The sequence below is a fragment of the Acanthisitta chloris genome, unplaced genomic scaffold, assembly GCF_000695815.1.
Source record: "Acanthisitta chloris isolate BGI_N310 unplaced genomic scaffold, ASM69581v1 scaffold17810, whole genome shotgun sequence".
Lineage (NCBI taxonomy): Eukaryota > Metazoa > Chordata > Aves > Passeriformes > Acanthisittidae > Acanthisitta > Acanthisitta chloris.
This window is the reverse complement of record NW_008650630.1, coordinates 9,504-74,295: the sequence shown is the minus strand read 5'-3', so window position 1 is coordinate 74,295 and position 64,792 is coordinate 9,504. Positions and strand designations below refer to the sequence as shown.

Genomic DNA, 64,792 nt, shown 5'->3' with positions numbered 1-64,792 from the left:
TTTATATATAGGGGAATACATATATACACACACACACCACATCTGCATATATATTCCCATATATATATGTCTATATATACATTCCTAAAATACATAAACCATTTTCTCTGGAAATAAGAAAAATGAAGAGTATGAACTGCTCAAAGAAGGCCTGAAAGGAAATAGATAATTTCCTTTGGGGTTAACAGATATGTTTGGATATTTATTTAAATACATCCTTTATATTTTATAATCTACATTCGGAGTTTATGGTGGGATTTTTAAATTTTATTTATTTACATAGACTACTAAAATAATACATATTGTGCACTAATTTAGGGACTGATTCATTAGGAATATATGCAGACGCAGCTAAATGTGCCAGCTGCAACAAATCCTGCATTTGCTGTGTTATATCTGATACTCCTGAGATTTGGTATGGAGAAAATAAGGCTGAAGCCTGCACTGAAGCCACACCACATCACATCATATGTTTGATAAAGCTCTTTGATAGGTATTTTTATGTTGGCTTCAGTGGACTTTGTACTAGGTCCAAGAAGGCAAGAATGGTTTGAAGAATATCTTTGAAGTTACAATCATCTCTAGTTTTTTAAAGAGCATGTGAAGAACAATCATTATTCCTTGGCCCCAACCCAATATTTTGTGACCATCTCCCTCAACTGCCCCACAAAAGGAAAAGCAAGGTAAAATTTTGCATTATTTCTGAACCTAAAAAGGCTTATTTTTTCAGGGATGGAAAATGCAGTGTCCTGTAATACTTTTTAAACCTGCCTGGGTGCATTAACTGTTAATTCTACTAACTCAGAAACCATAAGAAAACAAACAAAAAATGGGCCAGCATCTCACAGAAAGGTTGGTAGGCTTTGGCACACTGAGTTTTTATACCAGATCAACATTGACACATTGAGTTTTTATATCAGATCAGTGATGCAAAAACTTCACCATAGTGGCTTAAGCCTTCAGACTTAATAAAGCTATGCCAATTGATACAAATAACTTGGTCATAGATATGCACTACCTCAAAAATAGAACCATAAGCAGCTTCAGATATTTGGGAGACTTTCTAATAGTCTGTATGGGTTTTATCATTATGCAATTTCTTAACTTTATTCTTCCAGAGTTGTGCAAATCTCCGAACTTCAATTGAGAGGTAGATGACATGAGAAATTTGAACTGCAAAACTACAACACGCAAATTATGTTGAAATCACATAGCAATCCTTATGCAAACTGTGATCAAAAAGGTGACAGTACATGCAAGCACTTCTATATGTATATATGCACAAATATCAGAAGTGCATATATACCCCCCAAAAAATCCAGATATCCTTATCAAAAGTAAAAGGTCATCTCTGAAAATAATTATTTTAAAATTCCCTTTGTAGTCCTCTCTGTGAGTACAAAAATAGTCATCTCTAGAGAAACTAAAAGTTGTCTGATTCAGTTTTATTATAGGCAGAATTGTCAGTGTCAGTTACAGCATGTTCATGTATAAAAGTGGTCACTAGCTTTGTTTAGTGAAATCCTGTTCACTGCCCTAAATCTGGCTGAATGTGGTATTTGTAGCTTATTATGCATTTCAGTAATACCTGTCCACTAATACCCAGAATGAGACCTGAAAGTAGCAAGTGAAAAATGTTGCATTTGGCAATATGGCAAATGTGGCATTTCAGGAAAGACAAGCACAAGGAAGCATTAAAGATAAGTCACTACATTCCAGGTCCAAATTCTTTGTTTTACACCGAAGTGAAAAAGGGAGCAGGGTGGTGGAGGTGTGGAACTTACAAAAGGAACAGAATTCTCTGGGAGAAACAATCATGTACACATTGCCAAATGTTTTTTAAGCACACTGGATGCTGATAAGCAAAACGACTATTGAAATTCATGTAAATTTTGAACCACCATGTCAGTGAAATTGCTGCTATTCACTTCAGCAGTAAGTAAAGTTGAACTTGTTCTCATAAGGACAGCACCACTGAAATAAAAAAAATAAAAATCTATTTGAAGATGAAATAAGATTTTCCCTAGCTCTGTCAAAACAGTCCACAAATCACACTCCTGAAATAAAAAAAGTACTGTAGTCTGACTACTTATGCTACAGGATTTCATATAAAAAGATGCTTTTTTGAACTTCATGGGAATACAGAACTGGCAACAGGTGCAACCACAGTTCAGTGGGGAGAGGTGTGTGGGGTGAAATTTTGATACATTCCTGAAGCAGCACTGAGAATTATTAGTGAGACATTTTTCTCTGGAGTTGGAAAGGGCTATACAGAAGAGTCCTCCAGCTACTAGAGTATGATGCCAAAAAATACTAAAGAGAGAAAAGTATCTGGATGTGTACTCTAAAATTATTTGAAATTTAACCTCTCTGTTAAATAGGAAGAAATATTATTGATGTTATCCACTTGCATACTAATTTTAAAAATTAGGCATTATTTTTTCTAGATTGATTAAATATGAGCAAGGGAATAATTTGGTTTCGTGATATTGTGGCAGAGAAATTAAAAGAATGAAGTATACATGAGTATAAATAAGACCAATTTAGGATTTGCTTGCACTGACTGACAGACTACAGACTTACAGTATATAAGAGATGCACATGGTATGTCTTGAAGTTTGAGAACATTTCTTCATCCTTGGGCAGGGGAATCTCTTAGTCATGACCCTGCAGTGGTTCAGACTGGGGGTCAGCTAATTAAAAGAAACCAGGGTAATTTAGAGAGATGGAGTATATAGCTAGGTCTAATCATGACAGCAGAAATGCAATGATGAAATTATTTACAGCACAAATTACAGGTCAGCACAAGCAAGAATGATATTCAGGGGTTTGAAGGAAAGTTATACTAATTTTGCTACTTTGCTGCTCAGTATAGAGTTGAATCAAGGCAATTTATTATTATTATCACTTTTAGAAGTAAGAGCTACCTATACCAGGCAATTACCCCTTTAGGACCTGTTATTTGGAAGACACAGGTTTTTAATTCCAGGCAGTTTTTGCATAGATATGGTTCCAATTTTCTTCATCTCTGGATTTTAACTTCTTTAATATTCAGTAATATCAAGAGTATGCTGATGGTTTTTATTTTGTTGCTAGTACTAAGAGGAAAAGTAATGAAACAGGTGCAAGGAAATGTTTCACTTGCCTCTCCCTGCTCTATACTGCTCCAGCTGCCTGCTACATCATTTTGCCTTGTGGGATTCAAAATTGCATATGGGTTAGTAATGGTAAAGCAGCTCTTTCATTCCTATTATTTTTTAACATAATTCACCAGATATGAAAGAGTAGCATCTCTGTAGAGGGTTTACAGAAATTTTTATTTCCTCCATAACATAATTTTTGTTACTGGTGGTCAGGTGTGTCTATGGCTCGAGGAACTTTGTTTTTCCCTTATTACCTATGCCATGTTGTATTGTATTCTGAGATCCTGCATAGGACAGGTAAGTTGCCTGCATATTTCCTGAGAGACTTTGAATATCATCATTTTTCTGAGTCTTTTATTTACTCAACAGCAACTTTTAACAGCCTTCAGTCAAAAGTTGATCGTTCTCCTCTACCCTGTATTCTTAATCATGCTGGTTTTTGCAAAGAGATAATAAGCACCTACATTTTTTCCCCAGACATTTTAATTCAGCCTCTATATTAGTCTCTTTTCAAATAATCTCTGCCATTCTATCAGTTGCTGTCAAGAGCAGAGTGATGCTCCTGATGACTACTCTTCAGCTAAAATTTCAGTTCATCTTTCACAATCCAGTATTTCTGACTGATACTCCTCACTGTATGAAAGCTTAGTGTCTGTGAAACTCCCTGTTTTTTTCTGACTCTGGGCATGTAGGGTCTTCACAGATACTGGAATTCACTCTGTATGTTTGTAGAGCCAAAACCAGAGCAATGCTCTTATCTCATAGGGTGCTGGCAGGCCTAAGGTTTGGAGGGAGGTGCAATGTATTTCTGTCCTCTCTGAAGCTGAGGGCTGGGAGAAGAACTGTCATTTTACTGGGACTATGTCATTCTCCTTTACACAGTTCACTGCTCAATCTTTACATGCAACTCATATTTTCTCCCAAAACTCTGAAATGCATATATTTTATTGCTGATGATCTTATAAAATTACAGGACTTCTTGAAGATGTTTGGTTTTCCTAAATATAATCAGGTAAAAAGTAGGTATTAAATTCTGTACCATGTTGCAAATAGACTTATGATGCTTATTCCCCAAAACAATGGTGATATAATGAAAAAGTTCAGCATTATTCTGGAAATTCATAGCATAAAAAATGGTAACCCAGCAAAACAGAAGTAAGCACTACCAAAAGTCTTAGAAGAAAAATTAAAATAATAATATTGAACACTATTATCAAGAAATAACTTTCTCAAAAGCACTCTCATATCTGCTAGATGTTATTTTTAATTTAATTTTTTTTCTTTTGTTATTGGCACTTCAAAGTGTGTCTATCACAGCTGTCTGTCCAATATATTTCCAACTACTTGAGATTTAGAAGAGGGACAAAATGAATGATACTCTTTTCCTGGAATTGAGTGTAGATGTATCCTGTATAAACAGGGCATAAATGCTTTATGAATCAGACCCTTAATTTTCACAATTTCTGAAGCATTCAAATGCATATCTCCAAAATGAATAGCACTTTTCCTTACCTAGAAACAGAATGTAAATATTTTCACTTATTACCCTCAGAAACTTGTACATTTATCTTTCAAATACAATGCTAAATGATTTCCATAAAGTGAAATTGTAGACTTCTGCTTTCTTTTGTCTAAAGGAAGAGGAAAAATTGTGTACATTTTAATTTATATGAGTGTCTGTGTCAAATTGTAGACACAAGCCTAAATATCCTGCACAAAACTGATAAGTCAATACAAAGCTTCACACTGGCACTGTCAAGTTGCCTTGCAGCATTTTTGCTCAAAGCAGCATTACAAAGTAAGAAGTAGCTTTTCACTAAATACATGGGAAAGGGAGGTGAGAATTGATATGAAGTCACCTATCTGCAAAGACCTGAAGTTAGACCTTAAATCTCCTCTCAGGAGACCATCAAACAACTAATGACTTGCCAATAAAGCCAAGCATCTACTTTGAAGTCATTGCCATGAAACTGATTCAGGCCACAGAAGCCAAGGGTAAGCATCCTTCTAACATCAGCAGATTGTGAATCTAGTCCCTTTAGGATAAAGGCTTCACAGTGTGATCCAGATCCTTCAGCCACACAGGAATACATAATCAAATGAACTAATTGTCACTCTTGTTAACAATGTAAATCTTGGGTTTAAATCTTCTATGTACAGGCAAATTTTACCTTAGTTTGAAATCAGTGAGGTCTGAACATACTTTGTGCTCAAATGTGTATTTTGAAGCACAATGTAGTCAGTTATCACAGGAGGAAACAACTTCTGGAGTATATTATAAATCAGCTGTTTATTGTATTTTAGAGATGGTGCCCACCAACTGTTCATCTTCTACCCTTAACTTTTACATCTATATAATAACTGCAGTTTCAGTGTGCTTCAGTCTCTCTTTTGAAACAAATCTTTGAGGTTATATTCTTTTATATTAGTGGCATGAGTAGTTTGGGCAGATTATTTCAACAGACTTTAACCATACTCTAAAGATGAACAAAGGTATCTTCCCAAGTAAGAGTAGGAGATACTTCTGCATTACATATACCTTTGAAACCATATTTTTTTGTCATTGGAAGGCTTTATAGTCTGGTTTAAATGACACTTGTTTGTCCAGAGTCAGATTTTGAGGGACTCATTTGCACGAAGACACTACCTCTGTCATCTTAATTTAGTATTGCTGAAATAAATAAACTGTAGATAGTAATTTAACTTCGAGTCTTGCCATGGGGCAAAAATCTCTTCCAATCCAATACTGGGACTGATCATTATTACCACAATACCTGGCCGGTGTCTTGAAGATCTATTTCTCATGGAAGTCATAAATGAGCTATATTGCAGATTAAATATTGGTTTCTCTTTCTGAGGGATCTTCAAGAGCTTTATCAGCTCTGCTGGAAGCATCTTCATTCTCATTGTTTGTCAATGGTTCTGATTCCTTTGAGTCAGCATTCTTCTGTGCATTCTGCTTCTCATCTTCTAACTTCTTTTCTTTTGCCAAAAGCCTGTAGTTGATGGCATTGCCAATGAACAACCAGATACTGGCCACAGTCACAATCACTCCGCAGACAAAATACATGTACTGATATTCACCAGTAACATCTACTAACCAACCTGAAATACAAAGACAAGAGGAGAGAAAAAGAGAATGTAGAATAGGATATGAAATAAAATCCACATCTTTCCCTTGGAGAAATATATATTGCTTGATTTTGAAGTAGGAGCAGAAAAGCATTTTGAGCATGTAAAAAATTGTCTAACTCTAACAAAACCTGTATTAATCAAGCTGGCAATTGTCATTGGAGTCACTGACAATGATAAAATATTGAAGAACAAGGTAAGTAAAGCTTAATGAATAATGACAGACAGCTTTCTTTAGTTCTTTCATTTTAATTCTTTCATTGCCTTACTATTTTATTCACCTCCTAATTGTGTTTCCTATTGTTTTGGAGTGACTGTCTGACACTCAGAGGCTGCATACAGACAGTATGTTAAAGAGGTATGTGCCTTTTTAGGCTGCTGTCTCTCTGCATAAGTTGCCTGCTTTTCATGTTTCCTTTCCTGTGACTGGTGAAAGAGACAGAAAGGCTTGTCCCTTCAGCTATCATGTTCAACTGCTTAGTTTTAAACTATGAGGCCTTAACCTATGAATTGCATCCACACCTCTGAGATAAATTTGGTCATAGCAAAGAAAATAAAATATAACATAACAGTTCTTCCAATTTATGAGACATTCCTTTTACATTTTCCCAAATCCCAAATCAAGATTTGTGCATATCCAAGTATTTAGCCCTGAACTCTGCTCCATTGTAATTAAAATTCATGGGATAACCTGCACACTTCAATTTAGCTTGTATTTGGATACTTTTACTGGGTTGAAGCCATAGTGGCAGCTTATCCACCTGATACACTTTTAAAAGCCATCAAACTACTTTAGAATTTTCTTTATTTCACAAACCCAGTGTTAGGAAAAACTCAAACAGCACTGCAAATGTACAATTCTCCTGTTAGTGTAAATAGTACAATATGCTGATTTTTATTGATGAGTAGTTCATAAAACTGATGTTTAAAAATGAAATCCTGATTTAGCATTATTTCAGCATAATATTTTATAAGGTATGAACTAGTCAAAAACAGAGTTTAGCTTTTCCATGTGTTCATCCCCTTTGTTGTCTCTATTTAACTAGTTAAATTAATTATTCAAACAGCTATAACACACAAGGAACTCCTGCAAAGCTAATATATTGAAAAATAAATAGTTGTATAAGCTACTGCTCCATAAATATTAGATTTAATATCTTTAGAGCTAATACTGATTTCAGAACCTGACTGAAAAAGCTGGACTCCAGCTGTCACAGACCTCCCACTAGGTGGCATAAGAAGAGTCTGTGTGAGAAGAAAATATTTAGTTCTTCCATTCCCAAAATGAATTTATATGTTAGAAAATGAGAAAAATATGGAAATCCTTAGGAAGTATTAAAAATTTACTTCTATAAATATTATTGTACTGAAGTGAATGGAATCGTTTTGGCATATTTAAAATTGCACTTGACAGTGCTATTCTCATAGAAATCCTGACAGTATTCTAAAGCACTTTGCTATGCATAAATGGCTTTAGGCACATGTAATCTTCCTGACTTCTCAGGCACTGGTTATGTGGGTATCATATATGTTCACAAGGCTGGCAATCTCACTGTCTTTATAGTCTCATATTACTGAGCTTACAATGCAACACGCACACACACCAAGATATACACAAATGCTTCTTGAGATCTGAGCATCTATTGTTTTAGTCTCTTCTATCATCAAAAACCTTAATATTGTAAAGCTTACTAGCAGCATTACTAATATAATACTGACTAAAAAGCTGGCAAACAGAAAATACTTGATATAAGACTCTTCATCATTTTTGCTTCTAAGAGCCTAGCAGTTATGAATAGTCTAAGCTCTACACCTAGGCTCCCTTTAAGCTCCCTTTACACTCATAAGAGAGAAGCTGGCCACACTGCCAACCTTCAGTCAGTTCACATTCTGAATGGCATTACATATTTTGATCAGCTGTAGAAACAAGCTAAAGGACTGGCTGCAAGCAGAGCTGTGGTGTGAAATCATGCCAGGGTGCAATGCTCCATGGCACCATGATAGAATGCCATCATGCATGCACCCTGCCTAGGCTGCTGAGCATGGCCCTGTTTCTTCTGACACTTCCTATTAGTTTCTTCTCTCCAGAAATGCCAATCCTCTCTGCTTAAACAAACTAAAAAGTTGTTTAAAATTTAAGTGAGCACTCCCTAAGTTGCTCCTATGTTAGAGGCTTTAACACCACAAAAGTGGACCAGTGGATTCAAACAATTCAAGAGATTAAGAATTGTGTTGGCAAGGAGCAAATTGGAGATGAACACATGCAAATCAAGGTTGCAAAGTTAGCCTTATGTGCTATCAGGAAAGCATACATTTATCACATGGATTTATGGGCCAGTAGAGATATGCTCTTAATCTATCTTTTGCACATGCACACAATGACTTTAGAGTCTCACATGAACCAGCAGCTGCAAAGCCCAAAGGTAACTGATGCAGCATACTGCAGCTACAGTACATTTCTAGTCACAGTGAAAACATTAAAGAATATTTGGAACAATGTTTATATTAGTTCAATGTTAAATTGCAAGATTATGCTGTAATGTCTGAAAAAATGGAAAGAAATAGATTCTTACCTCCTAGAGGAGGGCCTATGAGTACAGGGCAACATTCCACAATGGTGACAAGTCCAACGGCACTGGAAAATCTGGCAGCTCCAACGAGGTCCATCAATGTCTCAAAAAGAACGCTGCTAACCATTCCAAATGCAAACCCAAAAAATACAGCATATATCACCAAGCCAGTGTAATTTGTTGCCAGAGGGCACAAGATATGACAGACGCCATTATACAAAACAGCAAAACTAAAAAAATACTGAATCTTTGGCCGGATAAACCTGGAGTTTGCTACGAGTCCCATTGAAGGCCTAGCAAACATGTCAACAAAGGCTAAGATAGATAGCAAAAAAGCAGCAGAGTATTCATCAATTCCCTTGTGCTTGGCATAAGGAGCCAAGAATACTATTGGAGCAAAGAAACCAATAAACATAATGACATTTCCTGACAAATAGATCAGGAACCCTCTGTGTTTGAAGAGGGACAGATCTAGATACTTATTCATAGTTTGCCAACAAGACTTCTTGTTGTTTTTGTGCAAGGCAGAATCTCCTGTGCCTTTTTCAACATCTTTTTTCCCAGGAGGGACTGTTTTCGGTCCAACAGGTCTCATAAGTGACCCAGCCACACAGCAGTTCAAAAGAAGTCCTCCCAGAATAAGAAAGCTTCCTTTCCAGCCAAAAGCATTAAAGAGGAATTGATTGAGAGGTGCCAATGTGCTCAGAAACACTGGACTTCCAGCCATGGCCAATCCATTAGCAATGGGACGCTTCTTGTAAAAATACTTGCCAATCATGGTCAAGGCAGGCTGTAAGTTGAATGCTAAACCCAGACCTAAACAACACATAAAAGACAATATTATTGAAGGTCATGCAATGAAAAACATTTCCCCCTCTTTCAAGTTATTTTTAAAATTACCAGTATCTAATTCAGTGGTTCTCAATAAAGACAGAAACCAACTAGCATCAGAGAATGAAACACAGCTTCATTGCTATCTATGTGTGGTGATGCCAAGACTGTGTCATGATGGCATTCTGTCATTTCAGCCTGTAGCACTGCATTAAAAGTCAAAACCCTATGTTGTGTTTCAGGAATGATAGATACAGGGCAATCAGATAGAGAGAAATGATCAGTGCCTTGACTTGCTGTTTTTATATTTACTAAGTTACAATGCAATTCTCTCTTGGCTCATTTCACAAAAGTTATTAAATGTCACCTCAGCTACAATGAATGCAGTGTATTTAAATGCATAAATCTTCTAATTTCTCCTTTCCAGCCCTAATTAAGATCCAACTTGTCTACAAAACCAGAGCTTAAAATGGCAAATTATTTTAGAGCATATTCAGGTCCCCTTCCCCAAGTCACTGCTAAAGGTGGAGTTGTAGAGGACCTGCATGGGAGCAGACCAGCCACCCACATAGAAGATGAACCCTAAGGTGAACCTCTAGGCCTTCTTTCTGTATTAAGGCATCTAGGCAATAAGGTCTAAGTAGCTGTGCATCTGCTTGCTGGCACAGGAGAGAATTTTTCTTCTCTGATACGCCCATTCCTGGACTCTGACTTTATTCTTTCAGTAGGTCTCAAGTTTACAACATCAAAAATAAGAGATTTAAGACTCACTGAATAAAGAAGGACTCCTTTAGTCCCAATGTAAAGAAAGCTGAGCTTGAATATACAAGTATTATCTCATTCATTTATTACTTGCCAATATTTCACCTCACCTTCTTTATTCTGGGAAGGTAGTTTTAAAAAAAAACTAAAACCTTTTGATAAGGAGGTTATTTTCTTTACTGGCATTATGATCACTTTCGTTCATTGCTTTAGGTCTTCGATAGATGATTATGAATCATTTTATTTGGAGATTGACCCTGGGAGATTTTAGCCAGGAAACTACTGAACTGGAAGTTGTTATACTCTTCTGTGTGAGTATATATATCACAAACCTACAGACAGCTGGTACAAGCTTTCACAATTTTACTTGACTTCTGCTAGCCTCTGCCACTCCATTGCAGTGTAACATGATTGAAAGCTGAAAGAATTAATGCCAAATTACATACAAATGACTGTAATAAGTGCTGTCATGAGCCAATCACTTTTTATATCATAATTACAGTGCAGTGTGCAACACTACATACATACAGCATTTGTTGAATAAATTCATCAGTTGTTCCTCAAATATCCTAAGAAATAATTTAATATCATGCCAGCTGATTTAAAGGATTAGATAGTTCAGGTAGCTGAAATTAACTGATCTTGCTACCTTGTTGGATTGCATCTGTACACAGTGGATTCATGATCAGTAAGGCTCATTGGTAGAACCGTATTAAATATAATTTGATATAATTATAATATATAATATATACTATACTATACTATAATATAGCCTTTGAAACAGGACTCTTACCTCCAACCACACCAATACATATATACAGTTCCAGGACACTACTGCAAAAAGAGGATGCAATCATTCCAAATGAACACAGGACACCACCTGCCATCATCACAGGCCGACTACCATACTTATTCACCAAAATGCTGCTTATGGGACCTGTTGATAGAAACAAAATGCAATTACAGGCAACAAGTAACTCCATCATATATACCTTTGTGTTTACAACATGTTGGAATGCTTTATTCTTCCATCTGGGAAAATGCTAAGCTGTTTCTATATCAGTCTTACAAACACACGAGTCTGGATGTCAATATATTGCCTCCATGACAATATAAAGATTGACTAGTTATGGAGATGGGCAAAAAGATTAAAGACATCAGACAAGCAAGAGGGATTGTTACAGTTCACGGACACTCAATACTGAGATCAGTCAATGGAAGTTTTGAAAGTGCAAAGACTGAAGAATTTCAAGTATGAGCCAGGCATCAAAACTACATCTCACAGAGCTGGAAGAATCTCCAGGCAAGCAAACTAATAACTGACCTTAATACTGCAGAATGTCCTGCACCCCTACTTAAAACCACCCATTGGCTTAAAAAAATTTGTCATATCAGAATGTAAATCTCTCTGGCCACTGAGGCTTGTTTTCCCTTCACTCACCAAGAGGGTAGTGTTAATTGGCAGTGAGATGACTATAGGATGTCTGGAAAAATCTAAAATGTGGTTTAGCATACAGAACTATAAACATGGAAAATATTGCTACAGGTCCATTTTTCAGTTTCAATTGCTATTCAGTTTATGGTGTAATTACATCCATACTAAACAAACAGCTGGTGTGCAATTTAGTGTGACATGCATTATATGTTTTTTAAATGACCGTGACTAGAATAGATGGTGTGCTACATATCAAGATTAAGAGGTTGTCAAAGCTCTTTAGGTAAACCTGCAGAGCATCTGACTGCACTATATTTGGCCCAAACCATTACAAATACACTTGGTTTTGTAATAACTAAACTTATCCAATTCAAAAATTAAAAAAAAAATCCCCAACGTCATAAAAAGAAATGCATTTCAAACTCAAGATAAAACAGGCATGTGGCATAAAGAGAATGCCTTGCTTTGCATCTGATTTCATTAAATAGCCTGGGGCCCAAGATGCTCCTGCAGGCTTCCTGTCCAGGCAGCAGTCACTGGCCAGTATACTCAGCTCGTCACCAGTAAAAGCTCTAGTGTTCCTGCCCAGGTGGCTGCATCATTCAAGGTAGATGAGGCACAGAGGATAAACAGGCTGTCTATAAGAAGGTAAAGGATGCTCAGACTGCAGGCATTAGGGCTCATCTCACCCTTCCAATCTGATTAGTAGTTAAATAGTTTCCTGTGACATCTGTGCATATACTTTTTGGAGTCTCATAAAATAATGCATATTCATACCTTAACATCAATGAGGTTACATGAATTCCAGCTGTTTGCCTGCCATCATATGTTTTATAACCATGTACAAATTTCATTTAGTATCTAACAGCATCTACAATTATTTAGGCAATGCTTACATGCCAGCATGGGTCTATAATCCTTGCGTATTTTTTTCTTTTTAGCAGAAGGAAGATTAAGCAGTTTAAGTGCTATAACTGGCAAAGTCTTGCCATACATTAATGCACATTAATGCACTAAAGGACTGCTGAATCTCCGAGTCTACTTTTCTGAAGCCTGAAGTAACTGCATAACAGATGTTAAATCAGAAACTCACAAGAATATTTACTCTGATCTCTCCCTTAACACCTACAAACCATCAGCCACAAAAGGTTATACACTCCCTAAACCAAATTTAAGGCCATTATCATAATATGCTAACACTCTCCCAGCTATATTTTTGGTTTGTATCTTTCTGTTTGAGGCAAATGACCAGACTGTGAGAAGGAATAAGACAGCAACTGCAACCAGTGCCACTGAAGAACAGTTTCACGAAGGGCTGTGCAGCAGGACACAAATGCTTTAGAAGCCAAGTAAAAATTGTAGCTTTTCACATTGTTCATCATATGTCAAGGGAAAGATGGCAAAACCAATTTCAGCTATGTGAGCAGAGACTGGCTCACGCGTTTCATAGCTGTTTATGATGTTTCACACAAGGTCTATAATAATGTGACACCTATGTTCTGTTTTGATGGCTCAGCAGAGCATTCACTTGCACATCTGTATTGTGCAAAATGTGAGGATGAAGCTGCTGTTGCTGGTCTTCAACGAATACCAAGACCTTCCAGAAGAAATGCAATGCTTACAAATTATACTAATTATTGCATATTCAAAGGCAGCAAAAATCCATATTTTCCTCTTACTTCCAAGTTCAGCTTTTCAATCACCATTTAAATTTTCCTTCTTCTGCTAAGCCATATTGTTGTAAATGAAAAGCAATAAAAAAGCCTACACAACTGAATAAAAAATAGATTTATAAAGAAAATATTTAAAGGAATAATCGCTTTTTTCCCCTTAAAAGATTTTTATTGTGCTAATACGGTTTAAACATAATTTGAACATTAAACTTTCTTTTGAAAGAAATTTACTGCTTTCTATTTTGTGGAAATGAATAGAGGGCTCAAACTATGCACTATAAATTTAATATTCTTTCTGATATAGTTACATTCTAAGAGATACACACACACTCACATACATATAGCTAGCCACTTATTTGCTTTTTTCAGGGCTAAGAAAATATATGCTTCAAAAAATGATGCAACTCCGGATATTTTATGTCTAGTAACTCTAAAAACTTAAAGGATGTAAACAAGATGACAATTATTCAATTTCATAATACCTTGAGGCAATAGTACAAAGAGATCAGTTCTAAGGCCATGAAAAAGAACATAGGAAAATTTATTTGGCATAAAATTTCTATCTTCCTCAGCTCACAGGTAGAATAATACTTGTAAGTCTAAATGTATGTGGTACAGTCAATTACTTTGTAAGAGGAATAAAATCTAGGACACTTGAATTTTTTCTGCCTTCTTTAGTCATTATTTTTTCTTACCAATAAAATACACAAATAAATAAATAATTACTTTAGACAGTTCTCCCATGAATAGACAACACTTTCTCTGAGGGATGAAAAAATATTCTGCAACTCAAACGTATAATAACTTGTCAGAATGGTTACAATAGTAGGGACTGGTTTCTAGCAGTACCAACCTGACATCATTGTCTTTTATGTCCATAATGAGGCCATCTTTGGATCTAACCTACATGTGCATTCACTGTAGGAATGAATGTTTCTTTGGAAGTATTTAATCTAATATGCAATTTATTTTGTAGAATCATTTACCTTTTTCAGGATGAATAATACCAATTCTCTTAGCCTTTCCTCATAGGAGAGGTGCTCCAACCCTCTAATCAACTTGGTGGCCCTTCTCTTGACTTGTTCCAAAGGGTCGATGTCCTTCCTCTGCTGGGGATGCCCAGCAACTGAACACAATACTCTAGGTGAGGTCTCACCAGAGTGGAGTAGAGTGGCAGAATCACCTCCCTCAACCATGCTGCCGAGTCATGTCCAGTCTCTCACCACCAGCACCCTCAAGTCCTTTTTGGCAGGGCTGCTCTCAATCTGTTCACCTACCAGCCTGTATTCATACCAGGGGTTGTCTTGACCCAGCACCTTGCACTTTTTCTTCCTAAACCTCATGAGATTCCCTTGGGCTCACTTCTCAAGCTTGTCCAGGTCCCTCTGGAAGGCATCCCATCTTTCAGGTGTGTCAACCACACTACTCATATTGGTGTCATCTGCAAATTTCCTCAGGGTGCACTCAATCCCTTCATCTATGTCATTAATGAAGATATTAAAGAACACTGGTCCCAGTATGGATCCCTGAGGGACACCACTTGTCACTGATGTCCATCATGACTCTGAGACGTTGACCACTATGTTCTGGATGTGTCCATCTAACCACTTTCTTATCCATCTGGAACAGACCACTCATCAAGTCTCTCTCTCTCCAATTTAGACAGAAGGATGTTGTGGGGAACTGTGTGGAAGCCTTTACAGAAGACCAGATAAATGACATCTGTAACCCTTTCCTTGTCCACTGATGTAGTCATTCCATCATAAAAGCCCAGTAGGTTGGTCAGGCAGGACTTTCCCATGGCAAAGCTGTGCTTGCTGTCTCAAAATACCTCCTTGTCCTCCACATGCCTTAGCATGGCTTTGTCCTGGTTTGATTTCTCACTGCTGTAATGCACTAATATAATTGCAGATCATTCTGTAATTTATTCAGCATATTAGCAGTGCATTTATCCTTTTTATTTTGCTACCTGCATTAATTTAAGTATGGACTGGAGGTGAACTTTCCTGATATAAAGGTAATTTTTTAACATATATTGATAATGTCATAGAGTGTTCATAGTGTTATCGTCCCAAAGCAATGTGAAATGACTCAGCCTGAAAAATATGACATTTATTTAAATGAAGTGAATTGCTGAAAGAAGTTGAAAATAAATGCAATAATAATATTTCAGGTTTCACTAATGCTACATTGTAGATTGCATCCTGTCAAGTCAAGTGATTTAAACACATTTTCAACCACCTGCTCTGCAGAATCAATGCAGCTATCTTTCAAGTACAGCTTTATATTTTATTTATGTTTCCTATAAGGATGGAAAAGCTCAAGGAGTTCCAAGAATTAATATTAGGATAAACTACTTGCTGAGATCAGTCCAATTTTCTCTTTCTTTTTATCTTCATTTTCCCTTTTCCTTTTTTTTTTTTATAAGATATAAAATCCACTTGCAAATACTAATTCAACCACAAAGGCTTTAAGGAAGTACTTAGTTGCTGCTATTGGAATGCCATCTCTGTAATTCAGAGGAAAAGCAACTAAAAATTGATTCTGATCATGTTTAAAACCTATTCATTAAGTTGGAAAATACTTACAAATAGGAAGCTTTTCTCAAGCAGGACTAAGTCAAAATACTAAGCATCCTGTGACAGTTTTATCTCTAGTTCAAAAACCTTTGGCTAAATTCTTTCAGCACTCTTGGGTAAGCTTTAGAGAAGGCAGACAGAAAAAAAATCAAAAAAGAGTATCGATGAATTTGAATATATCAAAATGTCATGCAACTATTTTTGTTTGATTCTTTCTCATGTTCGTGTGAACGGTAACCTGTTTCTGATATATCCTTTGTGTTTGTGTTTGAGCATTGAAGGTAATATAGTCCAATTATCATGAGAAAGTTTTCTCTGTAGTTTCTCTCTGTATTTCATACAACATTTACAACTGGCTGCAGAGATTCCAAAACCCTATATAATATAGTAACCTTGATGGAAAGCAAAGAGGTAAAAATGCTCTTGTAAGAAATGCCACCAAACAGAAATGGGTAACACTGAGTTAGGGTTAATAGACTACGAGTTAATAGAGCTCAGCAGCTGAAAGCACAACCTGCCAGGGAGGACACAGTCAGTCATACAACTATCCATCACACTTGATCACCACTTCCCCTCCTCTAACTACATTTCCTCAATGTCATTACCCTGAATGCTCACATTCTCACTTGTGTCCTGAAGGAGCCTTGAATTCTATTATGCTTTTATGTTTTGATCTCTAATGAAGTTTTAATTTGACCTTCAGATATTCCTTAGGATTCTTATAAGAAATACAGTAATTGTGGGTGGTAACACATAGGAGCCTGGCTGATGGTACAGTGCCTCAACACTCTGGCTGCTTCTTCATGGTTCCTCCTCCCAAAAAAGGTCATATATGATAATTTTGAACTGGTGTGCTCTAGTCAGAAACACATATGTTTGACTGCAAATATAAACTACGTTTTTTCTGAAGCGTTCAGAAGAAATACAATAAGTGATCAGTGATGCTGGTAGCTGCTCTAAATGCATTGCTTTTATGCAGGAATTACAGATCCTACATCTGCTTTGGTATTTTGTGTCTGTTTCCAGTGATACATCAGAGACATGAACCAAGGGCTTTATGTATTTTGATTAAAGCTGTTGTTTGGCTTACAGGATTTTTTTCTTGTTTGCTAGGGAGTGAATGTGTATGGTGCTATGGACCATGTAATTTAGAAAGCACCTTCAAGTTAGCAAATTGCTCTATATCTATGAACTTTAAAAAGCTGGAAAAATGCCCAGCTTATAATCAAGGAGTAGCCATGTTGATTATTATTTACATGGACACATATCAATGCTTTATATTAATTATGTTTTGCATGCTCTGCTGCAGTTTTTTTTTCATGAAAGCCTAAAACACTTGAGCACAATGCTGAAGACTTTGAGATAAATTATGACATTTCTTTTGAAATAAGCAATATGAAACCTCATTATATTCAATATGAAATCAATGTAATTCTACAAGCTGCTGAATGCACAGAAGATTTCAGAATCTTATATGGTCACCAACTACAAAAGCAATTCTGACCCAAATTAATTCCCCACGTTTCATGTTGACACATTTATTGTGAATAGAAATCAGATGCAGCGAAACATTTCAGCATTTTTTCAATCTTTCCTTATATTTGTTTTCCTGTTACCTTCAGAATCACTGAGTAAAGTGAAGCCCATGCATTGATATTTGCATAACCGAGTCTTTCAACTTAGAAAAAGGTGAGAATCAAGAAAGAAGAAAGGAGGGAACAAGCTAATGATGAAATGGAACTAAAGCACCTGTAAGAGAGCTGCATATAAATAGAGGCATTGTAACTCCAGGCACATATTTTTCAAAAAAATGGTCTGCATGCCTCTATAATGGAGATTGCTGGAAATAGCATATCAGTGCATGAAAAATGTTCTGCACAGAAAACCAAAGCAATCAGCTTGTAACTTAAGCATGTAGTGTATCAACATGAGCATTAGAAAATTCAGTGGTACTCGGAAGAATTAATGAAAGCCTTTTGCAGAAAAAAAAAGACAATGAATTTTAAAGCTTAGTATTTAACAGCAATTAACTCCTCAGGACTTCATAGGCTTGCGTGAATCTGAATTTAAAACAGCTTTTCTGACTCTAAAAATGTGTTGGGGATTACACATATATTATGCCTGTTGAACACACAATAAAACTGTGCCATTAAAAGCTAATTCTCCTTCAAATGAATAACCAGACAAGGATTTCCTCACTTTTCCCCTCTGGAAATACAATAAAGATAATAATACTGATATATAAATATTAGTAAATGTAATTCCCTATAGCGTTGTATAGAAGGTATTAATAATAAACTAAATTTCCAACCCTTTCAGGGTTTCACAAGGAATTTCATTAGACATAACTCTAACTATAGAAATGCTCTCATGAAAATGTGTAGTGATTTTCTTTCAGAAGTCTCATCTATGACGTGTTATCCATTCAAAAGATTAAAATTAATCCTAATATGTCTACTTTGCAGAAATTACTACTAATCAGAAACTAGAGGTTTGTTTTAGTTATTCAGTATTTCTAACAGTTTTTCTGTCCCAAAAATCATCTTGCTAAAAAACTGCTATGCCCAGATATGGAGACTACATATTCACACAGACACATGCATAAAACCAAAACAACCCCAACACTTTTCCTTGTCTGATTGTTGGACTCCTGATGATAAAAATGAGTTAGTTTTTTCATGGGATAATAGAAGGTACTCAATCCATTACAAGTATTTTTCACCTGGAACCTTCCAAACTCACTTTTTCAGTTTCAAAGGACTTGAAAATGGAGACTTAGTGTTTAGTACTTTGTGTCTTGCCAAAGCAGATTACAATTTTTTGCTATCAAACTTTTCTTTACAGCTTGCTGTGAATCAGATTGCCAAACAAGTTTTGTATATTCTGCTGTTACAAAGGGAGGACAATTTTCTGCAGATCATAAAACTGAAAAGAAAGACAGAGGTTACAGTATACCACTGTCACAATTAAAATTATAACAACCTGAAAATAAGAGATATGTTGTTAGTCTCAAAGACAATTGTTAGGAAGAGAAAAAAAACCCAAACCACAATAAAACAACCAAAGCAAACAGTTCTTAGAAGTATTTATTTTAATTCTTCACAGGCATTTCTAAATGTTACACAGGTTTCCCTTTTTCCTTTCTTTGTCTTTGAGGAATGACTGTCTTTTCCACAAATCTGTGTATGCACACGTGAGCACAATATTTGTAAATGTAATTGCTCTCCACTTCCTATTTATTATTCTCTATTATCACTAATTGTTTTTATACCCCTACTTCAAAATCCCTGGCTACTTTTTCTGGAAGCAGAATAATACTTGCCATTTGGAAGCCTAGCAGAATTCTGAAGAGCAGAAAGTCATAGTAAATACTTTCAAAAGACATTGCACTGGCTATTTAGTAGTTTGTATGGATGTAGGGTATATTCTCTGCAACTGAAATCAGTACATTTTTTAGATAATGCATTCATTGTGAAAAATTCAGCCAACTTCAGTTAAGATTAATATTGCCATTTGGATTTCTCTGTCTTCTACAAATTGCCCATCATATTGATGTTCATACAATATTCCATTTTCATCCTCCACATCATCTTACAGTTTATTTGTTTTCTTCCACAATAACATTATAACTAACACAACTTGGAAATTATTCCTTATATATTGCTACAGGCAATAATATGTAATTTCAGAGAAAGCACAAGATACTTTCTTCTTTTTAGTTGCTCCTTTATCATATTCCTTTCTGGTTTCAATTTTGCACTGTATAATTAAACTTCAAATTGAAAATACTCAATCTAGTACCTATGATGTTTCTGTGGAGCACTTACTGTGAATTATGGATCATGAGTGGATCATTAAATCTCACCTACATATTTAGAATATATGTGATGAGAACTATAAATCTGGATGTATTTATAACTTGGAAGTGTCCTGAGAAGTCATCATACTTAGGTCATTGTCAATAACACTGTAAGATTATTTCCAAATGTATTTAGCACGTAAGTATCATTAAGCTTAAACTGTATATTATAGAAAAAATACTAAAATATTATTTCATCATTTATTTTTATAATATTCAATAAAATGCATATGGTGGCTTTTCGTGTCAACATTTAGAAACTTAAGTGTGGTCATTTCCAAAATTCCTTTAAATTCCATAAATTAGATAATTTCTAAAGAACTGTGTAAGGTAAATATATGTGAATAATATTGAGTTCACAACGTGCTGAAGGCATTGGAAGAAGAAAGGAAAGGGGAAGAAGGAAGAGTGAGGGGAAGAGAAAGGGCAAAGGAAACAGAAGGGGGAAGGGATTTTATTTGTTTTTCAATGAGATCATACAAAATGGGATCTAAGCATTCTCATTACCTTTTGACATCTATTTAGAGTGTAAGTGCAGAAAATGGTAGTATATTATGGGATCATATCAGGCACAGAATTTGCATTTTTCCCAGTATTTTGAAAACTACATTCACTCAATTAAAACTGAGAATCTTTTTGGAAGTTCATTTGTAGGTTTTTTCGTGTTTTCAGACAAGTGAAAAAATAGTATGTACTCATAAAGATAAAAATCTGCTAAATTATAGAATGATAAGCAAAGTAACACTGATTATTTGTCTTTCAGGTCAAAAAGACTAAAAGCAACATAAACTGTTACATGGATAGAAACCTGAAGAAAAAAAATCAGAACTAGAATAATGAACAGCCAAAAGTTATCAAAAGATTACCCTCTTGATCAAAAATGCTAACAAGACTTATGTGATGTCTTCCATTTTTCAATGTATTTTTTAATGCAACTGTGGCCAAATCAATAGTATTTATTACACCGTAAAATAAGTAGAAGCTTTGAAAACAACTTAGTGAACATGTATAGAATTCTTAAATTGTCCCAGGAGTTCAGACACCAGGGCCGTGAAGATGATTAGAGGGTTGGAACACTTTCCATACAGAAAAGGCTGAGAGAGTTGGGATTTTTCAGCCTGGAGAAGAGAAGGCTCCAGGGTGACCTTACTGAGGCCCTTCAGTACCTGAAGGGAGACTACAAGAAAGCTGAAAAGGGACTTTTTACACAGGCATGTAGTGAAAGAACAAAGGGGAATATTTTCAAACTAAAAGAGATTCAGTTTAGATCAGCTGTTAGGAAGAAATTATTTACTGTGAGGTTGGTGAGGCAATGGAACAGGTTGTACAAAGAAGCTGTGGATGACCCATCCCTGGAAGTGTTCAAGGCCAGATTGGATGAGGGTCTGAGTGACCTGGTCAAATGGAAGGTGCCCCTGCCTGTCTTGGAACTAGATGACCTTTAAGGTCCCTTCGAACCCAAACCATTCTGTGATTCTATGAGTCCATGATTTTCCAGTTTACTTAAAATTTAGACAATTCACACTTAACTGTTTCTTAAGAATGACAACATTCAGGAAAATATTTACTGACTAATCAATAATTTAAGAATGAGTTCTAATCAATTCTATATTCATTCTGTTTTCCTTGCTTCTCCCTATCCATTTACAACAAAACACACTCCTGAGAATAATTCTCTATCCAATAGGACTGGAAAAGAAATCAGATAGATTTTTAAAATCTATACATCTGAGGAGATGTCAGTTTACCTTTGCATATTCCCATACCCACCTCACATAATTTTTCTCATTGTTGAATCTGCCATTAAACTGACCCTTTTAGACTTCCTACTACAATAAAAAGACAGGTCTTTCAAATTTTTAGATGCTATGTATTTCAACATTTGTTTTGTGGAGTTGATGAAAATGATCATAGATTATGATCAAGGGAGGAGTGAAAGAGACATGAAAAATTAGTAGAAGCCTGGGACTTAAGCAGTGAAAAAGAAATATATTATGAGGGAACTGGGCAAAGGTTCTTATGGCATTTGTGTTTTGCCTGGGCTAGACAGGAAGTAATATTTATAATGTGTTCTACACAGTCCTTTCCCTTGTAGCAGCAGAGGATGCACCTCCATAGACAAGATCTATGTGAAAATGTGGGGGTGGGGGAAGTCTAGATTGGGTGTGCTTACAGGAACAAGGAATATTTGAGCTCTGCTGCAAAAAGCAACATGAAATGGCTTGGTGACCTAGTTCCATCTTGTACTTGATTCCTAGTGTTTGTGTGGCTTTTGAAGAAGGCACTTTTTCTTACCTGCTGTGAAGAAATAAAACGACCTGCCACTGGCAGAAACCTTATTCTCCACCTAGTAATGTCAAGCAGCTTCCTTTTAATGATTGTGATGCATCATAATTTCAAAATAAATTACTGCCTGTTAATATATAGGCTTCTCATGATTTGTATTACAGATACTGCCTAAGCATCATCCTGAAAATACCTTTCATCTAAAGAGTTATGTTGACATTCTTCAGCAAGAACATATCAAAGTGATCCAATGAAATACACCTGCTTCTGCAAGGATTGAACATGTGTGCCTGTGAGAATATTACTTAGGTTTACTGAGGGAAGTATTATTTTCTTTCTACAGGAGGAACTATGTTTCCTTAGTAAGTTTTAATACATCTTACTGGAAAGCAATTAGTTAGAAATTTGTCTGATCTAGGCAATATGTATATCTAAACATGCTGCCAGGTAATTTTTTTATCATATCAGGTGAAATAAACCTGAAGAAATTCCATGATGCAATTTTGCTCGTGTCTTAATCCCATCTGTGACCAGCTCTGTTTCTCTGAGCATAGGGTCAAGTGCTTTGCACTCAGGTTACTGTTTACATTTGAGTAAGTAAATACGAAAAGCTTCTAAATCACAGAGGCAATGGTTTGTGTAACCTTGTACACTCTTTGCACAGGTATGAATTATGGTGCTGTGTGAAAGACAAGAGAATCACTCCCACACGTATTACATGGCATGCTATTTGTTTTGTAAGAAACCATAGAGAAAATCAGAACTAGCATTGCATAGGCCACTTTTATGCTTTAATATCCATTTTATTCCCAAGCTGAAATAAAAAATTCAAATTTCAGAATTTTCAGTTGGATTAAAACTCTTGCAAAAAGTCTCTCTGAAATATCTCAAATGTTTGCTGCTGTACAAATAAACAAATTAGCAATATAACTATGTGGCATTACCTTAAACTAATTTTTCCTCTTAGATTTTCAAAATAATTACAAACACTTTGTTGAAGGTTATTAGGTACCATATTGTATTTACTTAGAAAACTGTCTTAGAGAAATTGCAGCTCTACAGTTTCTTAATTTAGTGCAAGCCCAGTTGCTGAACTGTGTTGCTCATTACTACATATATAGTCACATAATATATGTTCAACCTCACTCTGAGATGAATTGCCACACCACATTCTGGGAGATGTAGTCCTTCTGTATGTTTAGCCCATAGCAGACAGGGGTTTGTGGAGCATTTTTGTCAAATCATGTTTTGGGGTTTTTTTAGATTTTCTATACCTTTCTATGACTATAAAAATGTGTTACACCAAAGTGATTATTCACATCTCATGTTAATTATATTCTCTTCTCATATGAGAATCATACAATTTCAGGTCACTACCTGAAAATGTTTCATTACAGAGTCTGTTGCTTCAATGAGTAATCCGAACAACCCCTATGGTCACAGTGCTTTATTCACCACTCCTTAGTGCACGTTGCAGCACTGGAACTTTATGGAGTCCAATAAATTAAAACTGACGTTAGGGAACTCATACTTAAGGTCAAATTGTCCTCAGATTTTTGTTTTGTATTTATGAAGCAGAAATAAGTTTACTGACAAATATGTCAAAAGTTTCATCAAGTAATTACTTCAGTGAAGTAAATACCACCAGTTTTGCTTAAATACTGTAAATCTTCAAAGCTAGTATTCTATATTTCTATTTTATTTTGGGATAGAGACATGCATCATTTATGCATTGATGTGTTTTGGAAATTTAACTTAACAAGGGATGAATCAGAAATCCTTGTTTTTATTGCCTGTCAACGGAAGATGTCAACAACTTGATCAGATGTAGGTGCCTATGCTGAGGAAGATAAAACACATGAATCCTGTGCATATAATCTCCAGCTACTATTGCTAAAAAGCTGTAAGAATACCACTACTTCCTTCAAAGTTTAATAAAATTCAAAGCACTTACAGTGTTTCAAAGCATTACACCTAGAAAACCAAACAGGGCACATATTCCCATCATCAGTGGGAAAGTGCTGCAAGAAGTGTTGAACTATATCAGGAAATCAATGCCTTATTTCATAATACAGTCTCCTGTTTTAATCACATTCTTTCATTTGGATGTCTAGTCATAGTGGATATTCACCCAAACAAAAGTCAGGTAGAACTGCAGTGAAAATACTTAACTGTTTGTTGACAACTAAAAAAACACCCGTGAAAATCTGTGGAAAAGAAAGCTAAACTTTTCTTTTGCTGGTGTGCACCAGCAAAACATATTGCCTATAAAGCTGTATTTGTTTGTGCTCTTTGCTATACTGAATCTTAATAGACTGTCAATGTTAGATGAAAAGGTTCTGACTCCTCAAAAACTCTTTGTATGGTATACATATTTACATACTTATGTCATGTGATCTCTGCAAAAACCTTCAAAACCAGTTAATCAGAGTGCTTAACATAATTATAAAAAAAACCCAAACCCTCATTCTGTGATTTCTGTAGTTCCTCTGGCATCAGCATAAACCTGTCACTAAGTCCCTGGCCCACTTACCTCTATTAATGACAATGGAACTACATATCTTTATGAATCACAGCAAGTCTCAGCTGTTGCCATTTGATACTTGCTTAGAATATCTTCTAAATATATCAATACAACTCTGTTTCCCTTGAATATACCCTTCAAAATAAACAAGGGAACAGTTCTTAGACATTCCAAAACAATGGACCAGCAAAATTCTATAATAAGTTCTTTGTAAAGTGCAGGGTTTATTATCTCATTTGAAGTGCTGGTGTGACTACAATGGTATACACAGACTTTTCCTTCCCCACAGGTCTTCTCTGGTATCTGCTTAAATATCTCATGATTTCCAGTTGCACTAGACTATTGTTTCATTACCTTTGAATTACCCGACACACATTATGAATACAACCATTGTACAATCCAGTGAAAAACTATATGGGAACTAATCCAACATTAGTAGTACACACAAAATAAGCATTCCTTCGTCAAAGTTTTACAAGCTCAATGAACATATCAAAGGCCTAAGTTTGTCCCTTGATACCTTTCTTAAACAAACCCAAACTTTTAGCCCCTTAGAAAATGATGCATGTGATTTATTATTGTTAGACTTTGACCTATTATTTGAAACTAGGTGGGAGACAAAAAAGAATCATCTTTGCAGATAAAGAAAAGCAATCAATACTGATCAGTTTACTTATAGAAATCCCTAGCTATAAAACTAAACTAAGATCAAGACAAATACAAAGCCTTACATGAGAAAAGAGTGCATAATTAATCTTCATTATTGCCTACTTGTATGTAAATGAGAACTGCTTTAGTAAAGGGCTTGAGTTAATTAAATTTAAGTTGCCCAAATGTTTCTATAGAATTATAGAATCATAGAATTGTTAAGATTGGGAAAGACCTCTAAGATTGAGTACAACCATTAACCCAGCACTGTTCACCACTAAACCATGTCCCCAAGTGATGGTATTTAGCAAACCATTAAGAATAACCTGTGATTGGAATAATGAAAGAGGCTGGTAGAAGCACAGTGGGAACTCTAGGTCACGTAATGACTTTCTGACAATTACTAAAAATTCACATACATGTGCAATAAAAGACAAAAACCCACTTATATCTCTCAGTGGAAGCATGTCCTTAACTTTGAGACTGGCTTCCTGAGTGTCTCACAGTAGATCCCAGTAAAAGTATTGTTTCATGAAAACTTGACAAAATTGGATCCCCAAAAGGCACTCAATATCTAGCAATTAGAACTTATCTGTTCAAACAAATGTAACAAGTTGCAGAGTAAAAAAACCAGCTTGTTCCTGTACATAGTATGACAAATCTGTTTGAAAAAAATGTATAAAACTATCTACAACAGATCTGCCTTTTTTTTTCAGCTTTCTTTCCATGACCATTTTAAAAAGTGTTTTCTAAACATCTGGGAAGGCCACTGCAGGACACTGCCCTACAAGTTCCAGTTTTACTAAAACTCAAAGCCTTCCAAGAAATATTAGACATGGCTGTATTACCCTTCAGAGGCTTTACCATTCAGGTCTTATTTTTTAAAAACTGAACTACCGTAAATTTATATTTTTGTTACTCTTGATGCCTCTTTTTTTGGTACTCATCTCCATTTGCTAGTAAGGGGCAAAATACTTTGTTCTTGTGAAACCTCATTATGACTCTTTTCCTTCATCTGCAAGTCTCAAATTGACTTGTCATAGATGTTTTACATATATTTTAGGCTAAATGTGAAGTATTCCCTTATGCCCAAGAGGCATTCACAAAGTTGGAAAGCTCTGTTTTCAAGGACACTCTAAATGAGGTTATTAAAATTCAAGACTTTGCATATTCTGATGGGGGAAAACACTTGTCCCTGACAACAAAGGACATAGGTCAGTTTAAGAAAGCTTCTCAGTCTCCTTATCCATGGTGACTGAATTTCTTGTGCCAGCATTTGTAAAACTAAAATTAGAAAATGTTACCAGGTAGGAGGAAAAGTGTAGGAAACCATGTCCTGTCCAAAAGTAAAAATCCATAGCCATCTGTTGTTTGTGTTACATGGATTTCACAACTGTCATCTCCACTATGCATGCCATTTCATCTTCACAGCAATATCACCAAAACACCCACTGAGATAAAATCACAAATATTTTGAACATACCATGTGACATGTTATTTTCCAAACAAATAGTTGACAAAGTCAAAATGAGGACTTGTCTGTAGGTTACGGTTGTGTTGTCATGTGAAAAATCTTTTGAGAGTTTGCTACTGTTTGGAAATACTTAACTTCAAACTTGAGTAACTTAAGCAATACAGAAGAAGAGAGAGGAAGATTTTTAAATGCTGTATTTTTTAATTCTAAGTGTGTTTTGAAAAATTGTAATGACCACTACTTATACTTACATAGCATCTTTCTTCAAAAGAGGTCTAAAGATGCTTTCTAAATTATTTACTTAGAAATAGCATCCAGAATTTAAGTGAACTGTTTTTGTTTTCTGAACTTCAGACCAGCAAGACTGTTCCACATTTCACAGCTGGGTATGGCTTGAAGGATTTATCAGGCTAATCTTCATAACTCAATGTCATACCAAAATGTTCTTTTGGGGAAATTAAAAAACAACATGAGAAACAAAAATCCCAAACTCAAATTGTCCTTGGAAAAATGACAGAAAAAGAGTTAAAGACCAGTGAGTAAACAAACTGCTTTTTCCTTGTGGAAATCTCAAACTCAAGGTCAGCTCTGTCTGAAATCGCGGGACCTGTCACATGGCTTTCATAGCAGCCACTATGGCTCCTATCAAACCCAACTGAAAGCAATGAAAACACTTTTAAGGAAAAGAGATCCAGCTCTGATAAGAAGCACTCTAATCACCTTTGGCTGTTAACACTGCATAAAGTGAGAGGTGAAGTTTTGAAAAAGGAAAGAATGAACTGAGAGAACTGGAGAGCAAATGTATTCGATCTTTTACTTTAATTCCTTAATGTTTGTGCATGTTAGAGCAGAAACACGATTCTATAAGCATATAGATACATATATTGTTTATGCTATAAGAATACATACATTGACACACATTTTAAACACATAGGTGTTTGTACACATACAGAAACGTGGACTGTCCTGTTAGCATATCTCAACTAGTTCCATTTTATCGCAGCTTCCGTCCTCCAGTAACAAAAGTCTGGTGGTCTCAATCTCAGTCCCTTAGGAGTAGGAATCTATCACAGAACCATCACCTTTAATTTAATGCAATTGACACTCCCTGCTCAAGAGAGGCAGAAGATGGAGTTGCCATGGAGACTGAACTACTGCTCTTCTCCAGATGATGCTTTTATCAAACACAGACTGAACTGTAGAGGCTATGCAATACTAGTAACCTTGATCACATCACTGCATCTTGTTTTTGGGATGGCTTTTTAGGAGTCTCTAACAAACATCCAGGACGAGTTGAGGGGATGGGGGAAGGAGGAAGATAGAGCTTAAGAAAACAAACAAACAACCCTCCCATCATAAAATCCCCCACCAAAAACCAACAAAAAAACCCAGCATGACAGTGCATATTGTGCCAGATTGAGAGAGAAAAGGAGTTTCATATCGATTTGATTTATCAGATTTGTCACCTCTGCCTAGTGCTTTCCTAACACGGTGAATGCTGTGCTTGACCTATTTACTGGAATTAACCAGGACTGCAGGAGACCATATGGATTGCCAGATGGTCTGCTATAATTTAATGTCATTTATTCTAAGTATGAATTAAGTGATAAACATAATTAACATTCTTTTAGCTGCTTACTGGATGCCTTTTATTAGTTTCTTTTTTTTTCTCAGGCACTGAAAGCTAAGTTAATACCTTGTTGCTGAAACACAGATGCCAGCTAATTACTGCAAGAGGCTGCAGCCTCCAAAGCAAGTGTCTGCATAGATGAACGTATTCACTGACCCCACTGTAATGATTAATAGGTTGAATGCTAAGCTCTAATGAGGATGACAGAACTTAGATGTTTTCAGGTTACCTTAATTAGTAGTATCATAAACAGCATTCAATGTAGATGTATGTATCATACTTCATAGTAAACAATACACCTTGTACTTATGGCTGAATATGTATTTCACATTACAGCACATCAAATGTGAAAGAAGAATCAAACCACCTTCAGACAGTAAAAACAATGAAGTGATTTCCTTCAGAAATGTTTTTCCTGGTTGCTATTTCATATTCTGCCAGTGATTGTCTAAATGGCCTATTTTTTAGGAAGTGGTTCTAGAGAAGCTGTGGCTTCAAAGAGTGTTTATATCATGCAGGATCGTCATTCTCAGCGTTTTAAAACCACCGGTCTGTAACAAGCTATCCAAACAACTTTGCCTACTGTTTCTGTACTGATAATCTTCATAGTGACTGGGGTAGGTGTTAGCAGAATGAATAGCAAACCACTTTGTAAGTTTTACTGTCAATGTACAGGTGATGTATGTAGGAAAGAAGTATTTTCCCTATTTTACATGAAAAGTAGCACACATGGAATCTTGCAGATAAAAATGACCACAGCTAATTGTCCTGTGATATGCATCTGTACTGTTAATGAAACTTGGGTAAACTTTGACGTGACAGAAACAGCATAAATCAAACATTATTCAACAGAATAGCACCTGTACTATAAAGCAAATCTGCTGTACATGGTAAAAAGAGCCCAGGTCAGCAAGTCACAGCATAGGGAAAGCAGAAAAAACTCCAGCTTTTTATCACCTGTGTTCTTCCCTTGTTCTAGATGGGTTCAGAGCTTGCTCAGGGGCCTCCATGGTTACACAGCTGCATTTTGCAGTGCAAGTGCTGATGCACCCTTAAGAAACAGCTACAGCAGAGGGGACCTGAATGTGATGGAACATACCTGCTCTTTTACTCCACCCCTGATTGCATCAAGTTACTCCTTCACCTGGTGAATTTTGGTGAATCACTTGACTATTGTTACTGATCCTATAAAATCCTGTATTTCTCTACTAGCATATGAATAATTTATGATTCTCTATTGGTATATGAATAAAAATAGGATAAAAATATCTGAACAGCAAGCTTTTGCTTATATTTATACCACTTGTCAAGATGTCTTTACAAGGTCTCTGACTGCCAACACTTGAAAAAAATATCCATTTTTCTATTCCATCAACTGAAAAATATTTACCTGAGGTAAATAAGCGCCTGAAATGCTCATGCTAATGCTATGCTGGCTCCAGTTTCATTACTATAATCTGAGGGGAAAAAGAAGTACTTAGAGCAACTCAGGTAGCTTGAATTCCTCTCTGTAGGCATGTTCCTCTCCTCCCTGACTGCTAAATGTGCTCGGGCCATTCAGGCATCAAACCTTAGGTAAGCTGAAATCAGAGATAAAAAATCACCATGCTAAAAACGAGACCTTCAACAGACCATTAGCTGGACCTGATCACTTTTGAAAAATACCAGAGCAATACTCTTGGTGATTAAAAAGTTTTAATCTCAATATGCCATTGGCACAATGTTTTTGGTTTCTATGTATATACATTTATACATTTGTATATGTACATAAAACACACGTTTATAAATGTATGCATTTAATTGCTCCATCAATGCAAATAGTTTGCATTGTTCCAGATGTTCTCATAACACCAAAAGAAATGGAAATGCTGGATCTGTTGCCTGAATTAAGCTCTTGCTCAGAGCTCTAGACCACCTGAATAAGTGTTTTGTCTAAGAAGCACCTAGCTCCCACCAACACTTAAAAAAAATAAATTCTGAAAGAATGAAGAAACCAAGCAGAATTTAACAGTCTTTGGGGTTGATAGACACAAAACCTGTCAAAACATGTTTGAAGATTAGCTCTTAAACATAGCTTTAGACTTCAAAATCCTTTTTCACCTGTCTTGTTCTTTACTGCTTGCTCACAAGAAAAAAATCTATCAGAGAATTTATGTTCACTGTTCAGTCCCAAGAATAAGATTGTCTGTATCTTAGCTGTCTTACAGATGGCATGTTTGAAACAATGCTCTTGGTCTAAATTCAAAGTAGAATTTTAGGACAAATAAGGGCAAGATATAAAACCCCTATCTACAGAGGAATACCTATGCCTGACTAATGAACCCTCATTGCCATAATAACTTTCTGTGATTAAGCTCTATCATCAGATATACTGAGCAATCTCACCAAGGCAGCAAAACCTGACCCAATATACCCACAGGCCCAGAAGTTACTTGGGTAATGATTTGTTGGAAAATTATACTCTCAGAAATTATGAATTTAGGGAAAATTGCAAAATAAAATTAGGTAGAGGAACAATGAAAATTCCCTAAGAGCAAAAATGTTTTAAGTCCATAGGACAAACACCCAATGTTATTTACAAATTCCACAAATGTCTTACCTCCTGCATACATGACAGCCAACATTATCGATGATATCCAAGCTATCTCACTGTACGATGTGTGGAAGATTTCTTGTATTTCTTTGAAGAATACTGTGATGGCTTTGGGGAATGCATAGGAAAATCCAATGGAGATAAAAGCCCCAAAGACTACAACCCATCCCCAGCCTCCATCAGGAGGTGGGTAATCCGGTGCTCCTGCTGCTGGTGGCATTTTTGTGTCTCTGTTTCCTTTTCAACTAGGCTGAAAAAGAAAAAAAGAAACGGTTTCAAACAGTTTTCCTTTTTGTTTTTCCATATCAAACTACAGTATTCAATCATCATCTGCAGGGATTATAAAGAATCCTCAGAACAAAGACCAATTTCCAGCTTTCATGGGACCACAGAAAGTGAGTACCTGTTTTTAGAAGCAAAAGTTGTTCTGCAAAAAAACTTGTGGCAAGAATATTTCCAATATCCTATTCAATATTTGACAACTGTTACAAATCACTGATCTCAGTCACTGAAGTTGCATTTGCAGTTAGACACTTACTGGAAAGTGAAAAATTTGTGTGGGTTAATTTAAATTGCTCTACCATCTACAGTGTGGATATAGCACGGAAATGAAATAGAAAAAAATCCCACTGGATTTATAGAAAACAGTGGCAAAAAGTTACACTAGGTTGTAACTAAATGCCATTGTGTTAGTGAGACTTAATGGTACCTAAGGAAAATCACTGATGACAACAGAAAGGAACAAATTGAGAATATCCAAAAAAAGCAGGTTCTAAGCGGAAATTTAAAATTCCCTGAGTATCCATAAAATAAATACAAAATATTAAAATTCCATATTGTACTCTTATTTTTAAGATGTTAATGTTCATATTAGTTGATGTTGATATTACTTGCAGGAACAAGGCAAACCTTGATAGTATTAACTTTGCTGCTCCCACATGTCACAAGACATCAGGAATCATTTCACTAATAACCTCACAAACTTTTCACAGCTATTCTCTAATTTAGAATTGACCATAAGAGATGCCAGCAGAGTGATATCTTACAGAGTTTCTGAGAGGCATAGCCAATGCACTCAGCTCAAGAAATCATAGGTAACCCACATAAAACTCCAAAGGCCTGAAATAAATTTCATCCTGTTATTGTCATCCTGATATCTAAACCCTTGAGTTTTCTACATTCTGTATAACCTTCTTAGAAAACATGTGGCAGTGAAAATCCATTTTTAATTCCGAGATTTTTCCACTATCAAATCCCTTTCTTATTAAATACTTAAATTATTAATAACTGGAGTCCACTGTGTTTTCTTCTGTGTAATCCAGCCTACACAGGCTGCACAAACTCCAAATTCCTCCTTCCTCCCTGTTTCTTTCTTGGGCATTTAGGCGACTTATTACTCTAGATTGGCCTCCTGCCATACCAGCATTGAAATCTATGGATGATAACAATGTGTAGGTTGCTGTTATGGTTACAATTACCAGGAAACCTCTATGTGATTTTTTTTCTGTGCCACTTATGGTGTATTCCAATTTTGCACAGCAAACTGCATCAGCAGTGGGAATGGTATGATTACCCTAATAAAAACTAAAAACCTAACTGTGTTACTGTATATTGACCTCTTGGGATGGTGCCTGGAGTATTTTCAGGGTAAATGCCATGCAGCACTGCATGCAATATATGCTACAAAACAAGCAAAGTGTTGCTTTTAAGGCTACCTATCACTAGGCTAGCCCTGTGATAGGAACCCAGTGTACTTCTGATTCCTCACTTTACTGAAGCTGAATGTAAACATCAGCTACAATCTGATGTAGCTGGCAAACCTCTGGGGAGAAGTCAAATCAATGAGTAAAACTCCTGGCTTTTATGGAAGATTTAAAAAGTCCAGTTTGTTTGGCTTCTGCACTATATAATTGAGATTTGCTGCTGGCAGTAACAGGTATCTACTGCTCTGTACACAGCGTATATAAATCTTTTTATAAGCATGTCCAGAAAGAACCTCTGGTATGTACTTTGTTTCTGCTAATCCTAGTCTCAGTTTAATATCAGATCAGTGACATACGTCAGAAAGGAAAACCTGGGCCTGCCACTAGAAGAAGTTGGACAAGTAGAAACAATTCTGGTTGCTGCGATTTTGGCAAAGCAGTTAAATACCAGTTTGTTTTTGTTAATCAGGAGCCATTAGAAGGAAGAGTATCTCAGAAAGCCCATTGTAAATTAGAGCATACATAACAATTTATTGCATTCAAAAGCACAAAACCTCAAACTGGCATAAAAAGCTGAACTCTATTTCTGTGAGTTAAGCGACAGTAAACAAGAGAGTTTTGCTATCTATCCCAGAAAGCTTTTGTTCTGCTCATCTGAGAAAACTTTAGGTCATTTCATAAAAAAATGTTAACTATTGTTTTCTTACACTTCAAAGGCTAGAGCATATTTGTTTTTATATTTAATATTGACATAACAACACTTCTATCGCTATTACAAATTTTTGTAATGGCACAAAACAACAATGCATTGCTCTTCATAAAAATGGAAAGGGTTTATCAATTTATTAAAGAAGCACTCCTTTTCCTAAAAATACGACACAACCACTTTGAAAAATCACAGCCAGCACATTAGTCAGAATAATGCTGAAGGTTCATGAATGCCACTAATGAATTGATGCTTTGGAAAGATCCCATTATATCCAGCCCTTTAGGGCAGCAGAATGAGCTCTGACTGTTCTGTGCTTTCCTCCCTTCAAAAGCTTCACAGTAAACTAAGGGGACATTAAGGAGATGAGCAAAGGGACATTGGAAGCTCCTGTGCCTCAGCCTACAGACAAACTGCTGCAAACCCCATGGTGTGGCCCTGTCTGCCAACCTCACACAGTCATGAGGAGCCTGGATCACTGTAGCTCACACCTCCCATTTATCCCCTAAAGTAGAGTTAATAATAGTTTCCCTGGTATTCCTTTATGATCATGATGGCCAATTTTAGCTCCAGTTAATAAAAGGTGAAGAGTGAAAAAATAAAAAATATATGTCTGTACCAAGAGGAAAAAAGAATTCACTTTGTTAGAAACATTAAATCCAACATCTAGAACGTTCCATACCTGCTTAGGAGCTAAAGAAATGTTCTCCTGTAAAATCTGCACTTAATATTCCTGAAAGTGAATCCCTTGTAAAGAAGTGTAACCATTAATATACTTAGCACTAACCTAACTAGTAAGGTTCGGATAGTGTAGGTATAGAAGGAAATGTAAAATCCGTTAGCAACCAAAACAAAAGAGGATTTTCCAGGAGTAGATATAAATGTTGACAAAGGGAGAGGCAGAAGATGGACAAATGAAGCAGGGACAAGCAAAATGCCTTTTCAGAACTCTTAGAGCTTATTATGGGCTGTGAAGCATAAAAAGAAATATTCTAGAAAGCATAAAAACAGGGATGTGTGATGATGTTCACATGAAGGACACAGTACAAGACCACGAGAAGAAAAAAAGCAGCATGTGAGTAAATAAAGGTCACCAGCAGTGTTTTTAGTCAGTCATATGAATTCCATCATGAGGTTAAAGCTAGCAATGAGCACTGCTCATACCTATGCTTTCATTGGCAAGCAGTGGGGGAGGAACACTGCCTGCCCTCTGCCCAGGGGGGTAGTGACTGAAGTGTGTCCTGAGTGAAGCCATCAATCTCCCTTCCCTCTGTCAGATACACACAGACTGCTCAGCCTTTACACACCCTCAGGCAGACTAAGCATCTTCTCTTAAGCTCCTTCTAGTTCCCCTGTATAAATTCCATTTCTGTTAGTGAACAAGAACATGGCTTAGTGTATTAAGAACTGCATGTGCCTACTAACAAATAATAGGAGAGAAAAAAGGCAAGAGGGCACTTAAAAATCCTCTGATATGCAGCATTTTTGTTGCAGCTTCCAGTGCATTTGAACTTAATTAGGCATAAAGGAAGGAAGGAAGGAAGGAAGGAAGGAAGGAAGGAAGGAAGGAAGGAAGGAAGGAAGGAAAATAAAGGGGAAAAGAAAAAAAGACAAAATGCAGCAAGCAAGCAACAAGGTCAAACTAAGAGCAAATGGTACAGACAAATAATGTATCTCGATATCATGCACTGTCCTCTTCAGTCAGTTACAATCAACCTGTTCAAACTGTTTTTGTACCAATGCTTCATTAATATTCTGCAGTTGCCAGCTGCTAGAATCAGCTATCAATACAACAGTTTGTCAAAGACCCTTCTGAGAAGGGGATGTGTCATTCTCTTGTTTACAGAGACTCTGATTTTATTGGGTGTTCAGGTTTTGTTTTTCTGCAACATTAGTGTAACTGTTTGCTTTCCTGCTTATATTTTGGCTGCCTTGTCCTCAATGTACCCCATCACCACTTGACTCAGCAGCCATTTGTCCCAGAGTAAAAGAGCTGGCATGTGAAAAATCTGGCCCCAGTTACATCAGGATAGTAGAAATACTTGGCATGTGTGTACTGCATTCCAGTTTCACACACTAAGCCAAGTACTGCAGAAAGCTTTGCAAACTTGAGCAAAATCAGCCTTCTAACATCCCTGTGGGGTGACTGATAAGTATCATTCACTTTTAGAAACGGGAAACAAATGTAGTAACAGGCTAACTAACCTAAGTCTTGTCCCAAATTGGTGGCAGAGCTGGGAAGTGGAGTAATGTCCAAAATAATCTGTGAGTCATACTGGGATTTTTAAGCACATGTGTGTTTTAGAATCTCATTAAATGCAGGTTAATTTTACTGCTTAATACTAGAGTTAGGAGCACATGTGGGGTACAATATTTGGTTTATAGCTTTGTACTGTCTGCTGCTCCAAATTACCCTTAAAGAATGTTAATTACACTACTGTATTTGAAATAAATGACTTTGTGGTAGCATTAGTAAAATAATGAGTTATGTAGGATTTACATACTTACAAAAGATCCTTGCTTAAAAGCTGCAAAATTTTCAATTTTCTTACTTTTATTAACAACTCTTTAACAAGCTTCAAACAGGATGGCAGAATAGCAGGTATCATCTCATCAAACTTCTACAAGCTATTGTCGTTACTTTGGGAACAACATTCAGAATTGTAAGAAAAATGTATCTTGTTAGTTTTGCAAGAAGGTTTTGCTCTTACTTGGGATTTTTTCTGAAGAATAGGAGGATGTGCAAAGATCCTGACTGTAAGGTATCAAAAGAGCCTGTTCTCTGCTCTTAGCTCTAACTACTCAGACCTGGAGGCAAAGTAGCTCCTAATGAGCTCTGGTATCTAACCTTTAAGAAATGACTAATTGTCCTGAAAGAGGAAAATAGTCTCCATTTTGTCTGTATTCAGAGACTAAGGGGTATGTGATGAAACTCAGGTATATAGGTGAAAGATACACTCAGAGTCTGACTTCTACGCCTCTCTTCCTCTAGGGTCTAACCTGCAGGACAAACACACCCTGTGTAATAGAATATTATATTAAATTACATTTATGAGGCTTATGTTAAGTTTAATACTTTTACTAGAAGTCTAAGCAAAAAACCAAACCCAAAATCACCAGTCTTACTTATTTTAAGGCCAATTTCCCTTCAGTCTTTAATGGTACGATATCCAACAATATTAAAAATATTACTACAGCTGTTTTAAGCCTAAAGCTACATCTTATCGAGAGAAACCGAACCTTTCTCTTTTTTTCTTGAAGAGGAAATGAAGGAACTAGCTCTAAATATTCACATCTATGAAACAAACATAGAGTTATTTAACCCATCCATAATTTACAGTTAAGAATAAGAATAAATATTGTAGTATACGTATCATCCCACTGAAGCACTAACAAAACAAGTAAGTGCTTGAAGACAGTGTTGGAAAGTAAAAGCCTCTCACACATCCAAAGCAGACATACTCATATCATTGTTCCAACTGTCTAGAAGGTTGGCAGAGGCAGGGCCCAGGGAGGGAAGCAGAAGGCAGGGAAAGGTACATGTAGGATAAAAATAAATGAACAAACCCAGTAACTTTCTTTCTTCTTAGGGTCTGGCATTATAATGGGCAGATTCTTAGTAACAGCATCAGCTGAGCAGATAATCAGATATAAAAGTAAAAACTGTTTGCTGAATTAAACAAGGATGATAACAGATGTGAGCTCCTGATGGCTGTGGGAATATTGGAAGGTCTAATTCACTTTTACCGAGAAGATTGGAATTAAGGCACATGTCATTTAATTCCTTCTTCCTGTTTGAGAACTCAAAATGAGATTACTGACACAGACCTGAGCCCTGTAAGATATTGCCCTATAAAAAGCAAAAATGTATAAATTATGCTGTTAGTGTAATTAAAATTCCATTTGCACCAAGGGCCTACTTCATCATGCTTTCAACAGAGGCTGAAGCCAAAAGCTATTACTAACTAAGTCAGTCAGGTTTTCACTGCCCTGGAACTCTCATCTGAAAAAATTTATACTGAAAATATATTGCAATTGTTACATCATTGAAATAAGATTTTGAGCACTGCTGAGTCACTAGTGAGATGACTAACATAATTTGTTGAAACTAATATTAATAGAGCATTTATAATTAATTTTATTTTTGTTGGGAGTTTTGTTGGGTTTGTTGGGGTTTTTTTATTTCATATGTGGTGCTGCCATGTTCTCCTGGGAAACCATTATTTGTATTCACAGTCATAGTCATGAGTAGGACTTCTATTCATCATGTCTTCTGTTATTACTTTTTCTCCATTGATTTTAAGGGAAACCTAAATTTCTGGCTTATTCTGGATGACTAAATACCTACATGACAAAAGTGAAATGAATTCCAACCAATGTGATGCAATTCTGTTTTAATTACTTCAAATAAACACCCAGTCAATAGAATATTTAGCCTAAAGAGGTTGGCACTTCACCCAAATTGAAGTCCACTGAAATGAAATGTTGATGGCTAAATTGAAAATGCCAATGATCCAGTCTCAAGACTTAATCGGTTTTAACAGTAAGTTGATTGAAGTTGATGAAAAATTCCACAGACCTGGAAAAAAATAAACCACCAAACTAATCAGCCTTTCAAAAAAACCTAAACCAAAGCTTTGTTCTGCCATTAAAGAACTAGTTTTAATAAGCTCAGCTAGACTTGTCCTTTATATGTCAAAGCCTTAGCTTTCTGCACTGCAAGAATATTGATCCACTTATTAATTAAATTTTAACCACTTGCACCATCTTTTAAACTCTAGCACGACTCCCTCATATTTAACTATGGTATTTACCAGCTTTACAACTTGCACATGTATAATATAAGCACCTACAGCTACATCTTAATTGATTTGTATAGACCAATTTTGGACTGTCTTTGCCAATATTAGCCTTTCCAGTACATCAGCACACTCAGCTTCTTTTAAATTCACATTGAATAAATTTTATACAAAAGAAAACACCCAGAATAATGGAAATCATATAAATCTGGACCTGTATGTTTGATATATATTTTGAAGAGTTCTGATGTTTGGAAGGTGGGAGTTATATATTTATGTACTTGTTATATTTTATAAATGGAAGAACTAAGGTTTCAAGTCAGTGTTAATGGAGTTGTCTGCACAGCTGCTGCACATTGCTCAAAAAATAAATAGCATAATCTTTCCAAAGCAGCAGATTTTCCATTATCAACAATAACAGATATTCATTTTAATATCATTCTCTCAATACTAAGCTGCACAAAAAAATAACAATTCTGGGAAAAGCTAGCCTATTCTTAGGCTGTGCCACAAGTTAACATTTTCGAAATGAAAATTCATATCTTTTTACATAAATATATAATTTGGAAGTGGCAATATTTGATTCATTTATTACTGAAGATGATATTCACATTCATCTATGAATATCTGAGCTGAATATTTGACATTATGAAGATGCAATAGATTCCAATTTAAATTCTGCTGACATTAATTTCTGTAAACTTTATCTAAGTTACTCTGGAGTCTTGAGATTGGAATCCAACCTCTGGCTGTCTTCTCTGCTCCAGCATTATGGCCTTGTGTATTTTTTGTATATGCCCTACCACTCATCTAAATCCTGGCCTGCAAGCATCATCTCGCACTGGGAAAATATTTGTCTGCTATTCTCATGCAACACATGACTCCCATGGGTGGAAATAGTTACTAATGCTTAAGTCTCAGTGACAACTACTTAGATTATGTAATAGGAAGTAAACTGATCTGGATTCTGTTCCTAAGAGCATATGATGGGGAATATATAACAGGCCAAGGCTGGAAAATAACTCCAGACTGCAAGAGCTTATGCAGGGTTCACATTTCATTTATTCCTGCCAGTTTGGAAATTGTTACTAGTTGAAGAATTTTTTTTCTATAATCTTAGCAAAATGGAAAAATAGGAACATTTCTGATGACATATTCTTGTAGAAGTGTGAACCGGGAAGGCTAATGAATTATAAATCATCTGCTAGCAAAGTTACAGGTAGCTTATGTACTTTATATAGAAAATTACATAAATAAGGCAAAAAGGAAAAGGAAAACTTACAACGAGGAAAATAGCTTTTAAAAGAAATTACTTGGAAACCACTATACCATGGAAAAAATGAAAGAGTTTCTGCAATTGTGGATATCCAGTCTAAAAAATTCCCCAGGGTTTAGGTCATAAATAAGAAGTTACTCAGTTAAAGTAGATTTTACAAGATGTGTGAGAATAGAGAAAGTAAGCCATCTATTTGTATGAAATAAAATTTAAAACATACAGATAATTCAAACTGAAAAGTTCAATCGATTCAGCTTTGGTCATAAAGGCTTGATGTGTGAGCTCTTTCTGGCAGTGAAAGTTAAGATGTGAGCCACTGATTCCAAGCACAATATAGCCAAAAAAATAAAGTAATTCAGAACTCCTTCTAGAATTACTAAAACATATTAGGTTATCGGAAGGAAGGAAGCAAGGGAGGGAGGGAAATTCAAACTGAAAAGTTCAATCGATTCAGCTTTGGTCATAAAGGCTTGATGTGTGAGCTCTTTCTGGCAGTGAAAGTTAAGATGTGAGCCACTGATTCCAAGCACAATATAGCCAAAAAAATAAAGTAATTCAGAACTCCTTCTAGAATTACTAAAACATATTAGGTTATCGGAAGGAAGGAAGCAAGGGAGGGAGGGAAGAGAAGAGAAAGGAAAGAAAGAAAGAGAGGAAGGAAGGAAGGAAGGAAGGAAGGAAGGAAGGAAGGAAGGAAGGAAGGAAGGAAGGAAGGAAGGAAGGAAGGAAGGAAGGAAGGAAGGAAGGAAGGAAGGAAGGAAGGAAGGAAGGAAGGAAGGAAGGAAGGAAGGAAGGAAGCTTCATCTGACTTAACAGAATTTAGTAGAGATTAAAATTTTTTATGCATTTATAAATAAGAATCAGCATGGTTTTATAAAACAGTAGAAGAACTCTAAAAATGTCAGTATTTTTCTCACACACATATCTAATGGAGAGTTTTCTCAAGCCAAAGACATTAATTTTCATTTGATTAATCTCATGACCAGTGATATCCATGGCTTTGAAAAGCCAAAACATTATAGCAAGGTATGCTCCTCTCTCCATCTAGCTCCAGTTTCAGGCAGATAGATAATCATGCAGATATGCTAACCCAGCACTCATGTTTGGGGCCATGCATGGGCTATCCTTGAAGATGCACTTGCCATTTCTGAAGTACAGAAATCAGATGTTAATAGCACCCTGAGGACTGTTCAGGGGAATGTAACATCTCTGACCACCTATCATTAAAGTTGACAGCTATGTCCAGACTACTCAACTTTCAGTCTTTCTTATGCTGATATTTATGCTGGCAAAAGGTTGTAAAAGAAGGTCTATTCCTATTTGATAACCTGTAACTTTGAGCAGGCAGCTAAACAAATGGGGAGGTGTAGATTTACACACCAGACAGTGAACAGCTTTTCAGTGCCACCATGCCAGAGCAGAAATTCAGGATTCACATACATGTTCTGGGCATTCTATAAGGATTAAGGAAAGGGAAGAGTAAAAAAGTTGCAAATGATACATATATAAACAGTGTGATTTATATTAAACTGTCTATAAATTCTAAAGCTTGTTGGAAATTGGTTGAAACTTGTTTGCTATAGCATTGCAGAACTACTCTCTGAGAGGTACAGCAGTGTGTTGTATTCTTTGGGTGTCGTGTACTTGTTGTGTTAGGAAAAAGTGTCCTCTGTAATAGTCAAGAGAGGTTTTTTGATCTCCCCATGTTCAATTTCTTACAATGGGTGGAAGAGTACGTGTCAGAATTAGATTAAACCGTCTTGGTCTTTAAAGTTGTTTTGTATCTATATCAGCAGGTCATCTCATTAACACTTGGACAAAGTACATAGTAAGTTTGTAATTAAACATCCTCTTCCTTCCCATGCAAATCAAATACAATCATAACTTCTTCCTTCCTGATATTTGTTTATGCTAGAACATTGCCAGTGCCTAAATTATGTTAGTTTTGGTACATACTTCAAATGAATTTTTTATCATCATGTTCCAGACTGGAGAAATAAACATCATACCTGGACTTATTTTATGTAGCACAATGCCATGACACTCAAATAGTGCTAAGTTGCCTCAATGGGATAAGGAGCTAACATAGCTATTCTGTTCTTACTAGCCATGTTCAGGCATCAAGAGAGGGCATGTGGATCTGTGTAGTACTACACTGTCCCATGTAAATGCACACCTCCCCATTTGTTTAGCTGTCTGACCAAAGTTAAAGCTTATCAAATAGGAATAAATCTTCTTTTACAATCTTTTACATAAGCCTTTTGAGCAGAACTTACCAGCTACCTCAGTCTGTTATGGAAGTGCTCCTTTCAAATATTGAAATAAGAGGAACTCCTCTTCTTACTATAAATGGATGATCCAAATAGGCCACTGTCTGGGTTACAGACCCAAAAAGCAGACCTGAAAAGTGAAGTCCTGAAGTGCAACAGTCTGCTAATTGAGGGATATGAACTTCCTGTTGCATTAGTTCTGTTTAAGCTGGCAAATTTCTTTTTTTTTTTTTTTTTTTTTTTGACAGGGAATATGGGGTAGCATTGCTTCATTTCTCAAAAGCAACCTGATAAATTCACTATGAAATTCATTTTTGTAGATTTATGCTGGACCTCAACAATAAAACCTCTGCCATATACCAAAGTGATTTGCTCTACATAACTCTTCCTTGCCAAAGCCATATCAATGCAAACAGACTCACAAGCATAAGCATTTACATTTCTGTCTCATCACAAGAAAAGCTTTACACTTCAGATTGTTCTTCTGCAAACTAAGACAATGTAACACTCATTATTCTCATTAGTGAGAATCTAGATCAAAAGAATTCAAATCCTCAAAATTTCACTATAATAGCTACATAGAAATTGCAGTACAGTTTACATAAATATATAGCAAATGAGACAAGAAATGTAAGGATCCCTGTGGCATTTGCATGCTTCCAATTACCAAAAGGGCACTGTAAAAATATTCACAGAAGAGACCAGTTAAATCATATTTACCTGGAAGCTTAATAAATCAAGAGCAAGCCGTATTGAATGTAGGGCAATGAGCACATCAATCAAAGAAAAGAGCCTATTGTCCCTTTTAGGACAAATGTTTAATCAGTTCAGAGGCAAAAAACTGAGTTGTGTTTTCACTTGTGAAAAACAGATAGATATATATATAGACATCTGGTTGTTCAAATTATTTCTACGGAAGCCCAATGTACTCATAAGAGTTTAGCCAAGCTTTCTATATGCAAAATTGCTTGCAATGTGTAAAAACATGTACAGCTCACACCACATACTTAGTAATTTTTTCTTGATAACAAGACAAGGAAGTGGCAGTGGAGTTTTGTAAATCTCAAGGTTTATCCTTGAGGAAGCAATACACTGCTGGGATCCATAGCCTAAACATTATAGTCCACTGAACATTACTCTTTCAGTCTTCAAGAGAGTAATATTTTTCTTTGCTTACAAAACACCAAACTCTGGAGTTTATGTGTTTTTCTAAAACCTTTAAACAAATCTCTTTTACTCTTTTGCACTGAAGTCTTATTCCATTATCCTACCTATGCATAGGTATGTATAGACTACACACGGACTTCCTATACATAGACTTTCAAAGGAAATCAGCTAGATTTGAACTCCAAATCCATGTTTCTAATTGTTACTTAGCTAGATCCTTTGTCAGTTAATAGCTGCAGATGAAACAACAATCATATTCTGGGACAAGTGGCTTAATGTTTTTTTTTAATTTGCAGATTCTTCCCCAAACATATTTTTCAATATTCCACCTCTCAAAATATTACTGGATATACTGAGAAGTGTTCCCGAGGGGAGGTTGTACTTGTTACAATCTGATTCAAGCATGAAATCTGTGTTCTGTTCAACCATAGCATTATTAAAACTTCTTCATATTTTGCATTTTGTATGTTAAACATGGAATTTGAGGTTTGGTTTGGTTTGGGTTTTTTCCCTGTAAGCTATGCATAGTGCGATTCATCAGTCAACAAAATATTTATGCTAAATGAGAAAGGTTGGGTGAAACAAATTCTGCCCTAATGAGCTCCAAATAAATCTGTACGGCTTATTACACTTAGAAGAATGTGACATAGAGATAAATTTAAATAATTGGTTGTAGATTTTTCTTTGTTCAGGATATCAATGATGAGTAGCTGAATGTGAAAAATATGCAGCCTTTCTGAAATATAATGCTTATTTTATATACAGATTGATGTACCTAGCACAGGAAACATGAAGCAGAGACATGTATTAAGTCTTTCAAGGTGTACATTAGCTCTTTCAGCCTGTAACATAATTCCATTCCAGTATGAGTTGATTGGTTTGTATCAAGCTGATAAGACACATTTAATCCCTCTTTTTTTTCAACTTCTGGTTTTTTTCATAGATTCCACTGTATTTATTCTTTCATCTTAATGATGAATTTTTCATTAGCTGTATCTGAGTGTACCAATATTATGAAGTATACACCTGATTATTTTTAACTATATGTTTGACATAGAAGCATAGTCTTCCAGTAAAGACAATTACTGGATTCAGGAGACATGGACTCAATCTCTTATTCTGCATCAAACTCTTCTTGCATTTTTAAGCAAGTCTTTTATGCCTCAATTCAACAAAGAGCTTAATAATGTGCATATATCCACTTGTATATCAAACAAACATTTAGGCTCAAGATCTTTGCAAGCTGATTGTGGGCTGCAGGTGCCTAGCATCTGTAGGGGAAATATAGTCACTTTAGGAAAACCTAAAGTCTACACATCCACCTCCAAAGCAGCAATTTCTCCTGCTCAACCTAAATTTTGTTAGCACTTGTATTTTCATCAGGCAAGGAATATGAATGTATTGCCTCCAAAATAGAGGAATTTTATCAAGATGAACTGATAGAGGCCTTCTGAATAGCCTCACAACTGAAGTACTCTCCCAAAATGGAAAAGATGCTGGCTAGAATCTTCTTCATAGAAAGCAAACTTGAACATCAGGAAATGTCCTGATGATTGTGCAAGTGCCTAAAAAGGAAGTACAAGTGTCATCCGACACAACCAACAGTGTGACACTCTACTGACTAGGTAGATGAGGGGAATTTTTAGTGATATGAGAAAACATAAAAGATTAAAGCCAATATTTCAGTCTTTGAAAAAATATTCCCCTTTGTCTTCAGTACAAACTTGGCGATGTTAATTCCAATCACATTTTTAATTGCGAGTGAACAAAGCCTAGTAGCAGTGCTAATTTGCTGATTATATGTTAGCAACAGTCTCTCTGCAGTTCCTCCCACATTATCTCGCTTCCCTAGTCAAAGAAATATATATTTTTCAATTATTCAGAATTCAACAGATTCAATCTTCAGTGGACCAAATGAAAATTCAATATCCAAGTTCTTCTACTGGAAAAATATTACATCTTGATTTTGAAAATCTGAAATCATAATGAAGCAATAACCTCATCCTTTTACTGATAGAAAATGAAAGAAGCAATCCATAAAAGACCTGGTATTCATCCCAAAATGTAAGGGTTTACTAGAAAAATTGAAATTATTGCTGGCTTTGATGTTATACATCACTTAGCTAAAGTCATATATGTAAAGCTCACACATTTGGCAGTAGTCAAGCTACTGTCTGTTTGCATTTTGCAGCATGATCAAGTCCTTGTTTAAAAGACAAACACAGAAAGAGGAGCAGATTAGCATATATTCCATGCCAAAGTAGAATTTACTCATAAAATATGAAAGGTTGCCATAAACAAAATAGGAAATCATTCTGGGGGATTAGCATTGTATACATAATACTTTTGGAAGGCTAGATTTTATTTTCCATCCACTCGGCCTTCTGTATCATCACATTTGTCTTATTTAAACGGTCTTTTATTTCTCCAATATTTTTGTATCCCTGCTCCCACTCCAGGATCTCTCAGGAGGACTCAGCTGAGATCTGGCATCACAGCAGAACAAGGTCACCTTTTAGCCTCATGACTAGAGCTTTTAGTTCACCCTCATTGACCCTGCCCGTACTAATTCTGAATTAAGTCATGCAATGAGGTGGGAAGGATTATGTAAGAAAATGTGGGCAGGCTCAGTAAAGTGTATAACCTTATGTACTTCTTAGAAAAGCATTCAGCTCTCACCTCTCAGTAGGGTTTGCTTCTCTCTGGTCTTCCAGTTGCCTCCTTCTTTCTGATCTTTTCTAGTCAAGCCAGAGAAAAATTCTGTGCTTTCACACAATAATAAAGGTATCCTTCTTTTGTACATTGGCACAGTCACAGGTAGTTTATTTGTGGCTTGCTGTCACCCTGCAGCACTTTTTCCAATAGCCATTCTCACCACAGCTGACCAGCACAGAATGCCATGGCATTTCTGCAGAAGAACTGCCATACCAAACAGCTTTCAACTGTGAAATCATTCAACAGATTTAGGAAACAATACAGCCAACTGGGCCAAACTGCTGTGTTTTATTTGATAGAATTTATCAACACAGAATTTCAGAGCTATTTAAGTTTATACTTTCTTCATCAAGTGATCTGATTAAACACTAGTTTTAGGAGAAAATATAAAATAATTTCTACTATCTGTAACTGTTCTCTTCCTCTTTAGCTTGTTTCTTGGCATCCAGCATATACCCAGTTCTCTCTTTGAAATGATCAGATTCATTATTTCCTGCAAGAAATACAGATCCATGGGCTTGATCCCAATTTCCAAAATACTGCTGGCCAATACAGTAGTATGAGCACAGCCAAAGAGCAGCTACAATGAAGAAACACAGCATCGAAGTTGCTTTTTATCTGGGAACAATCAGATCCTGAACCAAATTAGAGAGGAAGAACAGAGGAACTAGGGTCAGATGATAGGAAAATCTACCATAAACCTCTTTTCTTCCCTCAGTTTCAGAGATCTTGCACACAGGGAAGGAGGGGCAAGAGGGTTAAAAACAAGCTGTCTTTATTATTGAAACAAACTTTTCAGAGATTCCTTTAATAGCAGTTGCCTGCCAACAATTAAATCTTATTTTTTCTCCAACATGTCTCTGAAACAAAAGTAATATGAAATGTTACTGTTGATGCCAAAGTTGTTGAAGAAAAAAATAAATTGATTGAACTAGGTAAACAAACAAAATCAATATGATTTTAAAACCCTATGAATTAATTCTCCACTCATTCTCTATTTGAAGCATGCCTGTCTCACCTATGCACGCAAATTTCTAAAAACAGCTTCTGTAGAAAAAAAATTTGGTTTTAACATTTTAGCTTTCAATGAGGACTCAGAAATTATTATTTTTGAAATTCACCAGTTATTTAACGAATCACAAATGTTAAGTAATCAACTCATGTCATGACCAAGAAAAGACCTATTTTCAGAAACTGTAGAAAACATATACTCTGTAAAGTAACATGGTATATGGTGTAAGGCAATAGAAACCTAATTCCATGTATGCAAGGCAACAACCAAGTTTTTCATATAGAAAGTAACAAAATTTAATGTATTGAAAGCAAACACATCTGTTGCTGCACACCTACCACCATCCTCTGAGACCAAACATTGTAAGAACTTTAGGCTTAAAGAAAACTTTTGACTGTTTACGGGGTGAATATCCAGATGTCAGTTTAATGCTGCCTATGCCAGACATATTTATGCCTCAAATTTTCTAGGCAGAAATACAAGCATCTGTTTTATATGATACAGAAGCTGTAAAACTCAGGTACTGAGCTGCAGGAGACCATTTTGCACCCACAACAAACATATCTGAGATTTCCAGATAATTGCCATAAATCCTAAAATTCGGACTCAAAAAGATTTCCGGAAGAGAAACAAGGATCTGTACATCAAGGTACAAATATCTTCTAGATCTACTGAACTAAGCCATAATACAATTGCAATGAAATACATAGATGAACTCTTCCTCAGTCTATTCTAAGAGTTTGGATAATATTTATACATTTCATATTATCATCTGTGTTTTAATTTGCTTTTGGGAATCCTATTTCCCATCATTCATGCTTTCTTCATCACTTTGTCACATTAAAAATAAGTATCATTTAGAAAGAATTATTTTTGCACTTATATCTGTTTAAATTCCTTATGGTTTCTTTTTATGAAGAGGCAAAATAATTTTATTAAGAAATTATCTATTAAGTCAAAATTCATCAAGTAGCAATGTTGCTCATTTCACTTTCCAATTTCAAAACTAAAATTTTCTTTCTAAGGAAATATATGAAACTTCACCTTAATGCAAATGAAGAATGGGATCAGAGTATTTCATATCCAAGACATTGATTTATATGTAGCAAAACCAATTTAAGAATGTTGCACACGATATGTAGTATTTTATGAAACATGAGCAACAAGGCAACTAAACCACAGTGAGAAACATCGGCAATTACGTCAAAAGGAATAAACCCAAACCAAATCAAAACAATACCAGCCTTATTTTAGTTCTATTCCACATAAGCTTAGCAATAACCCTACATTCTATGTAACTTATTGCAGGACTTAAACTACAAAAACCTTTGCTGCTACCTGACAAGGGTAATTAATGATCCATCAAAAATGACAAGGAAGTAAATTTTATACAAGCAGAAAACATGCTGAACCACCCTCAGCTGCCTGAATCCAGATAAATGAAACAAGTCATACCATACTATGGCATGACTTTAGTACAATTTTTCTACTTGCTTGGTATGACTGTGACAAATACAGCCTGAGGTTTCCAACAACAGACATGCTGCTATTATGGCAACTGCACAGGGTAATAAAAGAAACCTTGTGAAACGCACGTGACAAAAGTTGAAATGAAAGTCACCATAAGTAATTGCTTCCCTGAAGCTGGGCCTACTGCTATTCTTTTAATTATTTCCCTGTCTGCAGATTACGCTAATTCTGCAATAAAGTGATTTTTATTAGCATTATAGGTATGCACATCATATTAAATGTTGAAATGAGAAATTTGTAAATCCAGCTTTAGGCTAGAAGAATGTATTGACATTTGATTATCCTATCATGACATCATCTTTAATGGACTTCATTCTCACAGGACATAGGAAAGAAATAAAGTTGGTTGTCAATTCATAAAGACGTTAGGATGATCAAAAACCAGAACAGGTGGATGTGTCTTAAAGATTTCCATGAAACAAGATGGTATTTTATCCCAACACCTGTTTAAATAGGTAAGGCCCTTCCGGTTAATAATATACAGATGTGCAAATCTGATGGAAGAGAAATCAAGGTGAAAATAAAGAACAGGAGATTAAAAGATTAAAATAAGCACAAAAAACTAGAGGAAATGTGCTGATATAAAAACAGGTAACTTTGAAGCAGTATTAAAGTAACGCAAAGTTGCAATGCTGTCAAGACTTTTTCCTGACATCTCCTCCCAGAAATATTGTCTATGAAGAAATGAGGATCTTCTGGAAATTGAGCACTTCTGATGTAGAACAAACCTTTACAGTTCTGAGCAGGTAGAATCATGTTTGCACTGTTCATAATGTAAGTGGCTAAATGTCAGTAGCTAGGCACTTCTGACACAGGCTACAGGCTAAGAAAAATCCTTTTGCCAGTTCATTACAGTCAACTTACTTCAGAAACTGTAGTACTCACTATGAATAAATAAACAAGCAGTGCTCTCAAAGCAAGTTCAGATGCTGTCCTCATAAGAAATATGCAAACACTGGAAGCAAGCCTTTGTGTCCAAGTACACCTCTCTCTTACCTGTTACTTTGAGATATCACACTGAGGTATCTCAGAAGGGAAGATCTAGCTCATTAGTCTAAAATCACCCCCAGACTCATCAGCAATGCTTTTTTTGTTTGAAGCCCCATACATGTGGCCATCAGGATCCAAACATCAGGATAGTCTGTATTTTATATAGTCCTCTCATGTCTCATATAAAAATCCAGTACATCTCTCTCCTCATGGCACTGGCTTCGATTACGAGGTACCCCCACATTGGAGTATGTTCTTGGTTGAATAAGGACAACCTCAACTTGTGTATTTAGATGAAGGAAGAGAAAGAAAGGGGAGAAAGAAACAAAATGTGCAAGAAAGAACAAGAGAGAGAAGGAAAGATGGATAAAGAAATACCTGAGAGAGAAGAAAATGAATTGGTTTTCATTTATACTGGCAGACAAGGAAAAACATTTTCAAGTTCTTCAATACTGTGGTTAGCAGGAAAATATGAGGAATTCACATTTAGCTAAAAAACTACATTTCCCCTAGAGTCATAAGGAAATTAATGCATACCTACTTTTCTATGAAATTAAATGCTCCTCAAGAATAGATTTCAACTGTTACCCCAGTCTTTTGAAGCAATTTGCTGACTCAGCTGATAGGACAGTTGTAATAACTAATGAAGCTGCACTTCTGTCATTGTTTTATTTCATTGTGATATGTATAGTGCTTCTATTTAGGGAAGACTTGCTTCTGTAATTCACCTTTGAATCTTCTATTTCAACCCTACAACACCCACCAAATCATCAGCCTTACAGTATGATTTGATTGCACATAGGTCTAACAGTATTTTCCTCGGTTTGTATCTACTGCTTGAATTAAAGAAACTTTTACTTTGGAACTAATTACATTTTCCCATATTTACACTATTTCTGCTTTGTCAGTCTGTTTAATCAGCATTGCACAAGAATACTGGGCCCTTGAGCCTAAAATTGTGTCTATTTGCATGCCATTTTCTTCTCTTACTGGTATTACACGACTAATTCAGCTGCACTATGTGTCCAGATGTTAGTACATACTGTTGATCTATATCACTCTTGCCAAGTCAAAAATTAATATCATGGGATCATTTTTAACAAATAAAATACTTACTGAGGGACAGAAAACAATGTGTCTTATATGAAGGGTGCCATGAATTCCACAATGCTTTATTACAGACTGTAATTAACTCTTTCATGTCTTCACACATTACAGAAAGTCTTCCTCATAAGTCAGATATGCACTATTAAGCAGAAAATGTTAATGTTTTTTCCAATGGTATGTTTCATACTGATTGATACAAATTAGTTTCCTAATAATACGTGAAGAGTTCATTACTATAGCAAAAATTCCTAGCCAATGGAATTACATTCCTATTCACCTCTTTTCTTATTTACAAGTTAAAAATTACTCATTTGGAATTTAAAATTGAGGACATATCAGTAATTTTACATATGGCAGTGACTCAATTCCTGTTCTCTAAAAAGTCGTACGAGAAAGAAAGAATGAATTCAAGCCAGTCAAGATAAAGAAAGAGACACCCAAAAGCCCAAACAACCTAAAATGGTTGTTTCATTATACCTCTATTTTAGTACAGTGATGGTCTACTTATGACTAGTGATTTAAAGTGTTTGTAAGGCCAGGTTTGGTTAAAATACTTTTTAAGATATCCCCATTTGTCATTAGGTAAGATTTCTTCTCTCTCATTTTTCTTGTTGTCATTAGGTAAGATTTCTTCTCTCTTTCTCATTTTTCTTTAATTCTTTATTCAATATCTTTTAGTAAGTGCCTGTTTTATGGGGATAAAGCTGCATAAAATGAAAAATTGCTTCCTCCTCACAGCATGCTTAGTCTTCTGATTTGCAGAAGGAGTAATTTTGCCCTCATCCAAAAAAAACTCTCAAAGTGTTGGCTTCTACTCTTAAGATCAGTGATTGTAATAAATCTATAAAGGAAGAAAGGGGATGGCTTTCCCTCTCACAGCTTGGAAGATTTCTGCATTTGAGTAGCTAAGTTCAGCTAACCATGCCTCCAAAGAGCTGATTTTCTTTCTTGTAGCCCCATCCTATTGTCCTAATTCAGAAAACACCAAAAGGAAGGGGGGTTTTGCCTGCTTCTCATGAAGCCTTCTTTATGAGATGTCATGTACATTCTCTTCATCCCAGATACCTCCTCCGTCATTTTGCCTTTCTACTGCAAGTTTCAAGTTTTCACCTCACTTCATGGTTGACATCATTCCCTTTATGTGAAAGGGCAAATCCTAAGGGGCTCAAAAAGACTTTTTGTCCCATAGATCTAGCTTTGCTTTTCCACCTTCTTCTCTTCACCTAATGTACTCTCAGCACATATTGCTCGAGTTGCACATCAGCATCAAGCTGTCAGCTGAAGTTAGAATGACCTCAGGCTGAAGTTATATCAACCTGCCATTTACAATCTAGATGAAGTTTTTCTTCTCCTGGTGCCCTAACTCAGATGTCTTCAGGCAAGGGATAGCCAGCAGCATAGATGTGTGCAAGTTACCTCCTAACTTCTAGGAGTGCTGACTGCAGTGTACAGCCTGCCATGGGCTTCCCTTCCACCAGAAACCTGGGTACCCCGGCTGCACCAGCATGTCTCCATCTCTGCATTCCCAAGGAAGTGCAGGCTGCAAAGCAAACACACAAGCCAAAAACACTGTTATCTAATGAGTATCCCTTTTTTGCAATATCAGTTTCTATCAAACTCTTCTTTCACAAATACCTGAGATTTACTGTCAACCAGGGCAAGCACTTCAGCTTTAATAAATCTGACAGCAATGAGGGAGAATGGAAAAATGAATTAACACTTAATACAGGCACCACAGACAGTCACTTGAAATAAAGTGAAATACATGAGAAGGCTCTTCACAGACAATCTAAAGATGATGTAATAGCATTAATCACATAATCCTGCTGCTCTCTGCGTGTGACACAGTAAAATCTCGATGACATAGATGAGGATAGTAGGTAACTACTATGTGTTATTTTTTAACAATAAAGGGATGAGGAGCTACTAAAATAAATTACAAGGGAGATTCTTTAATGATGCATTGTTTTAAGGCAAATTCACAGAGAGTGCATTATATTTATTCTACTTCCCTATGTAAACTTTGACCCTTTCCTGAAACCTAGGGGGAAGAAAACAAGCCAAAAAACACTAACCTTCCTTTGGAAATCCTACTTCTCAAGTATTCCTAACAGCCATGTCACCATCCCTTTCTCTCAGAACAAACACTAATAAGGTGTTTTGTGTTTTATGCTTCTCTCAAAGGCCTAGATTTCAGAAGATACTGTGTCAATTGCCAAATTGCAGTCACTTTCAGAGTATTTCCTAAATATATTGCAAAACTAGCAATTTTGAAAAAGGAAGAGTATTACCCCAAAATGTGGGAGTAAGTCCTTAGAGACAGTGATGACAGTGCTCTTGACACAAGACATGGGTAAGTTTAATCAAATTATAAAACAGCTGGTTAACTACCAAGCATTGTAAACCAGTGGTTACCAGGAAAGCACTCATTTCTTCCAACAATATTCCCCATAACAAAGCTCAGTAAACAATCTCATTATCAGGTCCTAACAAGGACTGTATGCTTATCTCTGGGAAAAGACTCCTCAATGATTCAGTGACACAAACACATGCTAAATACTTTTCTTGGTCAGAGCTAGAAAGCCCAACACACCCAGACACTGAATTCTCAACAGGCAAATGACTGCAAAGCACACCTTCCCCTTCTGATTTATGGTTACAGCTCAGTTGCATGATGGCTTGAAAGCATAACTACTGCTGTCAGGCTGATCTCATGAAAAGGAGAGGGATGCTCAGGACAGCTGGCCAGACACATATGGCAATATGCTGTTCCATCTCACAGGTTGGTAGAGCTCCTGTTGCAGCACATGCTGTTCAGAAGGAATTCTAATTCTAATGCAGCACTGGTCTTCCAAAGGAGGCCTGGCTTTAAGCCACAGTCAAGTCCTAGGATTCAAAGAACTTCTTGTCTATCTACTCCTTAAACAGTTCAGTCACTTATAGTTCAGATCTGCTGTTTGCGCCGGATATTAATTAGTCAGCTCTTAAAATAATTTTTTTGTTTAAGATAAGGTGAAAGGTTTTATGAACAGAATATCATATACCCATTGTCATCTTAAGATTTTTTGCCCTTGAAGAATAAAATTCTTTGATTTTCTAATGACATGATAAATGCAAAAAAGGTCATCATCAGTTCCAGTCACCACAAAGGTAACTGCTTTCACTCATTCCACTCTACGGTACCATTGGCTTTGACCATCAATTGACTTCTAAAAAAGTTAAACTGCATTAAAATTAAAGTCTTGTTAGTGAAAATTACAATGAACTGAATTTATATTTTAGTCATTCTCTTAACTTTGTACAGACACAAAGAGCTTAATTTGGTTCTTCTGTTACTCATGTTACTGTTAAATGTTACTTTAAACCAAAAAAAAAAGTACAACTAATTTGAAAACTTACGGAAACAGAAATTAATATACTAGTCCATTTTGACCTTCTGAGTGGAAAGAAATCAATAAATGAAACATTCATGCCACTTCTCATTATCAAGTTGTCTGGACATAACTGTAGGCAGCTCATTCCACTATACAAACTCACTCTGACCCAATTAGTCATTGTGTGTCAATATAAAGAATTATCATCTCATCTCCTTACAATACAGGTACTGTCTGTTATGGATAAAGCTATCTATACCATGGAAAACAGTATTCATTTGTAATGCTAGAGTCACACCAAGGATTAAAAGCACTAATATAAATTAATGGAAAAGCAAGTAAAAGAGGATTACAAAGTAAGACTTGGCTGAGAAATATTGTTGGGTTTTTTTGCATTATCATCTATGGCATTGTATACAAAAAGTGTTATAACTTCACATCGTACAACAAGACACCTTGAGCCCATACTTGCCAGATAATTAGAATTTTTATGCAAAAGATACCTGTACAATTGTACACAGATACATAAGTGTCCAATAGGATCATTTTTTTCCTTTAGCATTATTTCTCTTTTCAAAAGGCTTTCAAGTTAAAAAAAATAATATATTAACAGTCATGTATAAACACAACCCTGCAGTAAATGCTTTTTAAGCATACAAATTGCAAATTAGAAAAATGGATATGGTCATTAGACTATTCATTAAATGCCATTTTTGTATTATGTATTTCCTTTCTTTTCAAACAGAAGGAACAGTTTAGAGAAATACATATACAGTCTGACCCTTCTGAAATGCCTCCTGACTTCAAAGAAAATCTGCCTAAGAAAAGGAATGCGTGCTTTACAGCTTCCTCCTTATTATCAATAAATAGTTCAGTATTCAAACAAAAGGAGCAATTCTTGTGAATGCTTACATACAGCATTTTAGCCCTTGTGCATATTCTTACTAGACCCTACAGCATTATATTTCACTCTGATGAGCCTCTTAGAGAGGGTCTTGATGAAAAAGACCCGTAACTTTGCATAATATGCTCTACAAAAAAAGCAACTCGATACTCTGAGTACTCATACAAACAAAATTAATATTCAGACTAAAGTTTTTCAAATGTAAGCCTTTAAACAAATGCAGTGAGCTAGAATTGAGTTTATCCTACTCTCTTAGCTACTAATTCATCTTCACCACAAACCAGAACATTAATATGATACAATTCTACTCAGAAAAAGGAGTTGAACTTGCTGAATAAAATATTGCTGGTTTAATGTTTTCTCTTCTGCTGCAGCCTTTTCCTTTTTCATGGTCTGTTCTTAAATTTGAGGCCTACAGTGTATCATCAGCTTATCAAATGTCAATTTTTTTAACTTAGTATTAAATCAGTTAGAATTATTGTTCTAAACTATTATTTTTTCCAGTTTCTTCATACATCAGATATTATTTTACTGCTTTACACACATCTGCTATAATAGTCATGTAAATGATAAATCGTGTATCAGAGCTCAAAATCTAACATAAAAGGCCGAAGACAATATACATAAGTTTTTATAATTCATATTATGGGTGTATATATGGCATAGAGATTCTATATCAGCAGATATCATATACACTGACATTTTTGTGATAACTGAAATGCATTAATTATGATCTACTGTCACTAAACATATATTAATTTGCTGCAGTAAAACAAAATAGAATTTTAAATGGAAATCTGACGATGGACATAGTTGAGTGTTTTGTCAGTTTTCAGGCTATTCAGGACCAGACATCACATATGGTAATTTTATTTGAGGTTGATGACCACTTCCATTTGTCATCTACAAGAAATTGATTCCATCAGTCTTGTATTGTTTTGAATCACCAGATGGCACTTCTCCCTGCTGTAAAAACTTACCATCTGAGCATGCAGGAGTTAGATCTGGGAGAAACACTGCCAGCTGAACAGAGATGCTGTACAGATGTTGAGATCTTTACCAGCAAAGAAGCACTTTTCTTGTTTCAATCCCTCTCTCTAACTGAAAGCATTATTTCTCAAATTAGTTGCTGTAGACAAGCTATGCTTATGGAAGTGGAAAAAAGGCATTACAAAAAAAAAACCCACTTTTGTCAACACATATGAACTACCCAGGGACACTGTTTAAAGGCATTCTTTCACATTCTCCACAAGACTATATCTAAAGCTGCATTTCTAACTTGAGTAAAATAATATTGACAAAACAAAATAAAACTGTGTTGAAAAGCTTGCCCATTTCTAAGCAGCATTACAATTTTGTGGCTTCTATTCTGGTTATGCTCTTTAAAAACTTTCCCTCTCGTTTCCAAAGGTGTAAAAAAATCAGAAAAGTATGCAGTCATGGCAAGAGGTCTCAGTGAAGTATAACCATGATTCAGTATCATCACATACTAATGGAATATCTCAATGGAAACACCATAAAGCAATGTTTAAACATCATGCAGTGATTGTTTTATAATGTCTGTAACTATACATCTTTCACTCTCCTGCTTACTTCTTTCATGTGAGTCAAGCACATCTCTTCCTTTCCCTGTGACTTTGGGGAGAAGAAATGGGCTGCTTTGGGTTCCACACTCCCAACACACCCTCCCCACCACCCCCTGCAATTTCTTTCCTTCTTCTAGCTGTTTCAGGGGATAGGGAGTTGTACTGCTATATCAATTCTGTGTGACAATCAGAAAAAACCCCAGATTTTTAGGAGGTAAGTCAAAGCAAAAGGAACTTTCCTCATACTGGAACCTCACTAAGGTTGCATGCAGCATCACAAAAAATCATTTGTTCAAACATGACTCCTTTAGGTAAGGACTTGGGGACCTCTCTACCATTACCATGTAGGTGCACCTTTCTGTTATCTCCTGTTTTTCTAGCAGGCAAGTGAATGTTTTTGGTGTTGGAGAGTTACAATACATCAGTTCTACATGAGAGTGGGACTTTGTGAATATACACTGAGGTCTGAGACACTGGTGAAAAACAAAATATTACTTATTTTTTGAGTTCCCCAATATTTTATTTTTAGAAACAATTTATGAACAATAGTTCATGTAGATTTATTGATAATCATATGAGCAAATACAAATGAAAAAATATAAAGGTATAAAATATCCATTGGAAATAAGTGTGAAAACTGTCACCATTGAGAAGTATTGTCTTCTTATTTTTTAGTTTGACCCACTTAAGTCCACAGCCTTACTGTGTCCCTACAGTGCTTCTGACGTCAGAAGAGTTGTGAAGATGACAGCCAACACTAAGCCATCAGCCTACTCTGGTGAAATCAAAGACAACTTTGCACTCAGTTTTGAGCTCAGTAAACAAAGAATCAGACCTTGAGGCTTTAAACTTTGATAACAGGGATGACAAAAACAGCACCAAAAATCATCACATTATCTCCAGAAAAAAACCTCAGCAAACTCTTCTCCAAAATTATGCATAATCCGGTTATTGTAAGACTGCTAGTGAACTAACTATTGGCAAAACTATTTAGGTTGGCTGGAGATTTTAGAGGGGTTATATATGAAAAAAAACAGAATTGGAAATTAGTTTTTCACTTGCTTCTAAGGAATCTAACAATTTTTAAGTGCCTACAGCTGAAACAAGGCATAGGACATTGAATTCTGAGGTTGCAGACTAAAACAGTTACTTGCATCAGTAAAATACAACCTCACAATGTTCGCTTCAAAGCAACCCCTCATCCTTTATGATAAAATACTCTGGTGCTGCAGAACTGTCTGTGTAAGTGATCAGCAAGGCTGAATAGCCTTCACTCCATTGTTTGGTTTTCATGCAGGGGATTATGTTATTGCTACCCTCCCAAATCCTTATGAAAATAAGATGTTTACCATGAAGATTTGTCTTAGAAGTAAAACTGATGTTGCATTTATAAATTATGTGTTACTTCAAAACACATGGGATTAATTCTTCCTATCTGACCTGAGCTACACTGATGCTTCCCTTTCTTTAAAGTTCCTCTTTAGAAGACTCATCTTTGAAGTCTTTATTTTCTCAGAAATGTTGGCAACATATCTGAACAAAAAATGTCCATCAAATCTATAAAGCCTGGCAAGACTGGGAATTGTCACCATTCAGTCATTAATCCTTGTTAAAATTCTTAGGAGTAGACAGAGTATAAGAATATTTCTTCTTTAAAGTGCTTCACACTCTTTTGTCAATACATGTTAGATAATCATTAAAAAGCCAACAGCAAATATTGTGCAACATGCACTGGTGCATTGAATTGTCTTGAATTTAATTAGTCAATTAGTTTTGCATGGATTACCACAGTAATCTGAAAGTACCTTTTGCCACTAAATAAAGTTAAAAGGATATAGAAAAACAGCACATTACCTGGCAAAGAGCTGCTGTCCAAGACAATAATCAGAACTTGATAGATACAGAGCCTTTGTTCAGTTTGAACATTTAAAGACTCTTTGGAGACCTGATTGGCCAATGATCACACATGATGTTTGGATGGTTTATTTTGTGTGACCAATTGCTAAACCAACAAGCATCTCAAATTACTGAGGTTATGGTGAAGCTCAACATTCAGAACACAATCCCACATAAGTGCATCCTTGGTTTGTGAAGATTACATCATCTGTTTAGGTTTTCTTTCACAGCTTCTTTGTCTGATGTGCAGGATTTTTCCTTATCATCCTCGGTGCACGTTCAAAAGTGTATTTGATGCTATAGCCTTTAAAATGAATGCTAATATCTGGAGACATTTGAGCATAGTCTGTGCCTACTGCTACAGGAGTCCAGCATGTATGGTGATGCTGCTTGTGAACCTGACTTTTAAGACATACAGTAAGTTAAGATCAGCATAGCATCATTTTGCTCAACAAATTAAAAATGTAATAAAAATGCTCTAAAGATCATCAGTAAAAGCTTAAAATCAAAATTAGAGGCAGTCAATGCAGCTAACATTGCAAAAGTCCAATTTTATTCTCATTTGAACAAAATTGTCCAACAATTAACAGTAAACATGCAATTAACTTAGACTATTTTAGACTGCTCCATTAATAGCCATAGTATAAAATACTGCATTAGGGCTTTATTGAGTAATTAGAAACTTTGCATTAATAAGCAATGCTAGCCACTACACTATTCAAAAAGCTGTTTTTTGCTGAAGATAATGTAGAATTTTCTGCAGAGCTCCAAAAAAATTATTTTCTGTTATTTCTTAAACTTTACAAAACTCACCATTGTTGTATAGAAAAAACAAGTGAATCATCTGAAAAACTGATGATAAAATAAATGCATACACAGAAGGCAGGTTGTACCTTAGACCAGATCATGCCTTCACTCAAGAATTCTGAGTAAAATGTTTTTCCATGTTCACATCAAAAGCCTTTCCTTTTTAATTGCAATAATGACCCTAACTCTTTTGTTGGAAAAGCAAACAAAATGGTGTATGTATGTGTCCTCACAACTGTTATTTTTCATCAGCCTCACACACCATACTTGCCTTGACCCAAGAAATGCTGGAAGGGATGAAACTGCAAGGCCAGAGGAAAAAAATTCTGATGACTCAGGCTGGAAAAAAAAAAAGCAGCTTTGTTCTTGTCCTAGATATTCACTGCCTAACTGGTATTAAAGCCTCAAATCTCTTAGAAGTGCTTTGTTTGGGAATTTTAGGCAGTCTCTGGGACAGGTTTTATGAGCAAACTGCTGTTACTTTCACTGCCCACCTGTTCACAGTGAAAGAAGCAATTCTAGTAATGAATTTCTTGATTTATCTGAAAATGACGACACTGATGACAACCTGCATTTCTAAGATATGTGACAAGCTCATGAAAAGTGAGACACGATCTAGAACTCACCCAATAGGAGAGTTGCTTAAAGAAAAAGACCAGGCTAATAATGAGAAAGTACATCATTTAGTTGCTCTCTGTACTGTCTAAAACTTTAATTTGAATCTGAAACAGTTCCCACAGGAAGGATGAAATATACTGGAGATAATGCATGACAGTGATAGGTTGGCCTCTAATGCCAAACTGCAGGGAGGACTACCTGCAAGAGCTGTTCATCTTAGCACTGATGACAAGGGCAGGAAGGGAATGTGTGTGCTGACACGAGCACATAAAAAGAGGACAACAAAGAAACTAAAAATGGGTTGCTGGACTCTGACGGAGACCCTATGGTGACAACAATACCACATTTCCTATTATTGGAGAGTAGTAGGAAGAGAGGTATTGTTATTGCTGGACACCCTCTGCTAGACAACTTGTGTTTAGTCCTGAGTACAGCCTCTTACTTGTGTCAGCAAAGCTGCTCCCCCCACTGTGCCCTTCAGTGGCAGCCCTTCCTTCCAGAGGATCCCCATCCTGCCCCAGGCAAGGGAGGAGAAAATCATCTCTGGCCTCAAAATTTCTGCATTTGTGAGAAACAGCCACAGACAGAGAGATTATTAATAGGTAACACTGCAATGTCCTAGATGGTCAGCCCACAGCTGTCCTCTCGGGATGCTGACCACATGGTCCACATGAGCAAGGACAGCTCAGCACATCACCTACTTGGCAGCACAGTGGGGGACCATCACTGCCTTTTGTCCACCCACTTCAGAGATCAATGAGAAGGGCTAAAATCTGTGCCTACACCAAGGCTGAGCTAAATTCAGGGAACTGAGCAGGAGGTAGAAGGTCAGAACGAATGCTTAAGTGTGCTTCTGAGTGACAGAGCTAATTGACAGAGGGCACACCAGTGGCAGGCAGATGGCCTGCAGTTCACTGTCAGCTTGAATTTGACAAAAATAAAATTTAATACTGTCTTGGACCATTGTCTATAAAAAGGTATCGATACCAAGAGAGCTATTACTCAACTCACCATATGAGACTAATCTGGCAGTGCATTTTATGAATAATAATGGCAGTGGAGTTTTACATATAATATGAATCCAGCTACTCAAGAGCTCCTCTGAGAAAGGTGCCTAGAGGTAGCCAGTTTACTGCACCTTGCTACCCACTCACACATAGGCACATATTAAGTGTAACCATTTCACCCTAGAAGAGAGCCAGACACCAGAAGGAGACTGAGATTTTCTTTTGCAATCATGAGATTAAACTGTTAAAACTGAAGTAAGCTCATTTATAACCATTTAGTCTGGATGCCGATCTGAACTTCAGCTCAGGTTTGCTACCCACCAATGTGTTTCAGTACAATGTCTGTTTATTAATAGATCCTTTAAAAGACAAAATCACTTTTGCACATAGTCAAGTGATACTGTTAATATTGCAGCACAATTTTTCCTTCACTCACAATCCAAGGATGTTGGTCTTCTTGAAAGAATGCTCTACATTAACAGTGGCAATAGTATCTAAAGCTATATAGTGATTCGTTCTGATAATGGACGTTTGGTCACAAACTCTTTTCTATTGGTGTGAATTTTAGTATTTTCTTTTGGCCTAAACTCCTGCAAGACTTCAAATACTGAGTGGCAATATCCCTTACTCCTGCTTCTCCTATTAGTATATAGCTTTTCACATTTTAGAGAAGATTTAAGCCTACAATACATCTCTGCAGGACATTCTTTGGCTTAGGCACACACAATTTGTGACTTTTTCTGATTTAAGGGAGGGATTCATCACAACCAGATTTTGACACTGACAGTGCTGACATCTGCATCTGACCTGGATACCTAGGTTCCACCTATAGTCAATGGACAGAAATTAAGTTCTGGGGCATCTCACTGACCTGTTTTAGACATCTAAGCTATAATGAAATGATAAGTGAACTACAAGTGCCTCAGTTACAACGAAACGATACGTGACCTAAAAGTGCTTTAATCTCTCGATTATATAATGCACATCTAGATAATTTGCTCAGTTATAAATACATATGCTACTGACCCTGTATTTGGATGAACCCAGCCCTCTTGTTCATCATACACTTACTTCATATTGCACTGGACTGAAAATAATCACCTAGTTCCCTCTTCCAGTTCAATGCTTTTAAATTGTGTTTTGGGGTAGGTAACACATGGGTTATCCCGTTAGCTTATTTAGCTCTTACAAAATAAGAAAGGGAAAAATATAAGTTCTGGATTCTAAAAATGTTCTTTACATCTTCCTTGAAACAGATCCATAGCTTAACAGAATAATGTTGAAATCAGAAATTTTGCAATCCCCTTTTTATTGCTGAGAAAAATACATTCGGTCTAGCTGAGTAATGACTCTCTGAAAAGCATGTGCTGCAATACCCATATTTTGTCACTGTGTTTGTAAAATGTGCAACTCAAGAATGTTGCATCACAAACATTTTGGTGTATATCATGGCTGCATAGAGGAAAACTTATAGAAAGAGCAGATAAAACATCTCATGCTTTATGTACATATCATAGACAACTAAAACTACCTTTTTGAAATTCAGGTCTAATGCAACAAAAGCATAAGAAAGCAAATTTCTATCTTGTTTGACCAAGTGACAAATTTCATATATGCAGTTTTTATTCACAATTTACTCCACTAAGTTACTGCCTAAATTATCCAATTAAAACTTGAAACAAGGTTCAATGCCTTACAGAACAACAAAGAGGGCAGCTTACCTTATGTAAAGGCTGGACAGTTGCCCAGAGCTGTAGAATTGGGGAGGCAGCATTTTTAGAGCCAATTTGTGACTGTACTGATTAAATTGCTAATAAGACAATAATCTTTATGAGGCATAAATACTTCTCTCATAATTTTCTGGAATTTTGTGCAACTGTATTTCACAATATCTGAGCATATGGTATTCTACAATTCTATAAAAGTACCTGGTATAAAATACCATTGCTTCCAAATGTGGAATAGAGGCAGCACAATATTTTTTTTTCAGGCAATAAAATATCTAGGGTTGTCTCTGATGATGTAGATACTGAATATGCATCAGGGACTGTTCAAAACCTACCAAAAGAGTAACTGTTTGCCCAAGATACTGCCAAGTCTTTTTGAATAAGCTCAAGATTTCTATAGCAGATCCATTTGCAGAGGAAAAAAAAAAAAAAAAGAGATTATTTTAAAACTGTGAATTATTTGAAAAGTATTATCATGCAGATCTGAAGTTCTGTTGGCTTAGATAACTGCAGAGACACAAGAGCTTGAGTAATAAGACATGCCATAGGGTGTGACAGTGCACAAGTTTGAGTGTGTTAGGTATGAAGGAAATGCAAATCTGACAGGTATGTTGCACATCACGTTGCCCAACAGGAAAGCCTTTGGGCTGTTTCTTGTCTGTTTCTGTGTAAGCATTCTTTTTCAGTGGTTAGACTCAAGGGATAGTAAGGAGTAATGGAGAAACCATAAGGAACTATGAATGGAGAACAGCAGGACCAGACCTGCTGTACCTGGACAATGTGAAACACGGATTTTCCTGCTGGTCTCCAAAACAGCAGTAAGTCTCTCCTCTCGTTTGCCACCCTTCTGAATGAGCCAGATGCACTGAGGGGTTTAAAAAGCTCCTGTGCACAAGTAGCAAACACACAAGTTAAAGAGAATTACCAAGTTTCTTTCTCACTAGCTGTGCATTAACACTTTTGCAATGGTATTGTAATGAAAACACATGCACCCCCACCAGTTCCTTAGTCTGCGAGTCCTCTCCAATGGCAGACACCACTTCAGCCTGCTCCACGGAACCCTCACTGCCCTCCCTCCACTCTTCCTCCCTACTCTCCCAACTTCAAAGGCTGGTGGCCTCACCCTCCTTGCTCTAACAGCTCTAGCAACTGAAAAACATGCCAGCATACAAAGTCCAAGGTAAGGAAAAACTACTCCATAAATGACTTGTTCACCACAAAACTGATACTTCAGGCTTCCCTGGCTCCTTGATATCCCTTCAGTTGTTGTCACTATCTTGTATTTAAATGTATCTATAAGAATATACATGTAATCACACCCAAAGTCAAGCAATACCTTAAAAGTAATTTTTAAGGCTACTCTATGAGGGCAGAGTTTAGCTGTGATTACTTGAATATCACTTAATTCCTTAAAGAAATTAGTATAACTTGGCCATTAACATTCTTAAGTTTTTAAAACACTACAGTAGTTCATGAAGATCAAATATGTTCAAGTTGCTAATAAATGACTAATATTGGTGTTTTACTCAGATTGTATACATACACTGCATCTGTTTCTTTGTCTTTCATAAAGTACTTGTGGAAAAATGCATTTTTTAGAGTGGAAAAATATCATTTTGTAGTCAGATCAGATAATGTATGTGATCCTTATTCAGTAAAACTGAGTGTGTACATGAGACTTACTGAGTATTAGAAACTAAAGGGTTGTTCTTCAGAGGGGAGAGGATGCTATGAGGACATTGCAAAATACAAGTGAAAAGCAAAACAAGTTTCAATGCAGTGGTACTACTGCCTTTACTGGCATCTTAATTTTTAATGGTATACATCTTGTGAAAGCCTGTAACTCGTACCTTTAACTTAGTCAATCTTTGTCATTGCACAATTATTATGTTAAGCAAAATCTATGTTTCCCACCTGTAAGAAAATGTTCTCTACCTTGAAAGTTTATGATTTATGTACAGATATATAAATTGCTAAATATGTGTTAATTTGTTGGAGGTAGACTCAGGTTTTCATCTTGCTTTGGACCATGATTAAGAGAGGTATTAAAAACAAGTAAGCAATAAGTGTAGGAGTAGGTTATAGTGACAGTTGTACTTGGGTATATACTACTTCAACATATAAACATAGTGATAAAAATATTCAGCAATCGATGAAGTAATTTTGTTTAAAGACAAGGAGGAGAGATAACCCATAGTGATTAAAGGGTGTAGTATAATGTCTTTCTACTTTGCCTAGAGGGTCAGCTGCACTGGCAGCTTTCATCCCAGAGGGATCAACTCTTGGCTGTGGTGCCTACAAGGGTAAAGCAGGTTTATTTTTATGGGCAGAAATCCATACAAATCCTGCCAATTGAGGCTCCTTGGGAGACAGATACATTTTATGCAACTCCCAGCAGGCCTGAATACTGCAACAGCAGCACCTTTACCTTACAGCTCACTTGTCTTCCTCACCCTCTG

At 36.1% G+C, this 64,792-nt stretch overlaps 1 protein-coding gene across 1 annotated transcript; it reads right to left on the bottom strand.

Moving 5' to 3' along the window:
• Window positions 1-5,502: 5,502 nt before the first annotated feature.
• On the bottom strand, window positions 5,503-31,370 carry SLC16A7 (solute carrier family 16 (monocarboxylate transporter), member 7). Its single transcript, XM_009069624.1, has 4 exons — window positions 31,146-31,370; window positions 11,232-11,375; window positions 8,849-9,661; window positions 5,503-6,248 (listed from the first exon to the last, which is right to left on the bottom strand). The coding sequence occupies exons 1-4, from the start codon at window positions 31,357-31,359 to the stop codon at window positions 5,977-5,979; spliced, it is 1,443 nt and encodes a 480-aa protein (XP_009067872.1). The 5' UTR covers window positions 31,360-31,370; the 3' UTR covers window positions 5,503-5,976.
• Window positions 31,371-64,792: the final 33,422 nt, after the last annotated feature.

Bases quoted from the DNA above. Each gene is read 5' to 3' on its own strand.
- SLC16A7 (XM_009069624.1), bottom strand. From the start codon at position 31,359: ATGCCACCAGCAGCAGGAGCACCGGATTACCCACCTCCTGATGGAGGC. The intron at 11,376-31,145 runs GTAAGACATTTG...TTCTATCAACAG, and splicing joins GGCTGTCATGTATGCAGGAG to GTCCCATAAGCAGCATTTTG. The intron at 9,662-11,231 runs GTAAGAGTCCTG...TGTGTTGTTTAG, and splicing joins ATGTATTGGTGTGGTTGGAG to GTCTGGGTTTAGCATTCAAC.